A 72,089-nucleotide genomic window follows, 5' to 3' on the forward strand; every position below is an offset into this window, starting at 1 on the left:
AACTTCAGCAGTTACTTCAGCAGTTGCTTCAGCAACTTAAAAATATTTTGATAATTCGGATATTTCATTGTTGCATGTGTGTATTATTAAATAAAAACAATCTTCCTAATTGTTGCTTAGTGATTTGGTTGTTGTTTGATGTACAACTTGAAAACTGTGTTATTAATACAACAATATAAGAATTTGTGTGATTAAATCATACAATTGTTAAGGTTGCTATAACAAGTCATATGAATCATTGAAGTTGTTGCTTCTCAACTTCGACAGTTACTTCAGTAATTCAGTGATTTATTTGAAAATGTATATATTTTATGTACTTGTTTGAACAAGTACAGTAGCTTTTTTTCCTATTTATTTTGAATGATTGATCAAATTAATTGAAGGTTTGTTTGTTTCATGTGCTGCCGAAAAATGGCTTCCAAAAAAAGAAAGACAATAACTGATGATGTTGTTGCTTCTACTATTTCTAATAGATATACTAGAAGGACACTTATCACACAGAGGTAAAAAGAAGCGGAAGAAGCCTCCAAGAATAGCACCAGTAAATTATCCACACTTGATGAACATGCCCATGTCCTTACTGAGAGTGAGGAAACTTTAATAGCTCAAGAAAAAAAGCATAGAAACAAGGTCTCACGAAGAAGCAAAATCAAGATCACAAAAAAAAAAATCAAGGTCACAAGAAGAAGAAAGATCAAGATCGAAAAAGTTTATAGAAGAAGGTGAAATGGGTGCTTCTTCTAAGAATATAGATGTCTCTGTTGATAATGGTGTTGATAATGGTGGTGAGAAGGATAGAGGAGCTACATATGAAGAGAGAACAAAATTTCGACATGATAGACTTATTTCAGAGGAAACGGGGACACCAGAATCTGTCGAGTTCTCTCCAATCAGATCTTCAAGTGATGATGCCTCATTTATCAAGCTTGTTAGATATTCAGATTTCAAATTTGTGACCAAGATGGATGAATATCCAAATATTTCTGATTCTATTACCATTAAGTCCGAATTGGTGAAGTCTTTTAGTGATTTTTGAAAAGTTTTGAAGCAATGAAAGATGATTTTTTTTTTAGATTTTCCATATTTGAAAACTATTTGAACCTACCTGAGAAGATGGCTCAACAGTTTTAAATGAAGTTAGTGTATCAACTTTTTTGATACCAAATTAATACCAAGCGATCTACAGAGATCTAGATAAATTTTTGAGGCATGTCGGTTCGTTTTGGCATGAAATAATTTGTCATTATGACTCGTTTGAATTGTCATTTGTCAAAAGAATATGATGATGGGAAAATGTCGTCTAAGGTTAGAGATAGGCGACAAGATATTATTGAGTCGGCAGGAAGGACCTTTAAGAAGGATGATCTGATTGAGCATCTCAAATCTGATACTTTTTCAGGAGGTGCAAAGAAGTCTTTGTGTAATATGTGCATTGTATTCTTCTTGGGAGAGATCCAAACACAAAAACTCCGATCGAAATGATTTTGCTTTCAGCCGATAGAAAGATATTTTGTGCCTATTCATGGGTCGTGAATACTACAAGCTAACAGTTGAATATCTATTGAAGGCGGTGAATAAAGATGTGAATACCATCAATCTTTATCGTTTTCCATGGGCTTTCATGGTAAACTTTAAATTTTTTTCTAAGTTATTTTTTGATCCATTCATAATTTTGATCATTTTTATATGTAATTATTTTATGTAGCATTGGGCATATGAGGTTATTTCCCACCTTCGAAAGAAATTAAAGATGGTTTCGAAACAAGTGACTTCACCGCGGATCGTTAGATGAATTTCGACGGTCAACAATAAATATGTTGAGGTTCATAACTTTTTTGATTCTCCCAAAAATTCGGTAATCCTCATTTTATCTTTATATAACCTTGGTGTTTATTTTGATAAATAGTTTCATTAATTGATTGATTATTTTAGTTAGTTATTGTAGTTGTTTGTAAAAGCTATTGCAGTTGTTTAGCAGTTGCTTCTTAATTACTCAGCAATTGTTAAATAACTACTAAATCTGACTACTAAAAAATGTCAATTGAAGTAGTTTATATCAATTGTTATTAATACCTCAATAGTTGTTGCTAAATATTTCAGCAGCTGCAATAACATCTCATCAATTGCTGAATCTGAATACTGAAATATATTATGACAGTTGCAGTAGTTTGCAACAGTTGATGTAAATATTTCAGGTGTTGCTATAATTGTTGTAATTATTGTAGACAACTACAACAGCTACTGCAACTTTTATTATTTCTATATTTTTTCTATTTAATTTAATTATCTTTTGATTTTTTTAAATATATGTAGATTGTGTATCTATGGTTAGTTCCTACACCTAGTGAGATAGAGATTAAATTTTTTTACTGGATTTGTGCTTTTGAAGTTGACTGAAGATGAGGAAATTGAAAATTTTGAAAAAGACTTCAATGATTTTGTGGCCATCAAAATAGATACTATAATTGTTGAGAAAAATTTTGATCCCTCAGTGGCCCTTATTAAATGTGGTGATGTTGTTGGTGAATCATCAAGAGGTGTTGATGGTGATGGTAGAGGAGAAAGGGTATTTACTCCACATGTTGATATTAGTAATAATAGTGATGTCGATGTCCTAGTGCTTTTGGTGTTGGTGGAGAAGGAGAATTTTCTCTTATTGGTGAGAATGCTCGAGTTCTTCCAACAACTCCATTCAAAATAGATAAATCTTCTACAGGCGATATCAGTGCCTCTTTGTGCTTGTCAATGTGAAATATGTGCTAAAAAGATGAATTTGATGACTGAAAGCATTCGATTTTTAGATGAGTCCGTTAAAAGTCTTATGGCCAAAAGGGGCGTTAGATCATCAAGAAAGATTTCAAGTCCCTATACGCCAATTATCAATAAGAAAAAAAAGTAAATATCGAAGGCTATAGAAAGTGTCAAAGAAAAAAAGGCTGCCAAGACACCTACTGTAATGCCAAAGATCGAGCTATAGCTGGTGGATATCTAAGCATGCAAGGAGTGAATCATACAAAAAAATAAAAAATATCTTGAATGTTAAAGATCCACAGAAAAAATCTTACACAATGCATGAATTTAATTTTGAGGACTTCTACATGATGACCAATATGCAAAAGTGGTGGAAGGATCGGGTAATTATCAATAGGTTTAATTTATTTTGATTAAGATGTTCCAGCAGATGCAACACTTGCTGCAATGATATTGTGTATTGTTGCAGCAATTGCTTATTTCGGTGAAGCAATTATTGTTACTGCTTGTGTGTTATTGCAGCAGACGCAACAATCATCTTAAGTTTTCTCAGTAGTTATTGCATCTGCTGTAACAACTTTTGTATCTCTCGTCTTATTTTTTTTTAATTATTGAAGCATGTCAATGAAATATTATGTCTAATGCGTCGAAGGCATATTGAATATCCTCACCACTATGATGCAAAAGACAAAATTCTTGATTTTGATTTTTCTAATTACTTTACAAGTGTTCTATGGACAATTGATTGATGAGAGTTCTCAATCGAATACTGTCTCTTTGAAGGAACGCATTGATCAGTTTATCTTTGATGATTACTATTTGAATTATTGTAGAGGAGGTAAATTATTTTCTAGCGGTGTCCCATGGCATGGTGCCAAGATAATTTTCACTGTCTTAAACCTAGGCAAAAAACATTTTGTCGCGTTTGAAATTCTTATTGATAAGGAAAACATTAATGTACATGATTGCAACAAAGTTTTTTTCAATGAGAAATTTTTGCCACACATTATGCCAATGACAGAAGTGCTTCCCTTGTTGATAAGATTTTTCAGTGCGGCAAAATGCTTTTTGCCTAGATTCAAGATAGTGAAAATTCTCTTGGCACCATGCCACAAGACACCGCCAGAAAATGATTTACCTTCTCTGCAATAATTAAAATAGTAATCATCAAAGCTAAACTAATCAATGCGTCCTTCAAAGTGACACTATCCGGTTAAGAACCCTCTTCGACCAATTATCCATAGACACTTTTAAAGTAATTAGAAAAATCAAGATCAAGAATGATGTCTTTTGCATCATAATGGTGAGAATATTTAATATGTCTTTGACGCATTAGGCATAATACTTCATCTACATACTGTAATAATAAAAAAATAAGATAAGAGAGATACAGAAATTGCTACAGCAGATGCAATAATTGCCGAGATAACTTAAGATGATTATTGCATCTGCTGCAACAACACACAAGCAGTAACAACAATTGCTTCAACAGAATAAGAAATTGCTGTGACAACACACAAAATCATTGCAGCAACTGTTGCATCTACTGGAATACCTTAATTAAAGTTATTGAAACTTAACTTGTCCTCCCACCACTTTTGCATTGAGTAAAATTTTTCTGTGGATCTTTAGCATTCAAATATTTTTTATTTTTTGTATGATTCACTTCTTGCATGCTTGTAGATATTCATCGGTTGCCGCTTGATTATTGGCATTACAGTAAGTGTCTTGACAACTCTCTTTCCTTTAGCACTTTCTATTGCCTTCAAAATTTACTTTCTCCTCTTATTGATAATCGGCGTATAGGGACTTGAAATCTTTCTTGATGCTCTAAAATCCCTCTTGGCCATAAGAATTTTAACGAACTCATTTAAAGATCAAATGCTTCGAGCTATTAAATTCATCTTTTCGGCACATATTTCACATTGACAAGCGCAAAAAGGAACCTTAGAGGCACTGATACTGCTTGCAGAAGATTTATCTATTCTGAATGGAGTTGTTGGAGGAACTTGAGCATTTTCATCAATAGGAGAAAATCCTCTTTCTCCATCAATACCAAAAGTACTAAGAACAAAAGGGAAAGATCCTCCTCGTACACCGATACCATTACCATTACCAATATCAACATGTGGAGTAAATACCCTTTCTCCTCTACTATAACCATCAACACCTCTTGATGATTCATCAACAACATCACCACATATATGTTACATTCCGTATTTTTGCATCTTGGATTATTCGTAAGCTAACAGTTATAAATTCAAGGATTTTTAATTTTGAATTTTAAAATGACATGATTTGTTGTAGATGCCAAGTTATATGGATAATTTATGTGAAGTAAAATACATCTCAAGAAGGACCCTTGAGCCAAATCAAAGTAGAAGCCATCAAATATTTTTTCCTTAAAATCACGTTTTCAGGTAAGCTGACTTCGGGAGGCCATAACCTCTTTAGAATTTGGGAATTTGGGAAAACTCTCAAAATAAAAGTTGTAGATAATTGAAATATCTTTCCAATAAGAGGTCGTGGGACGAAATATGATATCGTAATAATAAGATATAGATATTTTAAGTCTGATAGGCCAAACTAAATAGTGGATTCGGCCCAACCCAATTCTAACTCGGGTCTGGCCCAATGACCACGAAATTAAATCTAATTTTTTTATCTCTTCCTTCATATTTTAGAGCAAGACATATCTGAAAATTTCTAGAGAGAGTAAGAGAAGAGAAACCTAGAGAGAACCACCAACATCTACCACAATTAAGGCCCCGAATCTCGAAGCTCTTGAAGAGAAAAGTATTGTACGTCGTGTTGCCTTCAATTTGAGCTAAAAACCAGCCAATAAGGAGAAGATTTAATGTGGTTGCTGCAAATTTAAGGTAATATTAAAGTTTCTTTTTCATTGTTAACACGTTTAGTTAGAGTTTTAACGAATTAGAATGGAGAAAATAGCGTTATAAACTCGTTTGGTGATTTGTTGAAATTTATGAGTTAAAGGGTTGTTTTAGGTAGCTTAAATGGATGGAATTATCATAGTGATGATGTATAATAATGGTTGATATTTTTTTGATGTTGTTGATGAGTTGTTGTTCTTGAATTTGGAGGAATAAGGTGTATGAAGATTGTGAGTGTTCAAATCCATTTTTGGGATTGTGTAGCTGGTAGTAATTCTGGAATATCTCATTGTGTAGACCTTTGATTTTAGATATTAAACATGTTTTGGAAATCTAATACACGTACCTACAACTCTTATGTTATATTGTAGTCTATATATGCTGTTTTTATGTCGAAAAAAGAGGATGAATCATAAGACAAATTCTGTCCAGATTCTGGATTGAAAAATCCCTCATGTATAGCTATTAGTGTTTTGATGATATCTTTTTGTATAAAATGAGTTTTTAGTTGAATTTTTTTGCATTGAAAACTTAAGACAGAGATCTAAAAGTTTCATGAAGGTCATAAAGTCTAGTTATACTGTTTTCATTTTCAAAATTTAGATACAACTTGAGGTACTCGGCCTTCCGAATTTACTGATTTGGTAACATGAGTCGGGCAGAAACATTCTAGGCATATTGTCAATAATAAATCTTATTTTCTGTCAATATTTTGGATTGTTGATGTTTCTTGATGATTATATGACTGGTTTGAAAATGGGAAAAGTGAACGGTATAGGGGAGGTGTTGTCCAATTTTTTTTAGAAATAACCTACTAATGATAGAGTACGTTTTATTCTTGTCCATAGCTTAACCATAGTGCTTAACGTTTTAATATAGGTTGAGACAATATTGTACAGCATATACGTATAATCGCGAAAGGTATGTAAAGTTAATATTTTCTTCTTTTGGCATGATCCATATGAAACGAACGGATGACGTATGCTTAAATTCGAAAGAAACTCTTATTCGTAGATACACTCGGATGGCTAATGTTCTTGATTTTTAGAATTTATATTATTATGTCTTGACTCATGTGTATGATTCCAGCCATCCTAGTTGGTATAACTCATGTTGTGGTATAATTCATATTTTAGTATAATCCATAATTGGTGTGATTTATAATGACAATGGAAGAGTACTCGGAATGTCTATTGTCTTGGTTTTTCAAATGATGGACTGTTTTGCTTATTCCATTAAGTCTCCGATAATGACCAAATTACACAAGGTTGCTAATGATACCCTATTCGTGCATATTGTTATGGTATTATTCACCGAGTCCTATGATAGGCCGGATATGTTATCATAAATGGATTCCACTACATTATTCACCGAGTCCCTTACAAGAGGGCCAAGTACGTGATATGATAATATGATGTATGATGATATGACGATATGATTATGGCACTGAGTCACATAATGGGCCGGCTACGGTATCAATATACACTACTCTATTCACCGAGTCCCTTGCTAAAGGGCCAGGTATGGTATATATATACATATGACGATATATTGATATAATTATGACACCGAGTCCCATAACGGGCCGGATACGATATATGATGATGATATGCATGTCTTCATTTCATAAGACACAGGTACAGTGATTTATTGATTATGATATTTGGCTCTTGAATTTTTATTTCAGATGTGATCTCCTTTATGGTATTTTATGCTTTATATACTCGGTACATATTTCGTACTGACCCCATCTCTTCAGGGGGGGCTGCGTTTCATGCCCGCAGATACAAATAATTATTTTGGGGATCCGCCAGCTTAGGATTTCCATTTAGCTGATTTGGAGTGCTCCATTGTTCTGGAGTATAGACTTTTGGTACCAATCTATTGATGTATATATTGTTTATTTAGGGGTACAATGGGGCCCTATCTCGTCATATACTATTGTTAATACTCTTAGAGGTCTGTAGACACGTGTGTAGGTTTTATATAGATGTTGTCCGATTGTATTAGTATGACTTATGTTTTGGAACGTTTTCATTCATAGTAATAGCCTTGTCGGCTTACGCAATATGCTATCTTATCTTTTGACAATTGTGACAGTTTTGAGACGACGCCCTGTCCATATAAATTTCACGTCATATGGGTGTTGATCGAGTTTAGATAACAGACGTGTATATGGGTGACCAATTCGGGCACCAGTTCTGGCCTACAGGGTTGGGTCGTGACAATATAACAAGGACTACTGAAGGATCAAAATTTTTCTTAACAATTGTAATATCTCTTTTGATGGCTACAAAATAATCCAAGTCTTTCTTGAGTTTTTTGATTTCTTCATCTTCGGTCAACTCCAAAGGCACATATTCACTGAAAAATTCCATCTTCATCTCACTAGGTGTAGGCACTAACCATGAATACATAATCTACTTATATTAAAAAACTTAAAATATAATTAAACCAAATAGAAAATATAGCAATAATAAAAGTCGCAACAACTGCTATAGTTATCTGCAACAATTACAACAGTTATAATAATTGCTGAAATATTTACAACAACTATTTTAAAATACTGCAACTGTCACAATATATTTCAACAGTCAGACCCAGCAATTATTGATATGTTGTTGCAGCTGCTGAAATATTTAACAACAACTATTGAGGTATTAATAACAATTGTTGTAAATAACTTCAATTGACATCTTTTTAGTAGTCGGATTTAGTAGTTATCTAGCAATTGCTGAGTAATTAAAAAGCAACTGCTAAATAATTGCAATAGCTTCTACAAACAACTACATCAGCTAACTAAAATAATTAATTAATTGATGAAAATATTTATCAAAATAAACACCAAGGTTATATAAAGATAAAATGAGGCTTACCAAATGTTTAGGGGATCAAACAAGTCATGAGCCTCAACATATTTATTGTTGACCGTCAAAATTTATTTAATGATTCGTGGCGAATCTTGTTCCGAATTCATCTTTAATTTCTTTCGAAGGTGGAGAATAGCCTTAAATGTCCGACACTACATAAAATAATGATATATAAAAATGATCAAAATTATGGATAGATCAAGAAAAATTGAACAAAAATTAAAATTTATCATGAAAGCCCATGAAAAGCCATAAAGATTGATGGTATTCATATCTTTATTTACCGCCTTCAATAGATATTCAACTGTTAGCTTGTAGAATTCACGACTCCATAGATAGGCACAAAATATTTTTTATCGGCTGAAAGCAAAATCATTTTATCCGGAGTCTTTGTGTTTAGATCTCTCCCAAGAAGAATATAATACACAAAATAAATCAGGCACAAATACTTCTTTGCACCTCTTGAAACAGTATCGAATTTGAGATGCTCAATCAGATTATCCTTCTTGAAGGTCCTTCCCGCCAACTTTTTAATATTTTATCTCCTATTCCTAACCTTAGACGACATTTTTCCATCATCATATTCTTTTGACAAGTGACAATTCAAATCAGTCATAATGACAAATTCTTTCATGCCGGCATGCCACAAAACTTTATTCAGGACTTTATTGATTGTTTGGTATTAATTTGACGTCAAAGAAGTTGATACACCAACTTCATTTGAAAATGCTGAGTCATCTTCTCAGGTAGGTTCAAATAGTTTTCAAATATGATTTTTTTTAAAAAAAATAATCAACTTTTGTTGCTTCAAAACTTTTCTAAAATCATTAAAAGACTTTACCAAATCGAATTTAATGGTAATAGAACTAGCCAAATTTGCATATTCATCCATCTTAGTCACAAATTTGTAATTTGAATATCTAACAAGCTTGATAAGTGAGGTGTCATCACCTAAAGATCTGACTAGAGAGAACTCGATAGATTCTGGTGTCCCCATCTCCTCTGAAATAAGTTTATCATGATGGAGTTTTGTTTTCTCTTCATATGCAACTCCTTTATTCTCCACACCACCATTATCAACATAGATATCTATATTCTTAGAAGAATCATCCCTTTCACCTCCTTCTTCTTCTATAGACTTTTCCAATCTTGATCTTTCTTCTTCTTGTTATCTTGATTTTTCTTTTTCTCCTGATCTTAATTTTTTTTTTCTTGAGACCATGTTTCTCTGTTTTTTTCTTAAGCCATTGAAGTTGCCTCACTCTCAGCAAGGTCATGGGCATGTTCAGCAAGTGTGGACAATTTACTGGTGCTATTCTTGGAGGCTTCTTTTGCTTCTTTTTGCTTGTGTGATAAGTCTCCTTTTAGTATATCTATTGGAGTAGTAGAAGCAATAACATCATCAGTTTTTTTTCTTTTCTGGAAGCCATTTTTCTGCACCACATGAAGTAAAAAAATCATCAATTAATTTAATCAATTATTCAAAATAAATAGGAAAAATAAACTACTGTAGTTGTTCAAACAAGTACATATATATATATATATATATATATTCAAATAAATCACTGAATTACTAAAGTAACTGCTGAAGTTGAGAAGCAACAACTTCAATGATTCATATGACTTGTTAGAGAAACCTTAATAATTGTATGATTTAATCACACAAATTCTTATATTGTTGTATTAATAACACAATTTTCAAGTTGTACATCAAAAACATCAAACTACAACCAAATGACTAAGCAACAATTAGGAAGATTATTTTTATTTAAGAATACACACATGCAACAATGAAATATCCGAATTATCAAAATATTTTTAAGTTGCTGAAGTTGAGAAGCAACTACTCCAGCAATTTGTTGTGTGAAGCTTTAGTTATTGCTTCAGCAGTTGCTGCACTAATTTCAGCAGTTGCTTCAGAAAAACTTCAGATATTCATATGACTTGTTACAATAACCTCAACAACTGTGCGATTTAATCACACAAATTTTTAAGTTTCTACAACAACATATTTTTTAAGTACAATAGTCAAACCACCAAACATAAACATGTAAAATTCACAACAATAACAACAAATACATTTTAAGTACAAATACCAAACCATCACACAACAACAAAAATATGTAAAATCCAGGACAATAACAATAAATACATTATTTATTAGGACATGAAACGATAAAATATGTAAAATTCATGCTCTTCTTCTATTTAAACTTTTTTTATTGCAAACTTATTAGTCACCTTCTCCTTAATTTTCTCAAGATTGATTACATCCTAGTTTGAATTGACATGCCATACTTGTTAAGATGACTGTTTTTCTCTTTTCATTGTTCGCGACTAATTTTTATTAAAGCTACATCTCAAAGCCGTGGAAGAATAACGGAGATGTTCCATGGGTTGTTCCACTATCAATTACACAAATATCCTCGTGATTTATCATTGATCCAAATAAGATTTGAGGCATTTCCATATTTTCTTCAATAAGAAATAAAATACGTATTAATACATGGTATATTACACAAATTTTTATTTATTTACATTGATTAGAAAAATACAAACATCATATTTAATACAGATAAAAAATATTTACATATTATTAGTCCTGTCAATATTCATATTTTCGTCTGGAAAATTAAAGAAATCAGCTACATCCAGATGCATAGGCTCAATATTATCTTCAAAGATAAAATTTGTCTCTGGATTATTTTCTGCCCTTTTTAATGATGTCTGATATAGCTGAATCAGACGTTTTGACGACCGACAAATCTGCGACCAGTGCCCCACACCTCCACATCTATGACATATTATTTCTGAATTATTTTTCGGTAAAGCTTCTGACTTTTTACCCTGCCTTTTATATTGTTGGTTATTTTTTGGTGTCAGCCGAGCATCATGATTAAATTTTTTTCTTTGACTACGACCACGACCACGACCACGACTGGGGCCATGACCTCTTTCTCGTTGACTAGAATTTGCCTGATTCACTTCAGGGAGTGGCAAAGAACCAACTGGCCGACTATCATGATTTTTCATTAATAGTTTATTATGTCTTTCAGCAATAAGAAGATGAGAAAATAATTCAAAATATTTTTTAAATTCTTTTTTGCGACATTGCTGCTGTAGGAGCATATTCGCGGGTGGAAATGTGGAGTATGTCTTTTTAAGTTTATCTTGCTCAGTGATCTCTTCTCCGCATAAATTTAACTGAGCTATAATTCTAAATAAAGCAGAATTATATTCAGTTATATTTTTGAAATCTATTAATCTCAGATTTAGCCAATCATGATGAGCTTGTGGAAGCATGACCAACTTCAGATGGTCATATCTTTCTTTTAAATTTTTCCACAATTTAAGGGGGTCTTTTAATGTAAGATATTGTAATTTTAGCCCCTCGTCAAGATGGTGACGGAGAAATATCATGGCTTTAGCACGGTCTTGATTGGATGCCATATTGTCATCTTTAATGGTGTCTGCCAGATCCATTGATTCTAAATGAATTTCGGCATCAAGTGCCCATGATGAGTAGCCTTTTCCAGAGATATCAAGAGCAGTAAATTCAATTTTGAAAATATTTGCCATTTTATAAAAATAAAATTAAATAAAATTCTTACCACTTTTGTTACCTTGAAAAATTAGCCGGAGCCTCGTGCTGATAACGTGTTATAAAATATTCTATATCTTAATGAAATAAAGCGGAGAGAGTAAAAAAAGGAAAACCGAGGAAGAAAGAATAACGGAGAAGACAATGTAACGTTTTTTTTTCTTCTGCTCTAAGTTCTTCATGCCAATATGACATTTTTATATAGAAGAAATTTAGTGGGCTACCCACTTTCAGTGGGCCCCACTTATTTAAATAATTTTGTTTAGTAGACATTCCACATATTCTACTTAACACTCCCCCTTGGATGTCCACGTGTAATGTGCCGCTATAAAAACACTTTACAAGAAATAAGATACATAGTTATTCTGATGTTGTGCCTCGTTAAAACCTTACTAGGAAAAAATCTAGTGGGAAAAGCCTAATGAAGAAAAAAGAGTACACAGATCTAGTAATACACCTTGATTGCTGCCTCATTAAAAACCTTGCCAGGAAAACCCAGTGGGACAAAACCGTGGTTAAGGAAAAAAGAGTGCAGCGCGTATTTTTACTCCCCCTGATGAAAACTTCATTTGATATTTTGGAGACGGCGCATTCCAACCTTATGCCTTAGCTTCTCAAACGTTGATGTTGGTAATGCCTTTGTGAATAAATCTGCAAGATTATCACTTGAACGAACTTGTTGTACATCAATTTCACCATTCTTCTGATGATCATGTGTGAAGAATAATTTTGGTGAAATGTGTTTCGTTCTGTCTCCTTTTATGAAGCCACCTTTCAATTGAGCTATGCACGCGGCATTGTCTTCGAATATAATTGTGGGTATTTTAACATTATTTTCTAGACCACATCTTTCTTTGATGAACTGTATCATCGATCTCAACCACACACATTCTCTACTTGCTTCATGAATTGCTATTATTTCAGCATGATTTGAAGAAGTAGCAACAATAGACTGTTTTGTAGATCGCCATGATATAGCAGTCCCTCCGTGTGTAAACAGATAACCTGTCTGAGATCGAGCTTTATGTGGGTCTGATAAATAACCTGCATCTGCATAACCAATAAGGTCTGTACAACCTTTGTTAATATAAAATAAACCCATATCAATAGTACCCTTCAGGTATCGCAAAATATGTTTGATACCGTTCCAATGCCTTCGCGTTGGGATGAACTATACCTTGCTAGCAAATTAACAGAAAATGTTATATCAGGTCTAGTTGCGTTAGCAAGATACATAAGTGCGCCAATAGCACTGAGATATGGTACTTCAGGACCAAGAATTTCTTCATCCTCTTCTAGAGGTCGAAATTGATCTTTTTCCACTTCAAGTGATCGAACAACCATTGGAGTACTTAATGGATATGCTTTGTCCATGTAAAATCTTTTTAAGATTTTCTCTGTGTGGGCAAATTGATGAACAAAAACTCCGTCTGCTAAATGTTCAATTTGCAGACCTAGACAAAGTTTTGTCTTTCCAAGGTCTTTCATTTCAAATTCTTTCTTTAGATATTCAATTGCCTTTTGTACCTCTTCAGGGGTTCCAATGAAATTTATGTCATTCACATAAATGGCGAGTATAACAAACTCTGATTCCGTTTTCGACAAAACTGTGGTTAAGGGAAATATTTTTCCAATTTACTTAGAAGAAAAGCTAATGTTACTACTGTTTTACCCCATTTTAACTCGAGGTCAAACGGTGTACAACATATTGATGATTCCTAAATTATTTAATTTTAAGGAGTCGTCACCTAATTATTTTTAAGCTAAATTAGGATACCTAAATAATTAACAAATTTAATGCTAAAAATGATCTCCGATTAGTGGTCTACTTAGCTTATGAGATTCTAGATAAGGGTTCTAGTTATCCTAAAGGGAAGGGGTTAGGCATCCTTCAAGATTCGTTAAAAAACGATTACCGGCCAAACTTAGGTTAAAATGATTAAAATTATAAAAAGGTTGCTCAAAAGTTTTGAAAACAAAGCTTAGTAATTACATGCGAAAAAGATTTTCGAACTTGAAATTATTAGGCGAATATTATTTTGCACATGAATTAAGTGAATGTTTAAATACGATATATATTTTTTAGTAATTAAGCCTTAAAGAAAAATATTGGTTTCTTTTATTATGATGAACCATTTTAATTAAAGTTTCACAAACCTAAATATCTATATAATGTTATCTGTTGCATTAGTAAGAACATATTCGAATTATAAAAGCAAATTTAACATGTAATGATAATAATAAATAATACTGATAAAAATAGTAATAGTAATAATAGTAATAGTAATAATAGTAATAATAATAATAGTAATAATAATACTAATGATAACAACAATAACAACAACAATCATAATAACAATAATGCAACAATAACAATAACAATAATAATAGCCATAATAATAATAACAATGATAATAATAATAATCATAACGATAATAATAATAATAATAAAGTATAATAATAACGGTAGTAAAAAAAATATAATAATACGACAAATAATAATAATAATATGATAAATAATAATAATAATAATAATAATAATATGATAAATAATAATAATAATAACAACAGTAAATAACAACAATAATAATAATAAATACAATAACGATAATAATAATAATAATAATAATAACGATAACAATAATAATAATAATATAATGGTAATGATAATAAAATATAATGATAATAAAATATAATACTAATAATAAAAAAAACAGTAAATAAAATACTAATGATAATAATGATAAAAAATAATACTAATAATACTAATAATACTACTACTAATAATACTAATACTACTACTAGTAATAATAATAATAATATACTAATAATAATGATAATAATACTAATACTAATACAACAATAACAATAACAATGAAAATAATAATAATAGCCATATTAATAATAACAACGATAATAATAATAATAATAATAATAATAATAATAAAAATAACAAAAATAACGATAATAATAATATAAAAATATAATAATAATGGTAATAATATATATATATATAATAATAATAATAATAATAATAAAAATACAGTAACTAATAATGATAATACTAACGGTAGAATAAAAATACAATTACAACTACTAATAATATTAATAATAATAATAATAATAAAATAATAATAATAATAAACAGTAAACAAAATGCACTAATGATAATAATAATAATAATATCAACAATAAAAATAAAAATACAACTACTACTACTTATAATATTAGTAACGAAAATAATAATACATATAATAATGATAATAGTAAATAAAAATACCACTACTGCTAATAATAACACTAATAACGAAAATAGCAATGATAATAACGATACTAATAACAAATAAAAAAAATAAAAAAAAATAGTACTACACACTACTACTACTACTAATATATATATATATATAGTACTACGGTGTACCCCATAAAGCAAAGAATAAAAATAGTACTACATACTACTACTACTACTAATATATATATATATAGTACTACGCTGTACCCCATAAAACAGTAAATAAAAATAGTACTACATACTACTACTACTAATAATAATGAAAAATAATAATAAATATAATAATAACGACAGCAAATAAAAACACTAATAATAATGATAATAAAAATAATAACAGCAATAATAAATGTGGGAAATATAAACAGCTGGGATTGACGCTGAATATGGTCATCTTATTTGTTTGCTATTCAAAAGATCTAGGATATCGACTCCATGTGAGGGTATGATGATTATATCAAGACTCCATTTTTGCTCCAGGAGTGTTCATGCAAACAAGAAAATAATGACAAAATTAGCAAGATAATAAATTAGGATAACCTTTTATGATAATAACAATGAAAAATAAAAAAAAAAACGGAGTAAATATTACCTGTTGCTGGGCAGTGAACGGAAATGTTTTGGTCACGAATATACCCTCGTTTTTCAAGTAAAGTCAAGTTCAAATTGAGAGAAAATTCAAAAATTCTTTTACAAGAAGATACTTAAAATGAGAGTGTAAGATTATTTTTTTTAGTGTTCTTCCCTATTCTGTCTGTGTTTGTGTAAATCCCCCTCTTCTTCTGTCCAATCCCTCTATTTATAGGGAGATGGAGATTAAATAAATAAAAAAATAGATGATTAAAATAATGCGGAGTGGACAAATTAATAAAATAATGCGGAACGGGCGAAAATATAAAATAATGCGGAACGACAGAAAAATAATAATTAATACGAAATGGGCGGAATATTTAAATAATGCGGAATGGGATGGAATATTAAAATAATGCGGAATGAGTATTATTATATATATATCTTTTGAAAAATAGGTTATGGCGGATGAATATATATATATATATATATATATATATATATATATATATATATATATATATATATATATATAGGGATAGGCAAAAATTATTTGTTTATTTTATTTATTTCGGATGAATATAAATATATATATAGTTTAGAGACAAAGGGGTATGGGCGGGGGCACGCGTCAGTTTTTTATTAGTATAGAGAAACGGGGAGGGGACAAAAGTACGGCAGAATATTATATATATATATATATATATATATATATATATATATATTATTATATTATTTTATTTTTTAATTATTATTATTATTTTGGTCGGATGAATATGGAATTATTTTATTTTATTTTTTTTTAAAAAAAAGGGGGACAAAAGTGCGGCGGAATATATCATTATATATTATATTATTTTTCGGATGAAATAAAATAATTTATTTATTATTTTGAAAATATAATAAATAAAAAAAAGGGTACAAAGTATGGTAGATAGTATATATATATATATATATATATGGGGAAATGGGAAGTGACAAAATATGTTTAGTTTATTAATATGTGGGTATATATATATATATAATTTTTTTCTTTTTCTGAAAAGTGGGGAAGGACAAAATATGAGTATATATATATATATATATATGTTTTCAGTGAAGGGGACATGCGTGTGTTGAAGAAATAAAAATAGTAAAGTTATGGAAAAAAAGGGGGGGACACGCCTTGAATACTATATATATATATATATATATATATATATATATATATATATATATATATATATATATATATATATTTATATATTATTATTTTTTAGTAGGAAGGAAATGGGCGGAAATATATATATATATATATTAAAAGTGTTAGAATATGGGGGGGGGGGGACGCGTGGGGTATATTTTTTATTACTATTATTTTATTTTTCTGAAAAATAAAAGTAAATTTATAAAGTAAAGAAATTTGAGAAACTATTTAATGATTTTAGTCTAAAGATGTGTAAAATTAGTTTATGCGTAGTATATAGATAGAATGAGATGTGAAATTTGGGGGATGATATAAATAGTAGAATTAAAAAAAGTTGTCAATATAGAATTAATTATATGTTATTTAGAGGGAAAAAAAATGAAAACGTAAAATTAATTAGTGAACTTGGTTATCAAATAAGCCGAATTAATATCAACTAATTAAAAAAACAAAATAATTAACCTCATTGTAACTAATTATTAATTTACGAAATATTTAATAATAATAAATAAATAATCTTTTTTATAAGTCAATTTTAAATATTATTAAAAGATAATAACTATATAACAAAAATACATATGTTATGAAGATGACAAAATATTTAAAATACACTTGAAAATATGCATAGTTTTATAAAAGCTAATTATTTTAATTTGTTTAAAATTGAAGAAAGCTAGAATTAAAATAATTAACTTGAAATGTGAGTCTATTAATTAAGTCAAGCTAATTAACAAAATATTTAGTAAAAAAAAAATAATCTTTTTGAGATAATTTTCAAATATATAATAAAAAAAATATTAATGTTCAATAATTATTATATATATATATATATATATATATATATATATCGAAATTATTTTAAAATAATAATATGTATGCATTTTTATTTATTTATTTATTAAAATAAAAAATTACGTTGTGAATGGTCAAAATTGGGTGTCAACAACTACAATTTCTGGTAATTCAAAAATGATAGAAGGCTCCGGAAGAGCTACTATAATTCTGCCTAAGGGGACAAAAATTGTTATATAAGATGCACTATAGAGGGCGACCGACCTACCGGACCGGAGGCAGCTTTTTCTTCTAAATCCCCAAGAAACTTGTTAAGTTTTAAAGATATCCGCATAAATAGATATCATGTTGAGACATTAAATGAAATGAATATTGAATATCTTGGTATAACCAAGAGTGTCTCAGGCCAGAAATATATATTGGAAAAATTACCAACTCTGTCATCTGGCCTATATTATGCAAAAATTAGTGCAATTGAAGCAAATATGATCGTAAACCAGAAGTTTACTGATCCAAATATATTTGTGCTATGGCATGATCGAATAGGTCATCCTGGATCAATAATGATGAGACGAATTCTTGAAAATTCAACTGGACATCCTTTAAAGAACCAGAAGATTCTTACAAATGATGAATTTTCATGTGCTGCTTGTTATCAAGGCAAATTAATTGCCAGACCATCGACCCTGAAGGTTGGCATCGAATCTCCTGACTTTTTAGAGCATATACATGGAGATATAAGTGGATCTATTCATCCACCTAGTGGATTGTTTAGATATTTTATGGTCCTAATAGATGCATTATCTAGATGGTCTCATGTGTGCCTGTTATCATCTCGCAACCTGGCGTTTGCGAAGTTGTTAGCACAAATAATAAGATTGAGAGCGCAATTCCCAGATTATCTAATTAAGGCCATTCGCCTTGATAATGCTGGAGAATTTACATCCCAAGCATTTAATGATTATTGCTTATCAATTGGGATAAAAATTGAACATCCTGTTGCTCATGTTCATACTCAAAATAGCCTTGCAGAGTCATTTATTAAGCGCCTACAATTAATAGCAAGACCTTTACTAATGAAAACAAAATTGCCAATTACTGTTTGGGGTCATGCTATCTTACATGCAGCAGCACTTGTACGTCTAAGACCGACACATTATAATAAATACTCTCCGTCACAATTAGTATTTGGTCATGAATCAAATATAGCCCATTTAAGAATTTTTGGTTGCGCGGTATACGTGCCTGTAGCACCACCACAACGTACAAACATGGGTCATCAACATAGGTTGGGCATATATGTCGGGTTTGACTCACCCTCAATAATTTGATACCTTGAACCGTTGACTGGAGACTTATTCACTACTCGATTTGCAGATTGTCGGTTTGATGAAACATTTTTCCCGCCATTAGGGGGAGAGAAAAAGGAACCCGAAAAAGAAAAAGAAATTGCGTGGAAAGTTTCATCACTATCACATTTTGATCCACGTACCCGCACATGTGAGCAGGAGGTCCAGAAGATCATCCACTTACAAAAAATAGCAAATCAAATGCCAGATGCATTTACTGATTTAAAACGGATAACTAAATCACATATCCCTGCAGTGAATGTGCCTATCTGGATTGATGTCCCAAAAGGACCATCTACTAGTATCATAGCTTCTGAATCCCAAACATGCCTGAAGCATGGTAGACCATTGGGTTCAAAGGATAAAAATCCTAGAAAGAGAAGCGTAAGGAATAATAAAGATGATACTACACAAGAACCTCCTGAAGAAGGTCAAGATTTGAGTATTCCTGATATTTCTGAAGAAATCAGTGAACCCGAGACTCAAGTGAATGAAGAACTTTCAATAAGTTCTACTGGTGATGGGATAAATCTAGATCGATCGAAAATTACGGTGGATAATGTTTTTGCATATAATGTTGCAATTAACCTCATGCAAGATAGTGAAAGTCTTGAGCCTAAATCCGTCGAAGAATGTCGACGTAGATGTGATTGGTCAGAATGGCAAAAGACAATTCAATCAGAAATAGACTCACTTGCTAAACGTGAGGTTTTTGGACCAATAATCCAAACCCCCGAAGGTGTAAAACCAGTTGGTTACAAATGGGTTTTTGTGCGAAAACGAAATGAGAAAAATAAAATTGTAAGATACAAGGCACGCCTTGTTGCACAAGGATTCTCTCAAAGACCCGGAGTCAACTATGAAGAAACATATTCACCTGTTATGGATGGAATAACATTTCGATATCTCATTAGTCTAGCTGTACATAAAAATCTTAATATACATCTAATGGATGTAGTTACAGCTTACCTTTATGGTTCACTTGATAATGAAATTTACATAAAAATCCCAGAAGGATTAAAATTGCCTGAAGCATGTAAAAAGTCTCGGGAAGTATACTCAATAAAATTGCAAAGATCATTATATGGTCTGAAACAATCAGGGCGCATGTGGTATAATCGCCTAAGTGAGTACTTAATAAATGAAGGCTATATTAATGATGTTATTTATTCATGTGTTTTTATTAAGAAAACGGAATCAGAGTTTGTTATACTCGTCGTTTATGTTGATGACATAAATCTCATTGGAACCCCTGAAGAGGTACAAAAGGCAATTGAATATCTAAAGAAAGAATTTGAAATGAAAGACCTTGGAAAGACAAAACTTTGTCTAGGTCTGCAAATTGAACATTTAGCAGACGGAGTTTTTGTTCATCAATCTGCCCACACGGAGAAAATCTTAAAAAGATTTTACATGGACAAAGCACATCCATTAAGTACTCCAATGGTTGTTCGATCACTTGAAGTGGAAAAAGATCAATTTCGACCTCTAGAAGAGGATGAAGAAATTCTTGGTCCTGAAGTACCATATCTCAGTGCTATTGGCGCACTTATGTATCTTGCTAACGCAACTAGACCTGATATAACATTTTCTGTTAATTTGCTAGCAAGGTATAGTTCATCCCCAACGCGAAGGCATTGGAACGGTATCAAACATATTTTGCGATACCTGAAGGGTACTATTGATATGGGTTTGTTTTATACTAACAAAGATTGCGCAGACCTCATTGGTTATGCAGATGCAGGTTATTTATCAGACCCACATAAAGCTCGATCTCAGACAGGTTATCTGTTTACACACGGAGGGACTGCTATATCATGGCGATCTATAAAACAGTCCATTGTTGCTACTTCTTCAAATCATGCTGAAATAATAGCAATTCATGAAGCAAGTAGAGAATGTGTGTGGTTGAGATCGATGATACAGTTCATCAAAGAAAGATGTGGTCTGGAAAATAATGTTAAAATACCCACAATTATATTCGAAGACAATGCCGCGTACATAGCTCAATTGAAAGGTGGCTTCATAAAAGGAGACAGAACGAAACACATTTCACCAAAATTATTCTTCACACATGATCTTCAGAAGAATGGTGAAATTGATGTACAACAAGTTCGTTCAAGTGATAATCTTGTAGATTTATTCACAAAGGCATTACCAACATCAACGTTTGAGAAGCTAAGGCATAAGGTTGGAATGCGCCGTCTCCAAAATATCAAATGAAGTTTTCATCAGGGGGAGTAAAATACGCGCTGCACTCTTTTTTCCTTAACCACGGTTTTGTCCCACTGGGTTTTCCTGGCAAGGTTTTTAATGAGGCAGCAATCAAGGCGTATTACCAGATCTGTGTACTCTTTTTCCTTCATTAGGCTTTTCCCACTGGGTTTTTTTCTAGTAAGGTTTTAACGAGGCACAACATCAGAATAACTATGTATCTTATTTCTTGTAAAGTGTTTTTATAGCGGCACATTACACGTGGACATCCAAGGGGGAGTGTTAAGTAGAATATGTGGAATGTCTACTAAACAAAATTATTTAAATAAGTGGGGCCCACTGAAAGTGGGCAGCCCACTAAATTTCTCCTATATAAATATGTCATATTGGCATGAAGAACTTAGAGCAGAAGAAAAAAAAAAACGTTACATTGTCTTCTCCATTATTCTTTCTTCCTTGGTTTTCCTTTTTTTACTCTCTCCGCTTTATTTCATTAAGATATAGAATATTTTATAACATACATTATTTATTAGGACATGAAACGATAAAATATGTAAAATTCATGCTCTTCTTCTATTTAAACCTTTTTTTATTGAAAACTTATTAGTCACCTTCTCCTTAATTTTCTCAAGATTGATTACATCCTAGTTTGAATTGACATGCCATACTTGTTAAGATGACTGTTTTTTCTTTTCATTGTTCGCGACTAATTTTTATTAAAGCTACATCTCAAAGCCGTGGAAGAAACACTTTTTTTTTAATTTTTTTTTAAAAAAAGAACCGGATCTAACTTTGTTACCAAAAAGGGGCAAAAGAAATTCACCATTGGAGTAGCTTGGAAGTTGAAATCCCATTGAAGAAGAAAAAGAAAAGAAATGGTAAGCTTCATTTTCTTTGACATTGTTGTTTTAACAGCATAGAGATTACCTTTTATTTCTGGTTCTTGATTCAGAGAAAAAAATGTTTCTTTTTTTTACTGTAAATTGTCAGCTATAATGGAGTGGAGCTCTTTAACCTAATTGGGAAGTTAAAAAAGATTTAATTTTGATAAATCTATGTGTTTATATCAATACTTTGATTCAGTTATTGTATTATTTTGTTGGTGCTACTGTTTTTTTCTTTATTGTTTTCAGCATGACCTTTTCGACTGTATTTGTTTTACATACTTGATGGGCTATCGAAAACAACCTATCCGCCTTCAAAAGTAAGGCTGCGTGCACCCCACCCACCTCAGACCTCGTTTGTGGGATTACACTGGGTATGTTGTTGATGTTGTTGTATGTATTTATACCAATTTAATGACCATCATAATAGAGTATGTAATGGTATTTGGCACCCACTTACTTAAATTTATGTTCTTGTTCATAGTCAATGTGCATATTTGTGCTCAAGACTAAAAGAGGAAAAGGGTAAGCTTTGTTTTCTTTGTAATTCTTTGACATTGTTGTTAACAACTTAGAATAACCTCCCATTTCTGGTTCTTGGTTCAGATAAAAAAAATGCATCTTTTTCACTGTAAATTGTAAGCTATAATGGAGCTCTTTCCCTAATTGGGAAGTAAACAAAGTTTCAATTTTGATAAATCTATGTATTTATACCAAGTTATTGTCCATCATCGTAGTGTCATGTGCTGGTACTCGGCGTCCACTTACTTAAATTTGTGTTCTTGATCATATACAATGTGCATATTTGTACTCAAGACTAAGGCAGCCTGGTGCACAAAGCATCCAACGTTAGCAAAGACGGGGAAGGATTGCACTCCAAGGGGTATGATGTGGACAACCTACCCTAATGCTCATTAGTGGTTGCTTCCACTTCTGGAACCCGTGACCTATAGGTCACACGGACACGGAGATAACTTAACTGTTGCCTTAAATGGGACATATTCAAGGGAGTTCTGTTAAGTTGAGAGAGACCTGCCCGTCTTTTTCTACATTGTGGAGTTGCCTTTTGATTTTTGGAGCATGTTTATGTGCATTTCTGGCCTCAAATGGGTCACTCCAAAATCAGTAAGGGAAGCATACAGGTCTTGGTGTTTGTGGAAAGTTGATAAATCCATCAAGAGTATCTGGTTAATGATACCTGTTTGCACATTTTGGAGTATTTGGTTAGAAAGGAATATAGGTGTTTTGATGGGGTCTCAACTCCCATAGATTCTTTAAAGGCTATATGTATTGCTAGTTTATTTTTCTGGTCTAGGTTGTATCCAGTAAATAGTCCAGATCAACTGCTGGACTTCATTAGCTCTGGCTTTGTCAGTTTTTGTATAGAAGCCAGATTTTTTTTTGGTAAGCTTCAATTACACATCTTGTAACCTATGCATCTTCTTGATGCTCTTCTAAATCACTTCATCGGAAAAAAAGGGTTGTTGACAATTTTCATTTTGATAATTTAACTATGCCCTAGTTAGGAGGTGTGAATGGTTGGATTTAGGGGTATGCGGAGGGGTGGGGGTAGACTGAAAAAAGTATTGGGGAGAGGTGATTAGACAGGATATGATACAACTTCGTATGACCAAGGACATGACCTTTGGGAGTGAAGGTCGCGTATTGGGTAGAAGGCTAGTAGGGGTAGAATGTTGTCTTTGCCTTGTGACGGTTTAAGGTTGGTCATAGGTCTAGTCGTGCCATTATTGTTGTGTTGTTATTGCTTTTCGATTATCACATTATTTTGCTACTGTTATTGTTTTTGTCTGGTAGAATTTACATTGCTCTTCATTTTAACCGCTATGCTATATCTATTGGTTTTTCTCTTACTTGGGGTTGATACGTTTGAGCCGAGGGTCTTTCGAAAACAACCTCTCTATCTCCATGAGGTAGTTGTAAGGTCTGTGTATACTCTACCCTCCCCAGACCCCACTTGTGGGATTTCACTGGGTATGTTGTTGTTGTTGTTGAAGCGAGTGAGTGCAGAACTACACCCACTACTATTGTGACATCGGGACCTGAAGTAGTATAATTGTGTAAAACATTTGAATCTTTTTAGCTATATGTATGTATGTAGTTCCAGCTAAACTTATCAAAAAAAAAATGTAGTTCCAGCAGCTTCCACTGAAAAAAGGGTTGATGTGCCTATGTCCATATGTCACATGGTGAACAGCATACCCGCAGGAATTTCAATGGTAGTTGCATGTAAGATCCACCATAACATATAACATGTTCTTACTGATAAAAAAAATCATATAACACATTCTTTCCACCTTGCGTGATCTTTCTCTTAGGTTTGATTAGTGTTTCAACACTAGTTAGCTGCTATTCTGGGATTGAGCTTATTCAGTGAAGTCCGCTGCATGTTTAGTTGCAGTTCTGCATACCCAACTTAAGGTCTGCGATTGGATTGATAGTCTTGATACAAGAACATCTCTGTTACTCAATCCATAGATGAACAAAAAGGAGATAACAAAAGATCTAGATGTATTCTGTTGGAAGGAGGATATCCGCTCTATGTATAAGAAAAACCTGTGTTATGGCTACCCTTTATGGGTTTAGATTACTTTCTTGTTGTACTTGGGGGGTTGTCTCTAAAAGGTAAGTACATTCTGGTTGAGTCAGTAGTGGTTAATTGTTTGCTAAACAGTCTCTTTAACTCATCTTGCCACACCGGATAACCTTTTTAGTTCATGAAACCGACTTTCACTTGCTCCACACTCCATGGAAAGGTGGTTAGTTGATTGAGTTTTCAGTTGTAACAATCTTTTTGACATAGTTAAAAGCAGCAATTATTCTTCCATCTGAATCTCATCCTTTCTCTTGCGAGTGGACTAAGAATTTTTCCATTTTCAAGTTCCTGAACCAAACATGAGTCTTTTGATTCATTTGGCTCTCACGCTCAATTACATAAGGTAAATTCTCATATTTTTTATGAATATAATAAGCCTACATTCTCTTCCTTGTTCATATTCCAAAAAGATATTTTTTATTTGGAGGACTCTTCTAACAAAATAAAAAATACTCCGTATGTAATTGTCAGCAAAGTTGTTTTTTTTCTTCCAAATCCAGAAAGCTCTTCTTACTTAGAATAGTTCGTCGATTCAAAATTAGATAAAGGGGGTAAAATCCCCCTTTTTACAATTTACAATAAATGGTTCAAATCATTTTATCCATATGAGTACCTATATCGATAAAATATTTATTTTGAGACCACCTCTGTATTAACATAGTGGACGAATGAGTATCATGCTGCGTCTAGACTTCAATGAGTTTGTTTTAACCATGTTAATAGTTTTGCTACAGTTTGAGCTAGTCGGACTATAATGTGGTCAATGTACTTATGTCCATAGAGATCAAAATATTTGACAGTGGCAGTACTATCCATTTGCTAACCACCCATGTTGAACAGCCAGTGTCAATATCCAAAGACCTGAGCTCAACTTCCTTCCACTAGATCTCATAGTCCAAAATTCGGTATTAACGTCAATGAAATTGAGGGCATGCATGTCCCCTGGTTTGATTAGATTGTTGACAAAGACATGCATGTCACCAGTTGCACCTAATCACGTTGCACTACCTTGGTGCTGACATGACGATAACATAGTACTGACTAACAATGAAATGTTGTTGATCGCGGAAGGTGAATGCTAACTTGACATTCTTGGTGATATACATTGATGATATCAATTTGAGAAAAATGTGGACTGATGACTTGATAGGTAGCATCTGGCTCACAAAAATTGGTGGTGCATGAGACGTGGTACAGGTGCCCCTTTGAACTCGAGTTTTTGCTATCATATTCATGTAATGAGACGAAACTCTTGATGTAACATCGGAGAATGGGAGAGCGACTTATTCTATTTATTTTTGTGAATTTGACATTCTCCCTCAGTAACAAAGACTGTCAACTATTTAACCTTGAACTTCAGTGCTATTTGTTACCTTATCTGCTTCGTGCCGTCATCTAATAGATGCCTCCCTTTCCAGTGTTGAATTCACTTATTTGGTGCTTTGGACAGGAAAAGGAAGCAAAGAAAGAAGGTTTCAGGAAGTATTTGGAGGCCAGTGGAGTTCTTGATGCTCTAACCAAAGGTGGTCTCTTACTTCTTAAGTTAGTATGGATGCTTACCTTTTATTTTATTTTATTTTATTTTTTTCTTTTGAAAGAGTTTGATCTCATTTTGTACATTTTTCCTGTCTTTGTAGTCCTTGTTGCACTATACGAGCAGAATGACAAACCTTCTTCAGCTCTTGAGTAAGTATTCTTAAAAAAGTATCAAACTCTGTCACATCCCATGATACAAAGTGCATGTTGTTTTCGATTTGGACTGTGTCTGTTTAATTTTGTCCTTCAAAGCAAAATGCTGTAGATGATTATTGATTAATAACATAGCTTGTAACTATAATATTGGGGTTGGCTGGAAAACTGATTGCATCATGGTTTCATCTCAAAAATACACATGCATGTTAATAAGCGCAAAGCTTTTGCTCAAATGTCTTCTTGGCATCTTTTTATGCTTTTATTGAGTCGAGGGTCTTTCGGAAACAGCCGTCCTACCTTGGTAGGAGTAAGGTCTGCGTACACTTTACCCTCCCCAGACCCCATGTTGTGGGATTTCACTGGGTTGTGTTGTTGTCGTCTTCTTGGCATCTCATTGTTGTGCTGATTATTGTTTTAGGGTCTTTCTGTGTTAGAAAACTTATGCTAAACGATCGTTTGGTTTCTGATCTCTCAGATTTGTCCAGCAAAAATTAGGTGGTCCATCACTGTCTGAATATGAAAAGCTACAAGCCGAGTTATCAGATCTGCAAATTAGATATAATGAACTCTCGAAAGAAAACCAAGAAAGATGCAGGGAGGTATGATTTGGTTCACTGTAATATCTGAATATTTAAGCTGTCTAGAAGTTCACATGATTGTTTTTGTTGTGTCGATCTACAAATGCACCAGTCCGTAGGTGTGAAATTATGGTGAATGAAGGTGCTAAATGAGCATGAGGTAGACCTAAATCACGTAAAAGGAACTTGTCTCGAAAGATATACAATTTCTTGAAATTAATGCAGACTTTGCCAAAGATAGGTCACAATGAACCAGAAAGATCCATACAAGTGATATCTACTAGTTAAGAATAGATTTTAGTCTTGTTAGAGGGCTTTTAATACTATTATTATATGTACTAATATTCATAAAGATATTGACTTACTCTTAATTCTATTTTCATTTGGTATGATGATGACAATGAGTTGAGCTTAAATGGAGAAGTGAGTATTCGTGTAGCCGACTCTGACATGTTTGGACTTAGACATAGTTATTGTTGTGTAAACTTTGTATATTTCTATTGTTGTTGCAGTTGGAGGAATTGAAACAAACACAAGCAGAAGCATCAGCTAATAAGGAGCCTGATGTAGGAAATACTCATGATGAAGAACTCAAGAGTACAGATGTTGTAAAGAGTTAAAAATGCCGTAGACTTATTGGAGCTGTTGTAATATCATTTGTTTGAGAGGAGTTTGATTTGTAATGACGATGGATCAAAAATCACGTGTCTACAACAATTTCATGAAAGAGTAGATACCAACTCCATCTATTTTCAAGCTTATTTTTTCAAACAAAAATGATTCAATATTCCAAGCACATATATACAGAGGTGTCAAATGGACGAGTTGAGCCTTAAATGGAGAAGTGAAGGGATAGCACCAAGTCCTTTGGAGTTGTAATGGGATACATAATCTCTCACTGTTGTTTCTTTGTACAAAGGAGGATTTTCATCAGACAACAATTCCTTTATTGGGCCATAAAGTCTATCAAATGGCTGAAATTGAGTTGTGAAAAAACATGCAACTGAAATCCTTGGCCCAATATGTTTTGACAATACTCTATGCTCAGCACTTTTGAACTTGTCATTTGATAGAAGCTGCAATATTGCAGAAAAATGATGTCAACAATAAACAAATGAAAATGTATATATAACTTAAACATATAATAAGCATTTGAAGCTTACTTACTGTCAAGGAAAAATTCAAAAATTAAACATAATGGATTCAAGATCTTGAGCTCTTTGAAACTATGGGTTCAAAACTTGACGTTTATACTATTTCTCATGATTTTTCACGTATATATTAATAGTCTATAACTCTACGCTGAAAATGATGTCTCCAATAGAACCTATCCTACCACTTTAGATTCGCCTCTGATCAAAGTCACTAGTGACTAAACATATGCAATCCAATTATCATTTAAAATAGTCGGTGAATGTATAATTCATGTATAACATGTATATAATCTATGTATATCAACTAAAAAAAGTAAACAATAAATCTGATCGGCTAGATATACTTGCCTGCAAAAGGTCACCAAGATTGATAACTAGGGCTCCAGTAACAGGATGAATATCAATCCATTGATTTTGGTGATAAATTTGAAGCCCACCAATTTGATCTTGTAGAAGAATTGTGAAGAAATCTGGATCAGTATGCTTAGTGATTCCAAGAGTCTTATTGGGCTCAGGACAAGGTGGATAGTAATGACAAAGAATGAAATGGCCTTTAGCACATTCCATGTCCAACAAGTGATTGGGCTTCAGCCCAAGTGCCTCTGCTAGTAACTCAAATATTGTATGGCCCAATCTTCTAACATGATCAGAATATTGAAGTAATTCCTCCCTAACAAAAGGACAATAAATAAATAAATATTCTTTCAGTTTCAATTTATTTGTCTTATTTTGACACGGAGTTTAAGAAAATAAAAAAGTCTTTTTAATTTTGTGGTTTTAAATTAAAAATATGTCAAATATACCAAGCAGTGGAGGAGCCACCTTGAGTTCAGGGAGTTCAGTCAAATCTCCTTGGGCGAAAAATTATACTATCTATACATAATTAAAATAATTTTTTATGTATATATAGTAGATATCGATCCCGTTCGACTAATTTGTATGTCTATTCTTTAGATTATGAATCCCTTAATGAAAATTTTGGCTCCGCAATCGATACCAAAATATCTTTTAATATTATAATATTAAATACGTCAGGTATAAAATTAGAATTAAAGAATCGTTAGGGGAAAAAAGAAAACATTACTAAAAAGAGAAGTGAATTTCCAACATCACCAAACCCTTTCTTTTCAAATATATATAAATATATATGAAACCACTTGCTTATTAATTTGAGGTAGATAACAATCAATTATTTAATTTCACTTTAATAAAAAGTAAGCCACAAAAGAAGAGCAAAAAAAAAACAACAACATTTTCTCCACTAACTAATTAATTAGAAAAGGAATCCCAAGTTGCATAGTTTATACTTTTTCCATTGCAATTGGGCACACTTTTCGCTTAAGAGTTAATTTATCTAATCTTTAAAATTATATTAAATTTAAATTAATTTACATTTTTAAAAATTAATATATAAATATTCAAATTATATAAAATACTATATAAGTTATAATTTTTTTTATATTAATATGCATGATCTACAAATAATTCTTTATCTGAAAACACATAATCAAAGGGATTAGAGTGATTTTTGAATAGGAAAAAGAGTAGATCATATACTAATTTATATCTTGAAAATGAAAAGATGTCATGTAAATTGAGACGGAGAGAGTAATTAAATTATATACCTTTGTTAGAACAACCCAAATTTCTTACATCATATCATCAAAGAAGAATTTAGGTGAAAACTTACCTGCATATTTCTGGTAATTCATCATTAGTAGGAGGATTAGGAGCCATAACACAAGCTAAAGTATCCCTCCAATTTGCAGCTTTAGATTGATAAAGATCAAAATTACTATTAAATTTCACTTTCTTCAAATTATCCCTTGAATAAAATTCCATTTTTATCTCATTTGATTGTTCATTGAAACTTCTAACTCCACCAATCATCTCATTCATAACATGTTGAGGCACACCATGGTTCACAACTTGAAAAAATCCCCAAGTCTTACATGCCTCACTAACCTCTTCAACAATTCTTCTGCGTCGAAAATCATCTCCGTTTATATCCTCAAGATTTATAATCGGGATTTGAACGTTAACTTCTATATCTGAACATGAATTAAGATTCTTAGCACTGAACTCATTTTCTATTAAGGCCGGTGTAACGAAGAATTCAGGAATACGAACTATCCCTGTATCGACCAGTCCTTTTACACCAGCCTTTGTATCATCAAAGGCCTTTAGTTCTTTTGCTCGATCAGTGTCTACCATTTTTTTCTTCTTTTTGTAAGAGAGAATTTTGTGGTTATATTAAGCTTTTGATTATTTTGTAGTTCTAAAAATAGGAGTAGAAGATAAGGGGATGACAAAAAGGACAAAATGTGTCATATTTATTTCCACACCAACCACAAAATTATTGCAATCCGTGTCAAAGTAGTTATTATATTTCGGTTCTTGAAGATTAATTTAATTTTTTGTCGTTGTTTCATCGAAAACCAATTTGATTATTTTTTGAAATTAAATTAAATTAATTAAGTATATTATATTAAAATTTAATTATTTAAGATTGAAAAAAAATACTCTTCGTTATAATTTTTTCATGTAAATTTAGCGAAAATAAATTATCAATCAAAATTTACTTTGTTTGACTATCTAAAATCCAATTCTTTTTTATTATTTTTTAAAATACTTTTCTAGGAGCTCCAACTTGAATTTACGATCTTAGAATTGAAAATTAGGGGTGCTTACGATTTGAGTAAAACTCTCTTATATCTATTAAAAAAATAAAAGTTTATAACAGAATTTATCTTGTGTAAAATCAAAAGACAAGAGTTAAAAAACAAGAGAAAAGAGCTACAATATAAATATTTTAAAATATGGTGCGACGTACGAATGATATATACACTAATTGTATAAAAATCATAAATACTTTAGCAAAGTTCAAGACTTAGACAATTTAGCAATTTCAACAATTATATTCAAATCATGAAGTACCAAATCATGCATTACAATCTTTTCGCACATACATAAAATCTTATTTAATACGATAGTATAAAAGATCACAAGATAACTTAAAGCTCGTCACATCTCGAATTTTATTTTATCGTTAATCATGATTTAAAATCATGTCCAAATGAACCCTAAAAGCTCGAATTAATTGTAAGTGACTTGGAGAGCGTTGAAGTTTGCTTCTTTGGAAGACTTTTTTTGGTCATAAGTACGATCAGTTTTTAATAGAACCGATCTTATATATTCTGAACAATCGGAATTTTGTACTTTCATCAGATCCTCCCTATCTCCTGACCGAACTTGTATAGGTTGATGTGTGAAAAATACTATTCACTTTTCCAGTCTAGAGTCTTAAATGGAGAAGTGAAGGGAGAGCACCAAGTCCTTTGGAGTTGTAATAAGACACATAATCTCTCACTGTTGTTTCTTTGTACAAAGGAGGATTTTCATTTGACAACAATTCCTTTATTGGGCCATAAAGTTTGTCAAATGGCAGAAGTTGAGTTGTGAAAAAACATGCAATTGAAATCCTTGGTCCAATATCTTTTGCCAATACTCTATGCTCAGCACTTTTGAACTTGTCATTTGATAGAAGCTGCAATATTGCGGAAAAAATGAGTTTAAGTTATATACATCGTTAATATATATTTTTTACAGCATCTGTTCACACAAAAGATATCTGCAAATAGGCATTTATTTAATATAGAAATTTATAATCTTGAACATAAGGTAGGTTACTTGCTACCATAGGTAAAGTTGATATGATAGTATGTAAATTAAAAGTATATAATTTAAACTCATATAGAATATTTCATATTTACTGTCAGAGATAAATTCAAAATATTAACTTGTAGTGATAGAGTCAGAGGTGATTCCTAAAGTAAAAAGAAGCGTTTGAAACCTAATATGAGAACTGCGCGCTAGCTAAAAGCCGAAAGGTACTTTTGCTATTTAAAGCCCCAAAACTGTCATAGCAAGCCACCCCAACGTGTCCAATCGAACTCACTCCTAACACTCTAAATCCACCTCTGATCAAGTTAGATCCCTAGCAATTTTAAAATAGTCATCCATCCAATCATTTAAAATACTCGGTGAATATATAATTCATGTATATAATCTATATATATCAACTAAAAAACAACAAACAGTAAATCTGACCGGCTAGATATACTTGCCTGCAAAAGGTCACCAAGATTGATAACTAGGGCTCCAGTGACAGGATGAATATCAATCCATTGATTTTGGTGATAAATTTGAAGTCCACCAATTTGATCTTGTAGAAGAATTGTGAAGAAATCTGGGTCAGTATGCTTTGTTATTCCAAGAGTCTTATTGGGCTCAGGACAAGGTGGATAGTAATGGCTGATTATGAAATGGCCTTTTGCACAGTCCATGTCCAATAAGTGATTGAGCTTCAGCCCAAGTGCCTCTGCTAGTAACTCAAATACTGTATGGCCCAACTTTCTAACATGCTTAGAATATTGAAGTAATTCCTCCCTAACAAAGAAAAAACAAAACAAGAAGATAGTCACACATTCAAAGCAAAACACAATAGAAAGAAAAAAGTTGTAGGCATCTTATCTTTTGAGTATTATATTAAAACAAACATTTTATCTTTTCTGTGTAGTTTGTGGACTATTGCATAATAGCGGGTTTATTCAGTACGCAACCAAAGAAAAGTGGTTGCGAATTTCCTGAGGGTTCAAGAAAATAACATTTTTGCGATAGTCAAAGATAGAGTAAGTTGTTTCACTAAAAAAAAAAGAGAGACAGAAAAAGGAAACAGGAAAATATACCTTATCTTTGAAAATTGAACCACAAAAAATTCTCCACTTAACTAAAAATAATTTAAAAAGTGCAATGTACAAAACATCTTACGTTCACGTGGGGTTTGGTGAAGGATTGTATCCCGAAGGTCATAATATAGATAGTCTGTTCTAAATTCTAATGCAAACATTATTCATTGTTTCGATAGTAACAAAATTCTCTCCTTCACAAAAGTCTCCACTAACTTAAGTAAAAATAGAAGCATATTTGTGGCGTACAGTTTATAAGTCATATTCTCTGTTAGAAAATATATTCAATATAATTTCATATGTGGGGAAAGTGGACTGTGTGCATAAGTAGAATGTTTCCGATCGACTCTAGTATAAAGCATTTCAAAGCAGGTATGAAAAGGAAATACAATAGTGAAGAAGTAAATAATGTGAAAAAGAATAGTAACAACAACAAATATTTACTCTATCAAAGAAGGTATTAGTAGAAAATGGTTTTACTTCATAAAAATTATATTACCTGCATGCTTCTGGTAATTCATCATTAGTAGGAGGATTAGGAGCCATGAGACAAGCTAATGTATCCCTCCAATTTGCAACCTTAGATTGATAAAGATCAAAATTACTATTAAACATCACCTTCTTCATAGGATCCATTGAATAAAATTCCATCTTTATATCATTTGGTTGCTCATGGAAACCTCTGATTCCATCAATCATCTCATCCATAACATGTTGAGGCACACCATGATTCACAACTTGGAAAAATCCCCATGTCTTACATGCCTCACCAACCTCTTCAACAATTCTCCTACGTCGAAAATCGCCTCCAATATTTATACCCTCGAGATCTATAACCGGGATTTGAACATTGTTGTTTGAGCATGAATCAAGATTTTGAGTACTGAACTCATTTTTTGTTATGGCCGGTGTAACAAAGATCTCGGGGATATGAACTATCCCCGAATCGACTAGTCCTTTTACACCGGCCTTTGTGTCATCAAAGGCCCTGAGATCTTTTGCTCTATCATAGTTGGCCATTTTTGTTAAGAGGAGAGTTTTTGATTGTGTTTTGTAGATCTAAAAATAGGAGTGGAAGATAATGGACGACAAAAATGACAAATATGTGACTAATAATTAATTTGTGACATTGACTCAAACGAGACACCTACTACGAAATACTTTAATGCGGAAAGCACCATTTTATTAGAAATACACCAATAATAACGAGTAGATATCACTTATATGGATCTTATTCTTTCATTGTATTTTATTTTTATATCTAAGTCTTGCAACATTGATATCGAGAATTTATAGATCTTTTGAGATAACTTTCTTCTATGCGATTTTAGGTCTATCTTATCTCCTTTTAACACCTTGATCACATACCATAGTTTCATAGTTACGGATCGGGGCACTTGTAGGTCAACACATGATATGTCTAAAACATCTCAAACGACCTCTGGTATTTTAATATCCTCAATGAATGCTACTTACACCTTCTAGAGAATGTAATCATTTTAATCTTATTTATCGAGTCTTGTATAAGAGCACATTCATCCTAGCATCAGTATCGCTGTATTAATAACTCTTCTTTTGGAGACGTTGGAATTTACCAGCTCAATATTAACTACCATATATAATTATTCTATATTAAAAAAATGTTTAAATTGCCACTTCGAAAGGGAAAAAGTGTTAAAGACATTATAAACAAAACGAAAAGGAAATCAAGAAGGATTTTCGAGGCGTAAAATCGATATACAGATTGAGAAAAATACCAACAATTCTTTTGTACATTTATTTAATCAAACTTAAACATAAAAATACATATTGTATGTGTTAGAAATTATATATCAAGAACACAAATTTTATATGAAGAAGAACATCAAGATGAAGGTTTGGTAATATGAACAAAGAAGACACAGTTGAAGGCTTAAAATAGGTGCAAAACGCTTTCTTGAAAATGATATTTGCTCTATGGGATTAAACAAATAGTTTTAGTGGATATGACAAGCATATGAATTTCTGTACTAAGCAAATAGTGAAGAAATCCTATTGAAAAGCAAGAACTTGGACTTGATCTTTTGGAGTAGAAAATAATTCTTTAAAAAATATTGTAAAGAAAAATATTTTATAAAGTTATGTAGGAATCTACCGAATGTTAGACTTAAAATAGAATTGATGGTAACAATGAATAAAAGGACACACCCTTTTAAGAAAAACACATCCTTTCATTTAAAATACAAATCTAATTTAATTTAAACAAAATTTCAACAATATGAATATATACAAAATCAAGTATCATATTAAAGATGGCCTAGCTAGGGATAAGTTGGTGGTGGCGTTACGAGCGAAGACAACGACGGTGGTGGTGGTGGTGGAGACACCGGTGGCTTATAAGTACGTATCGGCGGATTACGTCTCGGAGACGGTGGTGGCCGGTAAGGTGGTCGACGACCAAACACAACTGCAGGACCTAAGGGCTTCTTGTTTATGTTGCACAATTTCCATGAGGAAGCAAAATCTTGGATCAAAAGAAGCAAAATAAAGTGGAGAGCTATTTTCATTGTGACTTATATTATGAGAAGGGACGGAGCTACAATATTAGATAATATTAGGTAAAGGATATGTAGGAATTCAATAACTTTTGTTTATCGTTAAATATGTATAAATATCTAGTTGTTCACAATAACTGTTGAAGGGTGTGACTTAGAATGATCATATTTTTATTTACTTAGTTATATTCTCAATTTACTTTTCATGTGTCGGTGGCCTGATTTTTTTTTTGTTTATGGGCCAAACTTTTAAAGTTCATTTTGATAATGGGTGGTGATGATTGATTTAATCCCAGGATTTATATCTGCATGCTCTAAGCTGATAGAGAGATCACATCTCTAATTTGCTTTATTATATTTTCAATATGCTTCTCACATAAAGATTTGATTTCTTTTTCATGAATCGTGCAATTTCTTTTTAATAATAGGTGATGGTGTGATTAGATCCGAGAACCTTTTCATACTATGATATAAACTTGATTTTAGATGAGATCTGATTACATATTTAAACAATAACTAAAATAAAATTAGAATTTTATGACAAATTTAATATTTATAAACTTTAAATCATGATTTCAACTCAATCAACCAAAAGATAAACTATGAGAATCTTTGACAAATTAGCTTAGAAATTGGAAAGTGGGATAAGTGATGTGCTCAAAATATTCCCTTGGGTGGTTGGAAGTTAGGTGAAGTGGGAATTAATAGCAGTGTTAATAAAACATTTTTTTTTTTTTGCTCTTCTAAGTCAAACTAGCTAGATTTCAAAATATTAGAAAAAGAGATATTTATCTTAGCCAAAAGAGAGAGAGAAGTGAGAACTAGCCACAAACTTTATCCACGTAGAGGTGTTTATTGTTTGGGTAAAAATCGATTAAAATCAAAAAATTAAATTAAATAAATTATTTTGTATTTTGTTTGGTATTATATTTTCAAAAATTGATAATATTTAATTTGTTTTTTGTTTTATTATAAAAAATGAAGGAATAATCGAATTGAACCAAATCGAAAAATTATATACATATTTTTTTTATAATTATATATACATAATACATTTTTATGATTTCTTTTTATGAAAAAAATAGAGCATATGCGTTTTTTATTTGTGTAATAATAATATTAGCTTATGCATTATTTAGTAAATTTATGTTTAATACATTTAATTAACTAACAGTTTAAGCAAGAAGTTAAACATAATTGAAATTCTGGTATAAGAATTATAAGATCCAATATGGCACGAAGACAATTTGTTTCTTTTTGAACGAATTGTTGTCTTTTTTCTTTCTTTCAAATAATAGTTAATAACTAAATAACCGAATCAAATCGAATCAAAATCAATAACAATCAAATCGATTGATATATATTTAATTTAATTTAATTTAATTTAATTTAATTTTAATAATTTAAAAAATTAATTAAATTAATTAAATTTTAATTTTAAATAATACCAACCTAAACCAATCGGTGAACACTCCAACTAATATGTCAGTGAATTGTTCGTAGCTAATAAATATTTTTAAGTTCAACGTTCAAAGTCTACTTTTGCACCTTCAATTTCTCTACTTTCCTCTTGAAAAATATACTATATTCCAAATTATATTTTTTCTTTTTAATTTATACCTAGCACAAAGTTCAACGTAAGCCGCAAAGGTTGAAATTTATTAAAAGTTTGACTCTATCCAGACCAATAGTGTAATTGTTTTTATTTTTTCTTGTGAAATATTTTTTATACATATTAATTTAATCAAAATATTTGTAGAAAAGATTATTATATAATTTTTAATAAAAAATAATTTTAATATTTTTGAGATAATATCTTTTATATATATATATTACTCAGAGAATGTTAAGAGCTTGGGGTCAAGCTATTTGCTTAGTCATCCCAAGCTTCTCACATAATTAAATATTTTATTTAATATTTTAATAATAAATTATTTGATCATTTTCACTATTTATACTTAATAATTTTGTTTTAACTTATTTGTCTTATTTTCATTTTTAGTATGTTATATATTTAAATTATAAAAAATTATATTATAAATTATAGTAATTAACAAGTTAAAATATTTTTAATACATATTAATATTTTGATTGACTCTCAAATTTTATATGTGCCGCATAAATTGAGACTGATGGTGTAACATATATTATTTTTAAATTACATAAAAAATACTGTAAATCATAATAATTAACAACTCAAATTATATAAAAATCAGAAGACAGACACATAAATTGAGACAAATACAGTAACATATATTGGGCTGCTTAGGATTAGTTAGAGAATTGTTCAATTTGTCCTTCTACTTCAATTTCCTCTATTAATTATATTTAGTACCTTCTACGCTTTAATTTATTTTTTTTACTTTCCTTTTAAGTATGTTATATATTTAAAAAAATTGCAAAAAAATAGTATTATAAATTAAAATAATTAACAACTTAAAATATTTTTAAAATATATTAAAAATTTGATTGACTTTCAAAATTTCATACGTATTTACATAAATTGGGACAGAATGTAACATATATTATTTGAAATTTACATAAAAGTACTATAAATCATAATAATTAACAATTTAAAATAATTAAAAATCGTATAAAAAATTTGATTGACGATCCTAATTTCTTCTTTGCTGCATAAATTGAGACAAATAAAATAACATATATTGAGCCCGTACTTAAGCGATTGTATCTAGTATATATATATATATATAATGAGAAGTCAAATGCAAAAGAAGTTTTTGGACTAATTCCTTTAATCAAAGAAAGAATAACGCGGTATTTTGACTATCACGAAAGATCTACATGAAAACAAACAAAAATATGGATAACTATAATTACAAGTTGTACTTTAAGAGTACCACCTTTGTTAGGAAGCATTTTATCTTTAATATGAGATTTTTTGATGTAAATTCAAATTTAATCAAACTTCAATATAAATATCGGATATCAAATAAAAAAAAAAGGTTGTAACTAAAAAAATGCCTATAGACAAAAGAAAATATTTATTTGTACAATGGTCCTTCAAACAATCTTTAATTTTTATCCTTAATTAACGCACAGCACCAACTTATAAAACATTATAATATGAAAATCCAATAATTGAACCAATTCTTTCATCAAACACCAATATATAATTTTGAGAAAACTTATTAGTTTCATACTTCACAATATTTGAAAGAATGAGGCTAAATATAATTTCATGTCTATTGATATTTTTGTTCATCCATGACTTAGTCATGATGAACAAATTTTCTAGTAGCCTTTGTGTGGAAGCAAGGTCCCTCCAATATTATTCTTCCTACAAGGAATTGTTCAAATCTCAACACATGGTGGCTAGAAAGCTAAGAGGGTACAAGAGAAGAATCATACCAACACCATCACCACCAAAACCTAATTTTGAAATTCATTGGAGTCCTCCTCCTCCTCTTCAACCTCCACCATCAGGGTCGAAGATACAGTATTAGGTATGGATTCAGACGAACTCACTAGTTTTGTTAAGATATTATATTAGTATTTGAAAATATATTGAAGTAAGAAGAGATATGAATTTTGATGACAAGTTCAATAAACTTCAGATTCTGTTTAGCCTTTGTCCACTGGTGCCAACAAGATACACATACTCCACCATATATTCTTGGCAACACTGTTGCTAATATTTTCAAGATTTAAAGGCGAAATCGGAATTTGAAATTTGTAGATTCAATAATTGTGTTTTCATTTAGTAGCTAGTAATTGGATTTGTTTTGGTTCTTTTTATATGAGTACTTGTATTTTGATTTTGGGAGAATCGGTTTGTGATTAAACTTATTTTGTAGGGATAATATCACTTTTGATTCTTAGTTACTGTAAATTCTAATTTTCATTTTTATCAGTTTATAAAATTGTTTGTGTTTTAATTTGGTCTCTTTATGTGACATATTTACATTAAGAATATTTTTAGAACTATAATACTTTTAAATATAGAGTAACAATACAAAACTTATCATGACACATAAATACTTAAATGATGTAACAATATGCAATTTAAATTTATAAAGATTCATAAGCAGAAATATCAAGGGGTGCATTTTCATAAAAGAAATTTCTGGATTACGTATAAATGTTCCTTTCAATTTTTTTTCTACTTACTAAATATTTATGAACTTTTAATTTTGAAAATTTGTCCATCTATTAAGGTGTGAAATCAACCATGACAAACAAGATTATCTGACTATACTATAACACAAGTAACAAAGTCAAAATCAAAGAAATTTGTTGTATTTTGACTAATTTTCCATTAAAGAATCAGCAGGAAATTAAATGAACAAAAAAGTATATATGATCGACTTATATATTTGTATATATTAACACAAGTTGTAGTAAACAATCAAATGACCAAAGAAAATTAGCAAAGGGACATTGTATTCTTTAGTAGTTCACAATATTTGGAAGGATGAAGACACATATAATTTTATGTATATTAATATCTTTGTTCATCCATAATGAATTATTAGTCATGGTGGACAAATCTTCTAGCAACCTTTGTGTGGAAGCAAGGCAATTTTCATACAATGAATTGTTTAATTCTCAACATAAGGTGGCTAATATTTGGTAGCATATTTGTAGGAAAATAATTATCATATAACTCTTTATATATTTGGTAACATATTTGTAGGGAAATAATTACCATATAATTCTTTATATATTTGGTAGCATATTTAGGAGATATTTAGTTTCCTTATTTTAATATTGTATCACATATATATTCTCTCTTGGGGAATAAATAAGGGAGAGTCAAGATTGTACAGTTCTTTTCATGGTATCTGAGCCAAAAAAAATTTCATCATCGTAAATTTCCATGACTGATGACGACGTACCTCCTCCACCACCATTAAATACCGCTGCCGTGGGTCAACACTTTACTTCCGATCAATGAAAGGCTATTATGGGATTTTTTGGTAATGCTATAATTCCAGAAAATTGCTTGAATGGTAAGTTTGACGTTTCTTCTTGGATTATTGACACCGGTGCTACTCATCATGTTACCGGTGAGAAATATTGGTTGTTTGATGTTCATACTGTCGATTGTCCTGTTGGTTTGCCTAACAGTGAAAAGGTGTTTGCTTCTTTGGAAGGTTCCGTTTGACTGTCAGATAAAATCACCTTACATCATGTCCTTTATGTGCCTTATTTACTTCGCAACTTTCTCTCCGTCCTCCAACTTACTGATAATTTACGCACTATTATCTTTTTTAATTCTTATATGTGTACTATTCAGGACCCACTGAAGGAGCTGATTGGAACGTGAATTAGGAGGGACGGACTATACTATTTTAGCAAATCAGACGTGGTGCAACATGTGTCTACTGTCATGGCAGCGTTAGCATTGGAATTGTGGCATCGACGATTGGGGCATCCTTCCGAAAGAGTAGTTAAGTTGCTTCCTCATGTTAGTAGTGATAAGAATAGTTTAGCAAATGATTGTGAAGTGTGTTTCCATGCTAAGCATCCTAGAGACAAATTTCCTTTAAGTGATAATAAAGCGTCTAGAATATTTGAAAAAATACATTGTAATTTGTGGGGTCCATATCGACATGTTTCGTCGTGTGGAGTTCGTTATTTTCTAACAATTGTTGATGATTTTTTTCGAGCTATTTGGATCTACTTGTTGGTTGATAAAACAGAAGTGTTTCAGATGTTTATGACTTTTGTTGCTATGGTTGATCGACAATTTAATTAAATAATTAAAGTTGTACAATGTGATAATGGTATCGAATTTAATTATTTCATCGATTATTTTTCCACCACTGGTATTCTGTTTCAAACCTCTTGTGTGGGTACTTTGCAACAGAATGGGAGAGTAGAGAGAAAGCATAAACATGAGTTGAATGTTGCACGGGACTCTAAGATTTCAGGTCAATTTGCCTATTTTTTTCTAAGGTGAATGTGTTCTTGCTTCATCTCATTTCATAAATCGTACCCTCACACCCAATTTAAAAAATAAAACACATTTCAAAATTTTATTCAATAAACCTCCTTCTTTTGATGCTATTCGTACCTTTAGGTGTTTGTGCTTTGCTCATAATCAAAAACTTCAGGGTGACATATTTGCTAGTCGAAGCATAAAGTGTTTGTTTGTGGGATATCCGTTAGGTAAGAAGGGGTGGTGGTTGTTTGATTTTGATACGAAGGAATTTTTTGTCTTTTGTAATGTGAAATTTGTGGAGGATGTGTTTTCTTTTGCTTGTCCGGATAATGTTCCTATTTCATCTAATTTTTTTTGATGTGGGTGCTGAAATCGATTGTGTTTTATGGTGTACGAGAATGACTTAAGGGGCGAAGTTGATAGTTCGGAGACTACCTGACAGCAGCTGTAAACAACAGTCCAACCAGCGCCTGCTGGCAGCCAGGACGAGCTGCAACCAGGCGCTGGCAGCCCGGACGAGCTGTAACTATCGGCCACTGCCTAGCCAGTTTGGAACCTAGCGCCCGCTGGCAGCGAAGGAGGCAGAAACACCATACTCCAGCCACGGATGTGGAAGGTGGCTTGGGGCGTGGTTTTCGGGAGAAATTTCCCTCTGTTTTATTTCGTGATCATGTGACATACTCAGTTTTTACTAATAGTCCATCTTTTACTACTCTGGTTAACAATCAATCCTTAGGCACTCCCTATCCTTTGGCACACTATATTACTTGTTACAATTTCTCTGTAAATTATCGTAAGTTTCTTGCAGCTATTATGTCACGCCCTGGAAGGGTACCCTAGACGTGACCGGCACCCGAAGGCCATTTCTGACCTCCGAGCGAACCACCTGGTCCAGTCACACATTCATTCAATCACATTCTCTTAGAGGAAACTCAATTAATGCAATACTATTCACATTATGGGGGCTGAAGGCCAAACATTTATCAACCCAACAATCAAATATGATAAGACTCCTCAAAATAACCGTTCAACCTCCCCACACTCCAGTCTATGAAGCCTCTATCCAAGTCTAAAAGGTGTCAATGACAAGTCCATGGCTACCAACAATCAAAACAAAGGAAATGACAACAAAACTGTACAAGAAGGCTCAACATCCTCCGGAAACTAGGAGGACTCACCAACTAGCTGGAAGTGTATGTGGATCTTCAACGGAGCGCCGGTTGATGACTTCTAGTACCTGTCTCTGCATCATGAAACGATGCAGGCCAAATGGCGTCAGTACATGGAATGTACGAGTATGTAAAATGGCCGGATGAAACACATCAAACAAACATCAATATCAACCCACGGACTCAACTCATACATACATGACAACTCACTCAAGTGTCCTAAATCTAACGAGAATAGTTTAGACGGGACTAACTCATAGGCATATATCAACTCACTCTAATGCCCTAAGTTTAACAAGAGATAGTTTAGACAGGACAAACTCATAAGCCACTCAACTCAACTGACTCGGAGCACTGTCAAGACCTAAATGAGAGTTTCTCTTATCCGACAACCATCACTTATGATCCAGTGATAGTACAACAATCAGACGTCGTTGTCACGTTCGTCCATACCTTTCCAGGGCATAAACGCCTCTCTAATCATGGATACCATCGATTAGTCAATTCCTATCATTTCAGGACAATAAAATGGGAAACATCTGACTTTAACGGTTCGATCCCACGGGAAGCATCCGACTTTAACGGTTCTATCCCTACCTACGTTGGCGGCGTAGTTTCTGGGGTTCGAGTATGGACTGTACTCTCACCCGCCTCGGTGCTCGATACTCCTCCCATGACTCCATGCTCATAAAACTCCTCCAATCATCTCAAACAAGCCCTCACGGCTAGTTCCATGTGGTACATTGCCACCTCATCAACTCAGTTCTCATTTCAACTCAATTAAGTCATAATGGCAAGTCTCATTTAGGACCTTGTCCACTCGTCAATTCCATTCTCAAATCAACTCAATCAAGCCTCATTTAGATAAGCATTTATGACATCTCCTCAAGACTCATCATGACTCTATGACTTTAGCTCAATAATTCAAGTAGAATAACACATTTAAGGAAATTGACTTAAGCAACATAATCACATGGCTAAAGAGATCAACAAAACATAATAACAAGTCATCTCCATCAACTCATACTAACATTAGGGTTTTAGGAACTTCTTAGCTCAACAACATCAACATGTATAGCATGAAATAAATAGGGGACAAAACTCATTCAAGCATAAACCCTACCAAGAAATTCCATTTTTATGGACATCTAACCTCAAAGCAAGAGTAGGGCACATGGGTGGACTCAACCCATGTTTTGGATAGCCTTACATACCTTAGTGAATACTTGAAGAAAACCTTGGTGTTGGGTCTTCAATGGAGGAATCAAATCTTGAAGCTCTTGGAACTCTTCTTGTTAGAAATGGAGAAGAAGAAGAAGGAGAGAGAGAGAGAGGAACTCCTAGGGCTTTTTAGAGAGAGAGTGAGGGATTGAAAATGATCCCAAAATGTGCTAAGGCTGATACATATATAATTTGGGGGAATTCCCAAATTACCCCTTCTCAAAAGTTCTGAAAAATAGGCAAAAATGCTCCTGGCGCGATAGTGGCGCGTCGCGCCATTGCAGCGCCAGGATGATTACGCCTAAAACCTGCACATCTCATAGTGGCGCGCTGCGCCAAGGACCAAACTATTGAGGCACATTCTTGGCGCGATAGTGGCGCATCGCACCCTTACGGCGCCAAGGCCAATATTTTCTGGGTTCTGGATATTGACTTGAAAAACCCTACACATCTTATAGTGGCGGGCCGCGCCAGAGCCTAAACTACTGAGGCGTGTTTCTGGCGCGATAGTGGCGCATAGCGCCACTGCGGCGCCAAGCCCAGTTTTCCAGCAATTGAAACCCAGGCCTGAAAATCTCTGCTGCGCTAGTTCATCTTAGGATCGCCATATCTTTCGACTCCGAACTCCAAAAATTACATTCTTGGTGGCGTTGGAAAGAAGACTCGACGAACTTTAATATGATGGGTCGTGGGCCACCAAATTGTCGTCTTTCAAAAGATAGGGTTGTTAGAAGTCAACCCCTTATGCGAACTCCTCCTCAAACTTAGCCACGACGAATCTTTTGGATTTGATTTGGTCCTAGGGGTCCTTCATGACCCCACATCACCTCTAACGCTGCTAAATTTCTCAACGACTCGTCTTACTCATGCAAATGCTCCACAATACTCGAGTTCAACCCTATCCGAATACAAGAAGGGTTTGAATCTTAGGGAAAATTTTTGAGGGGTGTTACATATTATTTCGGCTAAGGATCCTAAGACCTTCAAAGAAGTCATGAAACACGAAGGTTGGAAATATTTAATGAAAGAAGAGATACGTGCATTGAAAGACAATGGTGCATGGACTTTGAAACATCTTCCTCCGGGTAAGAAAGCACTTAGTAATCAATGGGTGTACAAGATCAAGTTTTTGTCAAATGGAGATGTGGAACGGCTCAAATTGTGCTTGATTGTATTGGAAAATCATCAACAAGCAGGGATTGACTATAATAAAACTTTTGCTTCAGTCGCCAAGATGACTACTATTCGAGCCTTCCTAGCCATTGCAGGATCTAAAAATTGGAAACTTCACAAAATAGATGTTCATAACGCCTTTTTACATGGTGACCTTGATAAGGAGGTGTATATGAAGCTCCCTCCCGAGTTTGAAAGTCCAGATCCTACGTTGGTGTATCGTTTGCGCAAATCGCTATATGAGTTGAACAAGCCCCTAGATGTTGGTTTGCCAAAATTGGTGACTGCTTTGAAAGGGTACGATTTCCTACAATCTTATTCTGATTATTCTCTTTTTACATTTACTAGAGGGAATATTTAGATTAATATCTTGATTTATGTTGATGATCTTATTATTTCTGGGAATGATTCCGCTACACTTACAACTTTCAAAGCCTATTTGAGTGATTGTTTCAAAATGAAAGACCTTGGGTCTCTCAAATATTTTTTGGATATTAAAGTTGCTCATAGTTCATCAGGGTTGTTTTTGTATCAACACAAATATACTCTTGATATTGTCTCTGAAGCAGGATGTTAGGTTCAAAGCCAAGTGAGTTTCCTATTAAGCAAATTCATAAACTTGGTCTTACAAATGGAGATTTATTGTCGGATCCGGAGGTCTACTGTAGATTAGTCGAGCGTTTGATTTATTTGGGGGTCACTCGACCAGATTTGGCATACTTTGTTCATATTTTGTCTTAATTCATGCAAGAACCCCGAATTGAACATTGGAAAGCGGCCTTACGAGTGGTCCATTATTTGAAAGGCACCCCATGATAGGGTATTTTGTTACGTGCCGATAGTAAGTTGACTTTGCAGGGATGATGTGATTCTGATTGGGCGGCTTGTCCACTTACTCGTCATTCGTTGACAGGTTGGCTAGTATTTCTAGGTCAATCTCCCATCTCTTGGAAGACAAAGAAGCAGCACGTAGTTTCTAGATCTTCTGCAGAAGTTGAATATAGGTCCATGGCTACGGTCACTTGTGAGTTGAAGTGGCTGAAAGGTCTGTTGTTGAGTTTAGGTATACAACATCCCAAGGCGATCAAATTGTTTTGTGATAGTCAGTCTGCTTTGCACATTGCAAAAAATTTGGTTTTCCATGAACGAACAAAGCACATTGAGATAGATTGTCACTTTGTTCGTGATGCAATTAATGAAGGTTTGATCTCTCCGTCGGATGTTTCAACATCTTCACAATTGACAGACATTTTTACCAAAGCTCTCGGTAAAACTCAGTTTGACTTCTTGATTTCCAAGTTGGGCATTTTTGATTCTCATGCTCCAACCTAAGGGGGACTTTTGCAGTATAATATTTGGTAGCATATTTGTAGGAAAATAATTACCATATAATTCTTTATATATTTGGTAGCGTATTTATAGGGAAATAATTACCATATAATTCTTTATATATTTGGTATCATATTTAGAAGATATTTAGTTTTCTTATTTTAATATTGTATCACATATATATTCTCTCTTAAAGAATGAATAAAGAAGAGTCAAGATTGTACAATTTTTTTCACAGTATTTTCAAAGACATTTTTAGGACAAATCTCGAAGTGGGGTATACCAAAAACGTTTCCGAACATCAATGAAAGGCGTAGATTTTAGGAAGTTCGCAATAAACTTTGAAGAGCCCTAAGTGACAAATTGATTTTTGTTGTTTTAATTTTTTTTAATTTTTTTGTTATAGATCATGTTTTATTTATTTTGTTAGAATCCTCTTTCACCACTATCACGTTCATCAGCATAGACCGAGCTGATGCTCTGTGCAGTAATAAACTTGCAAAACTTAAAAAACCTATATATAGAAGGCTAAATGAGCATAGTTAAAACATGAAACTTATAAAAATACAATAATTTAAATGTTTTTAGCTTTTTATTATTATTAAGAAGTTGTAGTCATATTAAAACGGGACCAAGTAAAATTACAACAAATAAAACAAAACAGATGGATTAATTTTAATTGGCATTCTTTTGTTGAAATTGAGGTCTTTGTCAATATTCAAGAGGTAGGTCCCTCAAAATCATGATATTTCCTTCCAAAATAGTTGTTATGTTTTATTTCTCGAAATTTAATTTAATCAATATATTTCATGACTTTAAAAAATACTATAATAAAATTTGGTGCAAATTGTGTAATCTTATCTGAAAGCCTAAGTTAAAAAATAGAAGTGACATTATTTCATATGATAAAGTTCTTTTTTCTAATTTTAAAAAAATATAATGACCAATAAAATATAAAAAATAGAAAATTGAATTCGACGTGAAATCAACGAAAATTGAATTCGATGTGAAATCAACCATATCAAACAAGACTAACAAGTCAAAATCAAAGAAATTTGTTAACACGGTATTTTGACGATTTTGATTAAATAATCCTATGGCAAATGAACATAAGTATGAGAGACTTAGCTAATATATATAACGCAATTTATAGCAAACTAAAATACGAGCAAAGGGAGCATTTCTTTAATTTTCACTTAGATGTCAAAAAAATTCGTAAGTTTCACTTGGATTTCATGTCTATTGATATTCTTATTCATTCATGAATTAGTCATGACGGACGCAAGGTCCTTGCAATTTTATTCCGATAAGGAAATATTTTTTGTTCAAGTCAAGGTGGCTAGAGAGCTAAGAAGTAGCAACCCAACACCACCGCCACCAAAGCCTAATTGGATAATTCATGTTCTTCCTCGTGTATCTCCACCTCCATCACTACCGTTAAATTATCCTTGATTCATGTAGTCTGATAGAAAAATAAATTTTGAGCTTAATTCAACCATGAGGATAACTCAAGAGATTGACGATTGTTAATGAATGTATAAGATACAAATGATTCAAGCTCTAATCGATATGAAAATCAACACTGACATATCTGAATTAAGTATCTACTTGTATGAGTTCGATTTCTCTTTCTCCCTTGAATTATAATCATTTAATTGAATACTTGCTTTCATTTAATTGATTAAATCCTTTCTAGCTTTTATCTCTCTTAATTTCTTTCTCTTCTTCTCTTTTTTTTCTTTAAAAAATCTAATGATATTTATTGTGTATTATCTTGATCCTCATATCACATCACCCTATCACGATTTTTTTAATTATCAAACTTAAATGCAAAATTAATTAATTAATTAATATATATATATATATATATATATATATAAGCCCGCTAATGTGGTATGCCTCATTGATTAGGAAATTAATTTATCTATTTTCTCAAACTTTTGGATTTACCAAGCATTTTTTATTAAAAAAAGTTTTAAATAAATATTAAATATGAAAAAAAAATGTTAGTACGTTTTGAAAACGTCTGCTGAAACGTGGCCTTATGAAGAATCAAATTCTAATTAAATCTCTGACCTTTTAATTAAATATTTATTACTATTCCAAATCCATAAAAACTACTATCTCCTTTGCTGAAAGTTTCACTTTACTTGATTTTTGCATTACTTTCCTACTCTCCCTTCTTTTAAGTTTCATTTTCCCTACTCATCAAACATATAATTTTCTTTTTGTAGTTGTTATGTTGGAACAAGACGGTTTAAAATTAATTTCAACTTTTAAGCGAAAAAATCAATTTTAGAAAAGAAGAGTCGTCACTTAATTTTTTAAAGAAATTAAAAAAACTTAATTTAAAAGACCCTAACAGATTTAAGTCTTAAAAATTCAGAGAAAAAGGTACGAGGTTTTTATTTCCACTTTGAGAAGGTGTTAAGCATTCAAAGTGGCCATTAACGCGCGGTTATCCGACGATTTAAAAAATTATATGACTAACTTTTGAAAATATTAATTTAAAAGGAAACGAAAACTTTAAAATTATTTTTTTTTAGAAAAAATGATCAAACTTAAACATTGAAAATAAAGAGTAAATTAACATGAATTGATTTATTTTTAGGGGAATCTAATTAAGTTAGAATAAATTAAAATTAATATCTAAGCAGGCATAAATAACATAAGTAAATAAATTATTACAAACCGAATCAATATAAATAAATAATAAATAACATGAAAATATGGCCCGACACTTAATTTCTGTACGCCTGGACTAAGCTGTTGGGCCATCTGCGTTTTGGGTCTTAATCACAATTCCACTATATATCGCAGTTGTATATACACTGTATAGCAATGTATACAACATTACTTTCTTACATATCGGACTGTATAAATACTGTATATTAGTGTATAAGACACTGTTTTCCATCTCTGTTCCGTGTATACAACCCAATATCAATTTTCAAACCATATATATTAGTTTCCTTTCCATGTATCAACTTTCCAGCAATTCGACCAAGATGATGGGAGACTCAAAGCTCAATGATATGCAAAGATGTAGTCCAAATATGAACTCGAATTGATATCACATGCACTAAACTAAAATTACATAAGCATTTACTCATTTTAAGCTAAATCAAGGATTATATAATGATATTTTAAGTTATCAAATTGATGGGCATTCTAGAAGTGACTAACAACATGCATATATGTAGACTAAGGAAAGGAAATAAGAAATATATTCAAGTAACTAAAAAAAAAAAAAAGGGCAGCCCGGTGCACTAAAGCTCCCGCTATGCGCGGGGTCCGGGGAAGGGCCTGACCACAAGGGTCTATTGTACGCAGCCTTGCCTTGCATTTCTGCCAGAGGCTGTTTCCAAGGCTTGAACCCGTGACCTCCTGGTCACATGACAGCAACTTTACCAGTTACTCCAAGGCTCCCCTTCTATATTCAAGTAACTAAAGAACACGAATTTAATATATATGCTATACTAGCTCAAATTTTAAAGAAAGAATTAAATCAATTAGGTAATGAAAGTTCTAATTAAATAATAACTTTAAGCGTATTTATGTTATCTAAATCATGTTAAAAGAAAAAATTGAAAACATGAAAATCTATATTGTCAAAGAAAACAACTTGAAAAAATAATGAACAAAATTAAGAGCTTTCATTAAATAATCTTAACATATGATAGCTAAATAATCCTAACAAATGCTAACTATAAGAAATTTCTATCATTAATCTAATTATTCTTAATACATGCTAACTAAAAAAAAACAAGACTACGAATCAACTAAATATAAAACATGAAATGATTAAATAAAATAAAGCTGAATTTTTTTTTTACCTCTTTTCGGACAGCGAGACTGAAGATGACAAGCGAAAGATAACTTCACCACCATCCAAGAGCTTGATGGAACTCCAATCCACAAAAAGAATAATTGAAAATTTAGACTCGAACCTTCGTGGGTTCGATGTTATAAGAACACTGTTCTTAGCTTAAATTTTGATTTCAATCTCTTATTTTTCTTGAAGAAAAATATATATTGAAAGCTAGATATTTTCACAACTTTTAGGCTAGAGACAAGAGTCCAAAATTCTAGCCAAGTTAAGAAAATTTCTAATTTGGGTGACTAAAAAACCTCTCCTTTTTTCTTTCTTCTTAATGAGAATATGAGTCATTATATAGGCTCCAAAAATCCAAATCTCTCGAGGATTTTCGATGTGGTTTTTTTTTTTATAGAAAAAACTAAAAATTTCAAAAATAGAAACTATAATTAAACTAACCTAACTAACATTGTATTTAGTTAAAAATAAAATCTTTTTGAGATGATTTTCAAATAACCACATAAATATTAATCAAAGATATAGTTATATAAAAATATGTATATTATACTAAAATTTATAAAAAAGCTTAAGCGGGGCATGACTGACGTAATAAAAATAGTTAAGAATAACATGAAAATATCTTTGTTTTAATAAAAGCTAATTATTTCAAAAATGTTCGAAATTCAAAAAAACTCGATAGCTAATTTTCGTTGTTGGAGGGTCAAAATTGGATGTCAAAAGTAATTCCCTTCACATGACTCTTTTATAATTATTCTTTATCCTTCATTTGTTTACACTTTTATATAATTATTTATATAGATTTCACAAACATATGCTAATATATATATTGTTGTTTTTCAGGTTTTATGAACAAAGATTTATGATTTAAAATTTGGCCTCGACAAAAAAAAGCAGGTGAGACTATAGAAGAAGGTGAGATGAAGATATTCTAAATATTAATTTTATAAATATGTATATTTAATTACATGAGAAAGTATATTTTAAAATGTGTCCAGGATTCATTATAAAGGCAAATTAAAAGATGAAATTTCTTTCTCTTTTCTTGCATAATTTGTCAAAATAATTTATTTTGTATCGTCATCTCTTTTTTTTTTGGAAAAATTCTCTTCTCTTTATTATTTAGAAAAAAGTGAATGAAACTATAAAAGAAAATGAAATGTGATGTTTCGAATGTTAATTGCATAAATTTGTGAGTTTAATTGTATGAGATAGGATGTAAACTATATAAATTTGTGTATTTTATCATGTCGGAAATCGTTTTCACATCTCATATGATATCTGTACCAACAGACTTCTTCAGACACCACTAAGATAAGTAGCTAATATTTTATAGATGTACTCACATTTTATTATAAAATCAAATTAAAAGAAGAAAAGGGTGAGTAATGAAATGTTAGGATGAGAAGGGAAAAAAAAGAAAAAAAAATTACATACATTTCTTTCTCTTTTTAAGAAACTCTAATTTATCAAAATAAAAGTAATTCCCTTAGTCTTGACGGAGGAATTAGAGGGAGAGAATGGAGGGTAAAAAAAAGATAGAGAGAAAAATCAGAGGGGTAAAAAGAAAAGAAAAATTAATTGTTTATCTTTGATCGTAGATTTTTCATACATCTTTTAAATTTGAGTTGACAGTTATTGTGACTTATAATATTTTTTACGTAGTTTACAAATATATAAATTTCATTTCAAAAAAATTGAAGATTCTATATACGCAAATTTTTGATCAAACTTAAAAAATTGAAGATTCTATATACGCAAATTTACTAAATGACATGTAATAATATTAAGCATGCATAGTTATTGTCACAATATCATTTTTTGCCCACAAATTAATATTTCTTAAAACTAATTAAGAATTGTAAAAATAATTAAATTATTTTTGTGATCGCGCGAAGCGCGGACATATTCACTAGTTTCTAATTAAAGAAGAAAGAGATATTATCCATCTCATCATATATAACTCTAGACGGTGACAAAATTAATACTTGATTATTTAGGAAGTTAGTGACACATTAGAATCGATGATATTATTCCATAATGTACTAGAGTCAATTTTAAATGATATGAAAATGGTGTGGATCATTCGAGGCTACACGTATTGTTTGCTCAGGTTATTATGAAAGGTCCTGTAAAGGTTTTACAAAAGAATTGATCGAAAATCATACCATCAAAAATTTTATGGGCTAATACACACGAAAAACTGAGAAAATTGCCTAATTCATGTTGAGTAGCCCCTAAATGCTATGAAAATGGAGTGAATCATGCTGAGTCTACACACTGTTTTTCCAGATTTTTTTTTGGTAATAAAAGATTTATTTAATAAACATACTTAAGAGTTATTACAAAAGGAGACTAGTCTAGGCAACATAGTGCCCATCTTGTCTCTATCAACTACAAGAATAATAAAAGCAGAGGGAATGGAGTACATCATCAAGCTTCTAGAAATATCTAGTTCTCATCCTTTTTTTGCTAATTGATCCGCTACTTCATTAGCTTCTCTGAAAACATGCTTAATTGATACCCTTCTTGTCTTAGAGCCCGTTTGGATTGGCTTTAAGTTGGTCAAAATCAACTTAAAGCCCCTTTTTAGCTTTTGGACGTGTTTGCCTACTGCTGACTTTAAGCCATAAAGTTCTTAAAGTCAGTCAAAAATGAAAAGTTAGGATTCCTAACTTTTTTTCCAAAGTGCTTAAAGCCATTTTCTTTGACCATGAAAATTACTTTTATATCCCTTATATTTTAACTAAATTTCCAAACTAACTTTTTTTATTCTTTTAACCCTAAAATTCACATCATAAGCACTTTTATCCAAACACTCAACTGTTTATTTATAAAAATAACTTTCAACACTTCAAAGTTCTAAAAGCAATTCATACATAAAAGTTACTTTTTTTAAGCTCATCCAAACGGGCTCTTAGTTAGTATGTACCTACAATCATCAATCAAATTTTGGTAGGAGCAATATTTGTTAGATAGCATGTTAATAAGCTCTTTGCAATCAGTTTTGATGACTAGAGGTATTGAGTTTTTTTGTAGTGCAATTTTTAGCCCGTGGAATAATGCTAATGCTTCCATATAGATGTTCGTAGCCATGTAGATACCCATGTTGGAGCTTGTTATCCATTCTTTGTTCCTGTCTCTGAATACTGCCCCCCCCCCCCCCCACACACACACACCAATTCCTCCTTTACATGAATTGGAGGTTCATACACCATCAATATTAAGCTTTAAAAAGTCGTTATATGGTGGTTCCTATTTCACATAGATGAACCTTTTTTCCTTGTTAAGATTACTTTTGCTTGTCATAAGCTTGTATTCTAAGGCTTTGTTATAGATTAGACTGATCTGCGGGGGTTACTATTACCTCTAAAGATAATATTGTTCCTGTTTATCTAAATTTGCCATAGAAGAAAAGGGATTAGATAGCCCAAGCTTCATACCCTTCCAAGCTTCTTTTGATTTAAGTTATTCTTTTGACTTCTGATTTCTGTTATTTCTGTTATTATTTATTACTTTTTATGCTTTGATTACTCAATTTTACCTGTGACGTTTTCATTATTTATTTAATCGTTATTTGTTATTAGTCTTTATTTATTTGTATTTATTTGTCATCTATTCGTTATTTGTTTGTTGTTTTTCTCATAAAGCTTTTAATTTTCTATTCTTATCTAACATTTTTTTTATGCATTTATGCTTTTACTGAGCCGAGGGTCTCCAGGAAACAGCCGTCCTACCTTGGTAGGAGTAAGGTCTGCGTACATTCTACCCTCCCCAGACCCCATGTTGTGGGATTTCACTGGGTTGTTGTTGTTGTTGTTGTTGTTTTATCCAAGTAGAGATTGATTCAGGGGCATTAATATGAGGTATATAGTTATGATTTCTCTTCATTTGTTCCCACAATTTTTCTGAGTGTGTACATCTAAAGAATAATTGTTCAATGTATTCTTTTTCTTTTCCACATATGCAACAAGTATCATTGGGACATACATGAAAAACTAACAAAATCCCTTAATTCTTGCTGAGTGCCACTCATATGCTATGAAAATGGCATAGATCATGTCGAGGTTACACGTACTGTTAACTCAGATCGTTACGAAAGTTCCTATAAAGATTTTTCCAAAGAATTGGCCGAAAGTCATATCACCAAAAATTTCATGGGCTAACATACACAAAAAATTGAGAAAATCGCCTAATTCATGTTGTGTGACCCCTAAATGCTATGAAAATGACGTGGATCATGCCGAGTCTACACGTACTATTTTCCCCAATCATTATAGAGGGTCCTGTAAATGTTTTGTAAAAAATTTATCGAAATCCATATGAGCAAAAATTCATGGATTAACAGATACAAAAAACTAAGAAAATCGCCCAATTACTGTTGACTGACTCCTAAATGCTATGAAAATGGTGTGGATCGTGTCGAGGCTACACGTATTGTTCCCCCAGGTTGCTACGGAGGGTCCTGTAAAGGTTTTGCAAAAAAATTGACCGAATGTCATATCGCCAAAAAATCTATGGGCTAACATATACGAAAAACTGTGAAAATCGCTTAATTTTTTTTGAGTGCCCCCTAAATGCTATAAAAATGACGTGGATCACGCCTAGACTACACGTATTGTTCCCACATGTTGTTACAGAGGTTCATGTAAAGGTTTTGCAAAAAAAAGTGACTAAAAGTTATATCAACAAAAAATTAATGGGCTAATACATACGAAAATTAAATTGAGAAAATGACTTAATTCCTGTTGAGTGACCCATAAATGCTATAAAAATGGCGTAGATCATGCCGAGGCTACACGTTTAATTAGACGGTGCTCTAATCATTTAATAACTTGATATAGTTTTATTTTTTAGTTATATTTAAAGAATAATTCTCTTATAATTTTCTGCGCTTAATTAATATATTTACTAAACTTGTATTACTAAATAATTAAGTATAATTTTAAGTAGATAAATATTTATTTATAGTTATTATTATCGTGAAATTAAATTGTCTCCTTCAATATTTTTTTTATTTTAAATGAAAAAATATTTTTTTAAAGGTATTCATTCGTACGTTCTGGACATAATTGGATTTGGGAGATGGTAGGGTGACTGTTATGTATATGTTCAGAACATAATTTGTATTGCATAGTAATAAAACAAAATATTAATTTGTAAAAATAAAATTTAAAAAAAAACAGTTTTTAAACTAAAGTTTGTAGCTTTTTTTAGTTAACTGAAAAACATTTATTTTTCAACAAATATCGAATATTTGTTTTAATCAAATAACCATATGATACACAAAAAAGAAATACTAAAAAAAAAAAACATCTTCCTTAGCAGTCAAAGAGTAATTTAAAGACTTTGGGGAATAGAAAAAAATAGTTAAATTTTGTTTTGGTGGAAAAAGTATTTGGAAAAGAAATGTAAAATTTAGTATAGGGATATTATAGACTTTTTACATTTGTGGTCAAATTTGGGCCAAAGTTTTGTGGCCATTATGCATTAAAGTTTTGGGAAAAGAGCACTTCTATCCAAATAAAAAAAATTATTTACAAGTAGTTATTTTCTTATTTTGATACACCCCCCATTTCTAACTGTTAATTCGCGTTTATTTCTTGATATCATCAGAGCATATATACATATGATGATATTAAAGAGAAGTAAAGAACACTACTCAATTACTTTTTGATACCATCAAAATATATAGATATTGTCAAAGCATATATATATTTTGTTGGTATTAAAAATGAAGAAACAACGATTCAATAAATAAAACAAGAAGACAAACGAATAATTTAAATAATTATTTTACCTAATGAATTCAATTCGTGTAATTTTCCCTTAAAATTTTTCAATAATAAGCAGAGTGAAGACTTTGAAGAGTCAAATAGTCAACTTTTCTAAAACGAGTTGCTAATAAATTAATGTGATAGTTAAAGTATTTGGATTATTGTGCAAATAGATGCATGTATATACCAAAAAAAAAAAAAAAAGTCTAAAAGTTTGGTAAGTTTGTCTGGCGTTTTCTCGAGTTGCATGGGTCTTTCCCGTTAGGTAATTATCGAGGCAAAAATTAGTTTTTTCAAAGTTAATTTTCTCACCAACTTAATTGAAATCTAATTATTGGTGAATAATAATTCAAAGGCGTGAAGCAAATATTTTTATTTGTTTTCTCTCTTCTATTATGGCAGCTATGTCTGGGAAGTTATACTACAAAAAAAAAAAAAAGCAATAATGGTAAAATTCTATATCAAAACACAAAATTCATCGCTAATTTGTGATGGATTAATATAAAATTGATTAGTTATGAGTAATTTAGCGATAAAGTTGGTACCTTATTTATTTATTGATTGATTGATTTATAGTGTTAGTTTCTTCGCCATCTTAGAGGGACCCCAATTTATTCACGGGTCATAATTCAAGAGCGTGAACCTAGTAATTCTAACAGTTTTTTTATATATATGCACAAATTAATAGTGTTCTAAGAAAACTGATTAAAGAATAAATCCGACACTTTTTTGATACTCTGATATTGAATTTAATGAATCGAACCAACCCAACTCGATTATATAAATACCTAGTTAAAAATTATATTTACATATAAATATAAAAAGAGTTAAAATTTTACGACATATATTAATAATTTGCACTCTTGATTCGTAAATCTAGATTGCCTTTATAGTAATTTAATTCTTTCTTTACTTTCTATAGCTTGATTTGTAAAATTTATTTAATAAAAAAAACGGACTCAATTGATTTAGTTTGATTTCAACATTTGTTTTAATTATTGTGTCACCATCTAACTAAATAATATCGCGACATTTTGTCGATCTTTAAATATAACAACAACAATCCAGTGAAATCCTACAACGTGGGGTCTGGGGAGGATAATTGTACGCAGACCTTACTCCTACCAAGATAGGACGGCTGTTTCCAAAAGACCTTCGGCTCAATAAAAGCATAAAAAGACGTTAGATAAAGCTAAGAAGTTAAGAGGTTTTGTCGATCTTTAAATATCCGTTAGAAAATGAACCAAAAAGTAAGATAAACCAAGTAGTACTCTCTCCATTTCAATTTATTTGTTCTATTTTTTTAGTTCATTTAAAGAAAATATCTTTTTTTGGGTAATTATTTAATTTCAATTTTTCACGTGATATGTTTAAAATCATAAAATTAAAGGACATTTTGATATGTTCTACGTATCTTTATTTTAAAAGCACAAATTTCAAAAAAAAATAATACTTTCTTAAACTCCTATATGTATCATATCAAAATAGGACAAATTAAAATTAAAAGTAGGGAGTATAAATTGGGATGTTGTGATAACTTAATTTTCAAGAGAACTCATTACAACTTGAGAATTTGAAACAATGAGGGCAATATGTATAATTTCATTTCTTCTAATATCTTTCATCATCCATGAAGCATCATCAAGGTCCATCCAACAATATGATAATTCCTACAAGGAATTATTTTCTCAATTTAAAGTTGCTAGAGAGCTAAGAAGCAAAAGAACACCACCACCACCAGATTCTAATAAGGTATCTCATATGCTTGTCCCTCCTGCTTATCATTATAAATCACCACCACCACCATCACGATCAGTACAAGAGGTACAAACAAACTATCCATGAGCAGATAAGGGCGGAACTAGAATTCTGATCAATTTATAGATTCTAAAAAAGATTGCTTATTGGGTTTGTATTTTAATATAAATATAGAGTTTTGGACAAAAGTGATTGAGTTAATTCATAAGTAGATCTGTAATTCCGCTCTGATTGAACTTGACATCATTTCCTCTCATATGTACTTTATTTTTTCTTCTTGGTGAGTGCTTCGATTTGTAATAAAAGACTCAGGATGCTTGTGAGAATTTATTACTATGTGTTATGATTCATCTTTTTTGTTTTAAATATATAACTTTTGAACAAGCAAAAAACAATAATTGTACAAACATTGTCACCACCAAACCCTTTTTCCTTAGTATTTTGTTCTAACATGACACATATATTGTAATAAAAAAGATTAAGCATGAGATAAGCTAGTTAGTGTTGGTTAACACTAACATTCTGCTTATGATAACCCTCATGAGGAGGTTAAGATGACTCTAGCAGAAATTATGATCGAACATGACGTTTGCTAACGGGCTAAATGAAGAAATAAAATTATGCTTTTACGATCAGCTATAGCTTTTGACATGATAGTAAACGTTTGATTCTAACAAGTAATAGCAGAGCCAATATCATGAGATCAATTTTTGGCAAAAAAAAAAACAATAGATGAAATTCGAAGAAAAAATGTATTATTTTTGGCAATAAATAAATAAATCAGACGTACACAACATCTATCTATATATATTCAATTTTTTTATTGATCAAAGAGTGTAAATAAGTAATAATGATCGAACTCCTTTGTCGTTTTCCATTTTGATCAACATACAAACGAAATAACAAAACCTTGATTTGTCAGCTCACTTAATAAATGTCAAAAAATACTTTTTTAAAAAAAACTAGGGGCTCGTAAAATTTAATTCAAGTGTGTTACAATAAATCCGATCCAATCATAATATAGGTGACATTTTAACCATTTTCCTATAAAAATATTAAATTCAAAAGTCTTTTTTTTTTTTTAAGAAAAATACCTCAATTTCAACAAGCAAAATGATGAAGACTTCAGAGTCAACGACTGAGCTTTGCAAAAATAGGCTGCTAATAAAAGTCACGGGTTCTGACTAAAACATTAATTAGGGAAAGTGATAGGACTATAGTATAAAAAATTATTTTATTATTAATCGTCTATAAAAATATTCAACAAGTTGGAATTGGAATAAACAAATATCAATTAAATTGCTTATAGTGGATTTAGACTAGTATATAATCTACTAATTATTTTTACATTACTATAAGTTGCTCAAGAATATAATTATGACATTGATTTTCTCAACCCTTTTGACTCACGAGTCACAATTATCGTATTATTTTATCGATTTTTAAAAAATCATAGAAAATGAACAAAAGTAAGAGAAAGAGTAATATAAATTGGGATGTTGTGATAACTTAGTTTTCATAAAACTCATTACTATTTGAAAGAATGAGGCCTTTAGGTATAATTTCATATCTTCTAATATCTTTGAGTATTTATGAATTAATTTGTGTGGAATTAGTAGTAGCAAGGAAGTCCATGCAACAATATGATAATTCCTACAAGGAATTATTTTCTCAATTCAAGATTGCTAGAGAGCTAAGAGGTTTTGGTTTTAGAGGCAAAATTACAATGTCACCACCCCAATCTAATAAGGAATCTCATATGCATCTCCCTCCTATGAAGCCAGCACCACCAAATCCACCGCCACCGTCACCACCATCTCCGCACCTACCACCACCACCTGCACCTCCATCAGCACCAATAAGCGGAACATCATGAGCTGACAGGGGTGGAGCTAGAATTTTGAGTTTATAGATTTTGAATTCTGAAAAAGATAGATTACTTTATTCTAGATTAATTTTTTCGAAATATATATACAATGGCTTAAAATTAGTAAGTTCTATCGATTTGTAAGCAGATCTGTCAAGCCCCCTCCCCCCCCCCCTCGCCCTCCCCCCCCCCCCCCCTCGCCCTCCTTTATATGTACTTTTCTTTTGTGAGTGCTTAGATTTGGTTGTGGAAGGATGGATTCAGGATTATTTTGACTGGATTTACTATGTATTCTAATTCATGTTTTATTCTATATTAAGTGAACTTATTTCTTCTATTAAACGATAGAGTTGCAGTACAGATATCATAACCAAAATGCTACTCAAAATCAACATATATTGGGACTCTCTAAAATTGTTGTCGCATCGGTGTTGGATCAATCCATCAAAATGCACCATTTTTTAAAGATCCAACACGCACCCGACAATATTTTTAAAATAATCCGATCAATGTAGAATAAAATACAATGGAGATGCCAATTAGGATCCTTTTGGAATTTTTGGAGGTACCAATTACTTATTATTTTTTTAATTTATTTTTAATAACAAGTTTTATAACTATACAAATATTATAAAACAAATTTATTTTGCATTGGCATTTAGGACTCAATTTCAAGCAGAATGGCGATGACTTCAAAGTCAAATAGTCAAATAGGAAAATGATGGGACTATAGTATAAAAATATTTTATTATTAGTATCTTATGAAGATATTCAACAAGTTGGAACTAGAATAACCAAATATAAGCTTTTTTACATTATTATTGTAATTTAACTTGCGGAGGAGAGCTTTGGAGTAATTGATAAAGTTGTTGCCATGAAAATAACCTCTGACAGAAATGCAAAATAAGGCTCTGTACAATAGACCCTTGTGGTCGGATTCTTCTCCAAACCCCGCAGAAGCGGTTGATAATTGGATTCAGTTCAACCATTATTTACATATTCATAAAACAAAAAAGAAGATAACTCCAAGTTATTCAAACAGCAACGTTGATTTTTTTTTCAACCATTTTGACTTAGAATTATTATTTTGCCAACAAGCTATCCATGAGCCAGGGGTGGAGTTAAGACTTTAAATTTATATGGGGGCGAAGTTAAAGACTTTAAATTTATAGGTTCTGAATTTTAGAAAATATAATTTACTGAGTTCGATACATCATGTTCCCTCCCACATTATTTTTGGTGAGTGTTTAGATTTGGTTTTGGAATAAAAGATTTAGGATTCTTGTGAGAGAATTTATTATTTATGTTGATTCATGTTTCTCCTTTGTTTTTAAAAAGTTCTTCGACAAAATAGGTAAAAGTAAACAAAGAAAGTAATTTGGTACAACTATTTATAATGAAATAGACAATTAACTAAAACTTAGAAAGTATATTTACCAATAAACCACACCATTTAATGGTGATAAAGACTTCAATTTCAAAACCGTGTCAACATAATAAAAGTCATGGGACCAAAGCATTTAATTATTGGGGGAAAATGATGGGACTACTCAAAAAAAATATTTTTATTACTAAGACATTTAACACGCAATAGTTCTTTTCCATTTGATCATACTTTTATTTTTGGTTATAATGTTGAATTATTTGAGTTTTTCATTTAGTCAAAATTTTAATTAGATGATATACAAGTTTGATATAATCCAAAAAGTAGAGAGAGTTCTACATATTAAATAGTTGAATTTGAATAATTTGTTGTTAAATAAGTTTTTTTTGGAGGGAGAAGGGACTAAAATTAAAAAAAAATTAATTATATGTTGAGGTACGTGATCATCTTATTTAAAGTTTTTAATTAGATTGACACAAATGTAAATATTTGTATAGGATTTATAATAAGTTTTTTCATGTGCGGTTTTTTTTAATTATATTTTTGAGTTAAAAACATGATTTTTTTTTAAATAATAAATGATGATGGTGAGACTTCACCGGAGACTTTATCTATGCTCTAATAATATATATTGAAATTGTGTTAAGCATCATATCTAAAAACTTAAGTTATTATAGTAAAAGTGATATTATTTTATACTATATACCATAGTGGAACTTTGGTAAACTTATTTTCACAATGAGGCCTACAAACAAAATTTCATGTCTACTAATATCCTTACTCATCCATGAATTAGTGATGGTGGACTACAAGTGTTGCAGTCTTTCAGTTGTAGAAGCATTAAACAGTATAGCCCGAAATAAGGATGGAGTCGCATCAACACCGCCAACACCAGAGCGTAATGTAGGACGTCATTGGAGGCGTTATTTACCCCCAGGGCCGCCACCACCTCCACCATCATCATCACCACCACCTTCATCAGTACCAACCCACTATCACTACCACCACCTCCTTCAGCACTAGCACAAGTATTACCACCTTCACTATCATCACCACTACCTTCAATAGTACCAGCTCTACCATAATCACTACCACCTCCACTTGTACTAACGCTAGTACCATCACCATCACTATCATTATCTTCAGCACCACCACAAGTAAGCTATCCATGAGCACCACTCTCACCGCCACTATACTACTACTATGAGAAGATTTGTAGTTTTTTATTGATCAAATCACGTAAAAATTTATGCAAAAATTGAGCTTGAGAAGCTAGTTTAATTTATTTTTTGAATCTTACAAAGTAGGTAGACGTTACTTAATTCAGAATTTGAGATTTATGATTGATTTATTGGATTCAATTATCTATTAATTATAGTTATTTTGTGAAATTTTAACAATTAGTAAGACATCAAAATTTGACACAGTTAATATAGAAGAAATTAAAAATATATTTCAAATCAAGATTTTTCTTGCTAGCTGATTCTCCATCTAGGTTCACCACCCCAGTTGCAAAGTTACAATGTGTCCATTCCAACCATGCACTACTTATTTTCCGATTTTAATTTGATTTTGTTTTGCTATTTTATTTCTGTGATACGGATTACTTTGTTATTTAAAGGGATAGAAGTAAAAAAAATATTTTTTTAGTGCATAGATTTGGTTTTCGAAGATTATTGTAAGAGAAATTATTTTTGATTCATGTTTTCTTTTGTTTCTAAATGTAATAATAAAATATTTTTTGAACAAGAGAACAAAATAAGTGGTACAATATAGAATTAAATAAATAAAAATATTTTCGACGCATTCATCAATTAATGCTCACCAAACTCTGCCAGGGAATTATTATGCATTTGTTTCAGCACAGCTACCTCTACATTTACCTATTATCAATTTTGATAGATATGTGTTTTGAAGATTTCATTTATTTAATTTGTGTATTCGGATATTTAGGCCACTTATATTTATTTTTTTAGAGTTTTATGGCATATATTTACCCTGTACTCTAAATTAGAATTAAGCTAAATTATTTATTGGGGGATATGGATGTATCAGCGAGAGTGGAGTGATGTATACGGGAAGAGATTTTTAAATTTTTTTAAATAGTAGAGAATTTTAGAGATTATAATAAAATAAAATGTGTATTTAGGTAATTTTTTCATAAATTAATCGCATGGAAAGAAGTGTCAAAAACACATCTAAACTATTCCTCTTTTTTGAGTTTCATACCTAAATCATTGGGAGTGCGAGTTTCATACCTAAAATGAAAGAGAGAGTGTATTACCCACACCACTGAGGTGTGTTTATCAAACTGAGAAGTGATAGTTTAGGTATGAAACTCACACTCCCAATAATTTAGGTATGAAACTCAAAAAAGAAAAATAAATTAAGTGTGTTTTGATACTTATCTCTTCAAAGAAAAAAAACCCAGATATATACCATGATATAGAGAGTACCAAATACTAGGGAAAATTAAGTTTGATGGCATTTGTGATGACCATTTATATGACTATATATATAGTATATATTTGTTGCATGACATTCCTTAGATACATGTGGCTCCTCCACAACAGAATGCAAATCAGGCAGACGAATGATAGTGCAAGCAAGATAACACAAGACAATCTTATTAGCCCATGAAATTTATCTAAACCCAAAGGAACTATGAAAATAGCCATATCTTGCTATAAGTCATTGGACTATATTTTATCGATCTCCTGTGTTATATTTTATCGATATTCTGAAGCAAACCAATAAAACCTCGATCCCAGACTCATTAAATTGATATTTTTTTCAGGGACCTTCCTCAACTTGTTGAATTTAATTAAAGTCTTTATCAGTCCTTGAAGAGGTAGGTGTTCTGGAAAAAAAATGAAAGATAATTTTAAATACACGACTCAACAACCAATTCAAGAAAAATTATTCACACCTAATGTGAATAAAAGATCAATAAATTAGTCAAACGTGTTATTTCTAGGACTTACATGTGAATCGGAGACTTTTATCTTTTGTGACACATGAAAATGAAAGGCTAAAATTATTGAATTCTATTAAATTCGTAATCTGAACATTAGCTCTGCCTGCATGCAAAAAGCTAATTATAGTTTTCCATTAGAGACGAATATCCCCCAACACCTCCAACAAGTGTCATTTTCTCCCGAAAAAAAAGAAAAAAAAATAAGAGAACTTTTATAAAGTAAAACATTGATGGACTGATAAGGATACTTAACCATGGATGTTTAAATTGCCATATGAGATACGATACCATCTTTTAATATAACTATTGAAGAGTCCCATGTTAGATAAAAATGAGAGGAGTGAGTTAAAACAACATCTATTTTATTTATATGGTAGCCCAGCAAATTCATCCCAATTATTGTTTATCGATATTGAGGTCTTGTGTCGAATTGTTCATACACCAGATGTTCAGTCCTGAGCGTGAGGTGAGATGTTGGGAGAGTCCCACATCGAATGAAAAAGAGATGACTGGTGTCCTTATATGGCCTTAAACAATCCTAATTTTGAGATTAAGTTAGACGCAAGATTCATTTTTTTCACGATAACTAATATAGCTACTAGGTGTTGAACAAAATACATTTATCCCCTATTGGCTGAGTAGGGGTTTCCAAAGAGATTTATTTTGCACCTATTGCCTTAAAGTATTGAACGTTTGAATACTAAGATTCCCTAAATATAATGCTATGACACCTCGATTCCCAATAAAATAATAGCAAGGAAAGAAATAGCCAAAAGAAAGCTTTACTTCATTATATGAAATTAATTAAAGGAATCATCTCACTAATTATATGATGAAAATGGAACTAAAGAAGATATTATGATTGAGATTTTTATTTCAACCAGCGAGGAAAGGACCTCGTTTTGGCCTTGTAGTCTGAATTTGAGTAACATATAGAAGGAGAAACTTTTCAAACATTTCTTATGATCATGACCAATTATTTGAACTATGTAGTATACGTACTTTAAACTTACATGGTCATCCAACTATATATATAATCGTTACAACAAATAACGCCTCGATCAATATGGAGGTGGGGGTGCGAGGAATAGTACTTTTGGCCTGACTTTGTAACGATCCTTGAAAGAAGAGCGGGCCAATAAACTTTGATCAATTATTGGCCCGCTCTTCGGTGGCGGAGGACTTGGTGGATGAAGTCTCCGCTTGGCAGGTAAGAACCCGGCAGAAACAGCCAGTGGACACAAAGAGCTATTCTGAAATATGGCTACTTCTTGTAAACAAAAGAATGCAAGAAAGATATAAGTAATTATCTTCATTTCTTTAATTTGGAAGGTTGTTGTGTATAATTCTTTTAGATTACTCATTAGGATATATAGTATAGGTTTTGCTTGGAAGTTTTGAGTTAGTCAAAACAATAATAATATGAAAGAAGAAATAACAAAGAAAATGCGTCAATTCCAAAGGAGTAACATCAATACTCCCTCTAGACCATATTAAGTGAATTGTTGGGATATGAGCACCAATTATGATCCATTACATATATATATATATATATATATATATATATATATATATATATATATATATATATATATATATATATATATATATATAATTTGGTTGAGTTTTTATTTCAATATTAACAATTTTAAGATTAGTTATACTATAATTATGACAAAATTTTATATCACTTTCAATATGAGATAAAAATTTCGGGATAAATTATCAAAATGATAAAGATCCTACTATACAAGATCTTCTCCCAAACTCCTTTGAAAAAACCTCATGGTTAATTTGGAAACAATAATTTATCTTTAACTTAATGATATGTGTAATAGTGTAAAATAGACACATATTTTATATTATATTTAGTATATCTCATTTTTTAGTCTAATTAACCAAATTACCTCTATATCAATTAAAATATATTCACTAATTGAATAATTGGAAAAACTACACAACTAGACGTACTTCACTACTATATATATTATTATTACCTATACTTTTAAAATATTACATTTCTTACAACTAATTTTAAAATACCTCTCCCCTTGTTCCTTCTCGTCCTTTTAACAAAACAAAAGATAAAAGAAAACGTACGACACACCAACATATTTCCAATATAACAATGGCATGAAAAGAAATAAAGAAAGAAAACCTTGCTTTATTATATGAAATAAAAGCAATCATATATATAGTGAAAATATGAACAAAATAACACACCATTAACGGCGGAGCTACAAGCCTAAAACTTCACTTGATGGATCGACATAACTCAATAATTTTAGCTCAAACCCTATTTTGTATTTTCATATTTACTTATTATGTATAAATAGTTTATCAAGAATTCAGAATTCATAAACTCAAAATCCTAGCTCCGCCAGCTCTGAACACCAAAAAATTAAAGCTTGTAGTCGACTATAGCGATGATCATCAATATGGTGACGGGGTAGGTGGAACCATTAGCAATCTTGGCCTAATAGTTGACGCGGGCATCGGTGGTGGTGGAGGTGGCGGAGAAGGTCTCATCATCTTGGCATAAACAGCCACTAGTGGCCATATTTCTATATGTCTATTTTGAAAAATGGCCACTTCTTGTATAACAAGTAATGCAAACATACAAGTTATAATCATCTTCATTTCTAAAAGCTTATTGTTTGTAGTTTTGGGAATATGAGTTATATAGTAACTCATTTTTCATTCATAAGATTTTTATAGTGTTTATTATGTCTTGGTCAACGGCATTTGATTATTCAAAATTGTTGAAATCACAGTATGACTTTAATAATTTTCAACCTACTTGAACTTGTCTTCAAATAATCGGATGTCAAAACAAGTATTGAACACCGGATGAAAAATTATTAAGAAAAGGAATTGTTAACGCCTATGGTTATACAATTTTGGATCTCATAAAAATTCGATTTTGGGTACTCCTCACCTCATGATCTATTTTTTGTGATTAAATTAGACTCAAGGTCTCAACTCTTTTTTAATCATGGTATCAAAGTCAGTATAATCATATTTCATTGTTAACCCGTTGGTGGACTCCCATATTATATTGTCCCCGCTCTAAATGTCCAGTCATGGAGTGCGAGGATGTTGAGTCCCACGTTGGTGGCGGTGAGAATAACTGATCTCTTTATATGATCTTAAAAATTCTCACCTTATGAGCTCGCTCTTTGAGTTGAGTTAGCCCCAAAATTCATTTCCTTATTGACAAAATATAAGGATCAAAAGAGAAAACTTGGAAAACATGTTTCATGAATTTATTAATGAAACGTTTAATAATGTCACAATGTTGAATAATGTGTTATACCTCTTCAAGGACAGATGAAAACTTCAATTTCAAGAAATTAAATATATTACAAAACCGTGTTTTTATAGAAGTAATGAGACTTGGACTAAAGAATTTTATTATTCGAGAAAGTGATGGGACTAGTCTGATCCCAAAAATACTGATCATTTTTTCCTATGTCGAGATATTCTTTTTTTCTCTCATATCCAATATTTTGTATCTGCTATGGCTTGATTAATCAAAATTCATATATTTTTTTTTAATTTTAATTTTAAAATTCAAATTCGAAACCTTTAGTAGAGTAAAAAAGACTTCTTATCTTTGCTAGTATCATAGAATTACGTAGGGATGCATTTGTATTATTTTGGAGTTGCATGTACGCATCGAATACAAGTACATTTCAACCGCTATTACACCTCTATTTTAATATCATCAATTTATTTCTAATTTATCTTTTTAAAACTTAAAAGTTAAATTTTATGTTTAACACTTAATTGAAAATATTCTTATTTTATATTAAAAACAATCATTCCTAGGATTCAAATCCAAATAACATATCTATGATGCTACAACACAAAGATTCACAATAAATTATTGACATGGAAAGAAAGCTTTGCTTCATTTATATATATAAATAATTAAACGAAAGAATCACATTACATAATTGAAAAAAAAAACCACATATATATATATATATATATATATATATATATATATATATATATATGGCTGTGGTCTAAAATTTATATAACCTAATATATATATATATATATATATATATATATATATATATATATATATATATATATATATATATATTGGCATTTGTGATGGCCATTTATTGGGAAATTAAGTTCGATGGCATTTGGACTATATCTATATCAAATTTGACTGTTGGGACAAACTTGATATATTGTCTTCCCCTTATCATCGGGTATATAGTGAAAAATATGAACATGGTAACACAACCACAAATGATTATCATTATGGAGGTGGTGGTACGTAAACTCTTTCCTTTCTGCGGGCAACCTATCAAATCGGATCACGTATTTTGGAGGAGTGGACGTACATTAACCGCTTTCGCGGTTGTTGCTGTTGGTGGAGGCCGCCTAGTAGGCCGCCTCCGCTGGGCTGAAACAGCCGGTGGCCACATTCTTATACCAAAAGAGGCTTTCTTTGAGAGGCTATTTTGATAAATAGCCACTTCTTGTATAACTAGTAATGTGATAATACAAGTTATAGCCATCTTCATTTTTTTAAAAAAAATTGGGACTTGTTTTTTTATTGCCGTAGGTGTAGGGTACGTAGTTAGCCCTAGCCAATTAGGTTAGGATAGCATTTGCTATAAAGAAGCTAGCCAAAAAATCAGAGCTAATATATTTACCAATAATATAAAAATATGTAAAAGTAGGTGAAATGCAAAGAAAAGTTATTCTACAAAAAGAAAACCTTTTTACAGATCTCATGTGTTGTATTTTACCGATATTCTACAAAAAAAAGATATATAATATTTTTTTAAAATAAAACATTTATAATGTACCATAAAATTAATTTAATATCTCTTCTGAAAAAGATAATGAGAAGTCGTTTCAGATTTAGAGGGATTAGGATTAGTTCATGGCCAAGTTGCATTTTTTATAAACTGCAATGCAAAATAATTACTCCTTCCTTTCATTTCCCAAACTAATTGAAATATTATTAGTTAAATTTAGATTTTTAAAATATCATTCATAAGGATAATTTAATAAAATGAACGCGTAATTATTATTTCCTTAAGAGTAGTGCAAAATACAAAGTGGATACAAGAAAACTTTTATTCATTCTATGTATACTAACTAACAACAATAATCTTTATTTTTTAGTACATACGGTAACAAAACAAACTAAACAAAGATTTTAAAACAACTTAAGTCCGTTAGAAGAAGGACGAACAAACTTCATGTTCTTAAATGTATTACTCCAGAGTATCAAAGTTTCTTCGTTAAGGTCAATTATACCCTTGTAGGACTCATTCAATATGGAGGTGGGGTGGAAATAATCATGACCTAACTCGATGGCCAACTATTGGCCCGCCCTTTGGTGGTGGTGGAGGAGGTGGCATAGGTCTCCGCCTGGCAGAAACAGCCAACAGTGGCCACATTCCTATACCTACGATTAAGAAATGTCATTTTTTTCTACATTAAGAAATTTTGATTTTCTTAATACGTACGATTTGCAAGGCAATTTCTTATAGCAAGGAAATCTTGGAGTACAAGATATGGATCCAAATATGACTTTTAATTCTTTGACGTGGTAATACAATATATGGAAGAATGGACTATTATTCTTTTAGTCTGATGCTATGAATTTTATATATCGCAATATAGTTTTATTAATTGCATAATACATAAACATATTCTTTAACTTGACCTTAGGTAACATCTATGTCCTCTAACTTGTGCCTACTTATACACACCCGATCCAAAGTTGGCAGGCTTAAGTATTAGCGGAGGCCAAGTTAAAGAGGAAGTTTATGTATTATGCCTTTATTAATTTTCCAACATGGCATTAATGAAGTCTTTATATGAGTCCTTCAACAAGTAGGTCCTTTGGAGAAAAAAAAGATCATCTTATAACATATTCAAGGAAAATTATTCAAAACTAATAATGTGAATAAATGATCAATAAATTTAGGAATTACATGTGAATTGAAGACTTATCTTTCTCAAAACGTGGAGGTGAAGGGCAAAGAAAAGTTGTTACATGGGGTCCAAGAGAGAAGTAGGATGGTGATGGCGTTAATTGAAATTTCCGAGTAAAATATTAAGAAAATGACTTCCCTACATAAAATAATAACATTATAACATTTTTCGAGACTTTCTTTCAATATTTTTGACTTATCAAATGCATGCCTCCTACCAAGCCATAATACACACTATAAATTCTAACACATGTAAATAAATTATTACAACCAATCCTAGAATTTCCAACAATAATAATAAGCTTCTTAAGAATAAAAAGTGTAAGAAAAATGAGGATAATAGTAATTTATATCTTAGCATTACTTGTTCTACAAGAAGTGGTCATTTTCCAAAATAACCATATAGAAATGTGGCCACTGGCTGTTTCTGCCCTGAGACCTGCTCCGCCGCCTCCACCACCACCGCAGGCCGGGGATAAGTCAGGCCATAGAGTACCTCCTGTAACAACTGATCCTTTGCTAGTGTAAGTTTTATATATATTAGTTTGATCACTACTTTAATAACTAGCACTCTTTGTGACATGATAGTGTATTTGTTCAATTATTGAAGAAATAAAGACTCATATAGTCGATCGTTTGAGACTGTGGCGTATAGTTATTGTATTTAATTTGTTGCTCCAATTGAATGGTATATTATATTCATGTGTAATTCTTATTATTTATTTTTTTATTTCACACTTTATCTCCTTATTTTTTTTTTCTAGGTCTAGTAGCATCATATAAATTTCAATTAAGTTTTAAAGAGAGGTCGTACAAACGGTTATTTGTGCACTTATTACCCAAATAATTTAAGTAAACTTTACCTAAATCCCATAATGGAAAAGTCTAATTACTATACATCCCTCATTGTATCAAAATTACCCGATATCCCCTTTTTTCAACTTTTCTGATACATTAGTTTTGTATCTGATACATCAATTATCTAATGAGTAATTAATGAAGATCATCTATTTATGGATAATATCTTAATATAAGGGATGATTGGTTCTTTAAATCAATTACTAATCTAATTAATGGGATTAATTTGGTTAAAAAAATAACGGTTGTGAAGTTGAAGATTCAAGCCAAAAAAACAGAGCATAAATTCAAACCAACTTCGATTTCAATTTTTTTTTCAGTTTTGGTGATACATAAGTTATGTATCTGATACATCAATTGTTAAAAAAATCAATTGTTATGTCCATGAAGATTCAAGCCAAAAAACAGAGCGTCGTCTCGAATGGAAAAAACAGAGCATCAATTCATACCGAATTTGATTTCAGTTATTTTTTCACTTTTGCTGATACATAAGTTATGTATCTGATACATAACTTTAGCTATAGAATAGTTAATGCACATCAGCTATTTTTGGATAAAAGATTGACTCTTTATATCAATTACTGATCTATTAAAGAAGGCAACAGTTATGTACGTGAATTTTAAAAATTAATGTATCGGAATCATTAAATATTGAGAAATGAGAATCTGATACATGTGCATGATGTATCATAATAAATAAAACTTGATTCATGTATCAGAATTCACAAAATGTGACACTTATGAATATTATACTCGATACAAGTTTGATAAAGTAGAAATATAAAACATAAACTTTGATTTTATATTCGATTTTGACACCAGAGAAAAACATAGTAAATCTGATGTATGGAAATATTAAAACATATTATATCTGATACATTACAGTTTATGTATCAGATACGTTAAAAGAATCAGAATCACCTAAAATGTTTACTATAAAAAAAAAACTATTGGACATCAATCAGTTCTCCTTGGTTTGGAGAGATGTCTCTCCTATTTTTTTTTGGATCGTCGTTATCGCTAACATAACCATCCATGGCCTTCTGACAACAATATCTCCACCTATTGATGATTCAAAATCATCAAGAAAATTAGCCCTATATGCCGTTCCGAATCTCAATGGGTGGGACGGGATCTTCTT

General features: G+C 31.4%; 4 protein-coding genes and 1 long non-coding RNA gene across 5 annotated transcripts in view; 2 read left to right on the plus strand and 3 right to left on the minus strand.

Annotated features, from left to right (window-relative positions):
• Positions 1 to 22,113: 22,113 nt before the first annotated feature.
• On the plus strand, positions 22,114 to 28,040 carry LOC129870646 (uncharacterized). Its single transcript, XM_055945473.1, has 5 exons — positions 22,114 to 22,394; positions 26,465 to 26,537; positions 26,652 to 26,700; positions 27,182 to 27,305; positions 27,797 to 28,040. The coding sequence occupies exons 1-5, from the start codon at positions 22,392 to 22,394 to the stop codon at positions 27,902 to 27,904; spliced, it is 357 nt and encodes a 118-aa protein (XP_055801448.1). The 5' UTR covers positions 22,114 to 22,391; the 3' UTR covers positions 27,905 to 28,040.
• On the minus strand, positions 28,032 to 30,740 carry LOC129870645 (1-aminocyclopropane-1-carboxylate oxidase homolog 1-like). Its single transcript, XM_055945471.1, has 3 exons — positions 30,129 to 30,740; positions 28,787 to 29,108; positions 28,032 to 28,360 (listed from the first exon to the last, which is right to left on the minus strand). The coding sequence occupies exons 1-3, from the start codon at positions 30,650 to 30,652 to the stop codon at positions 28,097 to 28,099; spliced, it is 1,110 nt and encodes a 369-aa protein (XP_055801446.1). The 5' UTR covers positions 30,653 to 30,740; the 3' UTR covers positions 28,032 to 28,096.
• Positions 30,741 to 31,320: 580 nt separating this feature from the next.
• On the minus strand, positions 31,321 to 34,373 carry LOC129870729 (1-aminocyclopropane-1-carboxylate oxidase homolog 1-like). Its single transcript, XM_055945579.1, has 3 exons — positions 33,686 to 34,373; positions 32,566 to 32,887; positions 31,321 to 31,985 (listed from the first exon to the last, which is right to left on the minus strand). The coding sequence occupies exons 1-3, from the start codon at positions 34,204 to 34,206 to the stop codon at positions 31,734 to 31,736; spliced, it is 1,095 nt and encodes a 364-aa protein (XP_055801554.1). The 5' UTR covers positions 34,207 to 34,373; the 3' UTR covers positions 31,321 to 31,733.
• A 4,409-nt stretch (positions 34,374 to 38,782) lies between these two features.
• On the plus strand, positions 38,783 to 41,353 carry LOC129871696 (uncharacterized). Its single transcript, XR_008762294.1, has 2 exons — positions 38,783 to 39,184; positions 40,978 to 41,353. It is a non-coding gene; the product is annotated as an uncharacterized LOC129871696 (long non-coding RNA).
• Positions 41,354 to 71,909: 30,556 nt separating this feature from the next.
• LOC129869927 (uncharacterized) overlaps positions 71,910 to 72,089 on the minus strand; it is a 1,395-nt gene continuing 1,215 nt past the window's right edge. The window contains exon 2 of the mRNA XM_055944493.1: positions 71,910 to 72,089. This exon is cut by the window's right edge and continues 18 nt beyond it. Within this exon, the coding sequence (XP_055800468.1) occupies positions 71,910 to 72,089 (180 nt within the window).

This window comes from Solanum dulcamara, chromosome 10, assembly GCF_947179165.1.
Source record: "Solanum dulcamara chromosome 10, daSolDulc1.2, whole genome shotgun sequence".
NCBI classification, from domain to species: Eukaryota; Viridiplantae; Streptophyta; class Magnoliopsida; order Solanales; family Solanaceae; genus Solanum; species Solanum dulcamara.

What these genes read in the sequence shown, in the direction of transcription:
- LOC129870646 (XM_055945473.1), top strand. An exon ending in TCTTGATGCTCTAACCAAAG is followed by an intron (nt 26,538 to 26,651) that starts GTGGTCTCTTAC and finishes CTGTCTTTGTAG; the next exon opens with TCCTTGTTGCACTATACGAG. An exon ending in ACCAAGAAAGATGCAGGGAG is followed by an intron (nt 27,306 to 27,796) that starts GTATGATTTGGT and finishes TTGTTGTTGCAG; the next exon opens with TTGGAGGAATTGAAACAAAC.
- LOC129870729 (XM_055945579.1), bottom strand. Translation starts at nt 34,206, where the DNA reads ATGGCCAACTATGATAGAGCAAAAGATCTCAGGGCCTTTGATGACACA. An exon ending in GAATTACCAGAAGCATGCAG is followed by an intron (nt 32,888 to 33,685) that starts GTAATATAATTT and finishes TTTCTTTGTTAG; the next exon opens with GGAGGAATTACTTCAATATT. An exon ending in ATCTTGGTGACCTTTTGCAG is followed by an intron (nt 31,986 to 32,565) that starts GCAAGTATATCT and finishes GCAATATTGCAG; the next exon opens with CTTCTATCAAATGACAAGTT.
- LOC129870645 (XM_055945471.1), bottom strand. Translation starts at nt 30,652, where the DNA reads ATGGTAGACACTGATCGAGCAAAAGAACTAAAGGCCTTTGATGATACA. An exon ending in GAATTACCAGAAATATGCAG is followed by an intron (nt 29,109 to 30,128) that starts GTAAGTTTTCAC and finishes TCCTTTTGTTAG; the next exon opens with GGAGGAATTACTTCAATATT. An exon ending in ATCTTGGTGACCTTTTGCAG is followed by an intron (nt 28,361 to 28,786) that starts GCAAGTATATCT and finishes GCAATATTGCAG; the next exon opens with CTTCTATCAAATGACAAGTT.